Source organism: Piliocolobus tephrosceles, chromosome 10, assembly GCF_002776525.5.
Source record: "Piliocolobus tephrosceles isolate RC106 chromosome 10, ASM277652v3, whole genome shotgun sequence".
NCBI lineage: Eukaryota > Metazoa > Chordata > Mammalia > Primates > Cercopithecidae > Piliocolobus > Piliocolobus tephrosceles.
The window spans coordinates 129,096,506-129,157,551 of record NC_045443.1 but is presented as its reverse complement, the minus strand read 5'-3'; the positions used below and the strand labels follow the sequence as shown (position 1 = coordinate 129,157,551).

At 49.1% G+C, this 61,046-nt stretch overlaps 1 long non-coding RNA gene across 1 annotated transcript; it reads left to right on the top strand.

The window, feature by feature from the left end:
* Window positions 1–23,573: 23,573 nt before the first annotated feature.
* On the top strand, window positions 23,574–48,871 carry LOC113225329. The gene is made up of 4 exons (XR_003309993.1): window positions 23,574–23,627; window positions 46,213–46,327; window positions 48,017–48,065; window positions 48,685–48,871. It is a non-coding gene; the product is annotated as an uncharacterized LOC113225329 (long non-coding RNA).
* The last annotated feature ends 12,175 nt before the right edge of the window (window positions 48,872–61,046 follow it).

Here is a 61,046-nt window from a genome sequence, read left to right as displayed (position 1 = left end):
AGGCACAGTGCAGAGAGAGACAGACACAGTACAGAGACAGGCACAGTACGGAGACAGGCACAGTGCGGAGACAGGCACAGTACGGAGACAGGCACAGTGCGGAGACAGATAGAGTACAGAGACAGACACCGTACAGAGAGAGACAGACATAGTACAGAGACAGGCACAGTGCAGGGACAGGCACAGTACAGACAGATACAGTACAGAGACAGCCCACGCACACCGCCCAGTTTCCCCTCAGATAATATTTTGCAAAAGTGCAGTGCCATTAAAGCTGCTGACAGCATTCAGTGTTTGTGTGTGTGTGTGTGAGGTGTTTTTGTTTTTTTTTTTTTTTTTTTTTTTTTTTTGGGACAGTTGTCTAAGAGGGCAGTTGCTGGACCATATGATTGTCTTATGTTTAGTTTTATAAGAAACTGGCAGCCTGTTTTCCGGGGTGGCTACAGCATTTCAGCCTCCCATCAACAGTGTGCGTGGTCTAGCTCCTCCGTATTCTCACCAGCGTTTGGGATTGTTTCTGTTTGTTATTTTAGCCTTTCTGATTGGTGCAGGGTCGTGCCTCACGGTGGTTTTAATGTGCATGTTCCCGATGGCTGGTGAGGCTGGATACCTTTCTGTGGGCTTCTTTGACATCTGCTTGTCGTCTTTGGTGAGACGTCTGCTCGTGTCTGTTTTCTCTTTGGATTGTTTGTACTTTTAACAACTGAGATTTGAGAGGTTGCAGCGTATATTCTGGATGCCAGTCCTTTGTTACATATGTGGTTTGTAAAACTGCTATTCCAGTCTGTGCCTTATCTTTTCCTCTTCTCCATGTGGGTGTTTGCAGAGCAAACGTTTTTCATTTTGATGAAGTCCCTCAGTCACTTCTCACTAGCCTGTGATTTTAGCTCTAGAATTTCCCTGGAATCCACCCTCTTTCCACATCTCCGCAGATGCAGCTTCCAGGGCACCGCTCACGTGCTGCTCCATCTCCTCCATTCCCTCTGGTGGTGCTGGTGGAACTCTCAAGAAACTCTCCAGAGACTACCTCCTCACCAGCCCAGCCCTCCCATGCTGGCTCCTCACCTTCCGTGCTGTCCCCATGGGGGTGAGGTCGCCTACGGATCTGGAAAGAGACATGGACGTTTGCTGTTGGTGGGCTGTAGAATGTGGGGGCTATCGGATTTGGTGCCTCATTTGGAATTTTCAGTGTATTATCCTCAGAGTTTTATTTTGAGGGATGGCAGAACAGTGCCGGGTCACTTCAGAAGAACTTGTTCTCCCCTTGCTTCTGAGTGATGTACTTACGTATTAGACAAGAATAATTCTATTATTGTTTTCTTTTTTTTTTAAACAGTAGTGGCAGGCACAGTAGTGCATTTAGGGTTACAAGTGATTGCTTGTTGGACTTCTCTTCTGGCCTCTTTACTCAATTCTCACCCTCCAGGAGCAGGGACCTTCATTAGAGAAGTAGTGAGACTTTTTCAGTTTGAAAAATTTAGGTCAGTGCCAGACCCATCAGCATCCTTTGTTTGAAGGCAACAGAGACAGGCTCAGCTGATTGGAGTCAGTTATTGGAAGCTCATGGAACTGAAGAAAAAAAGCATGGAAAGTCAAATAACATGGAGTCTTAGAGTTTCAACGGAAGGAGGGCCAGGGACAAAGCAGGTGATCTCAGATGCCCGTGGACCCAGAAGCCAGGCTCAGAGGACGAGAGGCTTTTTCTTTTCTTTTCTAAAAACCATGGAAGCGTGTCTTTGTCCCTGTCTTCATCAAAGCAGAAGAATTCACGCATCAGCGCCACACAGGCACCCAGGCCCACAGCGGCCTCAGAAGTGCGTGCAGACAGAAAGGGAGACCACGCAGCGCACGCCGGCGGCCACGGCTGGAGAGAGAGGCCAGAGGAGCCAAAGTTGTGTCTGTCTTCATTTTCTTCACTTCAGACCATCTGACTGAGCGCAGATCAGCGAGCCCAGGCTCTCAAACCCAAACCCACTTGCATCTGCCTGAGAGGAGCGGAGCACATTTACGCCTCAGCACCGGACTGCTGGGCTGTGCTTCCCTTCGCTGTCTTTGTACAACACACGAGGCTGAGTCCGTGAACAGACCCGGACTTGCTCTGCAGAGTTGAAGCAAGCGTTGTGCTTGACCTTGTGCCCTCACGGGGGAGACCATCCGCTAAAGCGCGCGTCCGATAGCTCTTGATTCGTTTCTGATCTACGATCATCTTGTCCTCCAGTTTTCCAGGAGGCCATTAGTGTCAAGAAGGAAACATTCCCTGTGGCAGGAAGAGGGTGTGTCCTGGTGGGCAGGTTAGAGTCGCAGGCCGCTGGGTTTTCTGCCAGGCAGGCTCCCTGAGGCCCAGAGGCAGAAGTGCTGCTGCCTGGACCGGCTAGTGCAGATGAGTGATGAGTCCGCTTACTGTTAACAAGGGCTCTTTGGCCTATGAAGACATTTAATAACTATTTTCAATGATTCAGAGAAACAATATTCAGTTCTCTTTGGGAAGACGCTTGCAGGAGAGGGGCGGGAATGTGGAGCGGGGTGGTGGCCCCTGCAGCCCACAGCACCCTGATCCCGTGACAGCAGGGCCGAGAGCTGCTGGTGACTGCGCCTGCACCTTGTGCCTTGTGGCATCGCCTCATTCCGTCCACTCAGAATCTCGCATCCACCCCCTTCCTCTTCGTCAGAACTGTCATGGCAGGTGCTTTCTAGCAGATGTGCTTTTCTAGTCCTAATCAAACAAAAATGCAGGAGTCTTAGTTATTCTTGAAAAATCAACGGATTTGTCAACACCGGGCTTGCATTTGCGCGGTAAGAGCAGGCTGCAGCTGAGGGGACACTGTCCTGGCCCTGCAGGCTTCTGGGGTGCCCTCGTTGCTGAAGTCCGAATCCTCATCCTTGACAGCAGTTGCCCCTCCCTTTCCAGTGCATTCCGCCACCCCCCGCCGCCGGCAACTGCTGCAGACGTGTAAGAAAGCATTCCCCAGTCTCCCACCTTCCAGCGACTGTCCTCTTCTTTCCTTGCACAGCTGACCTGTCGGAGGTCGTCTCTGTTTCTGTTTTCTCATCTTCTCCTCACTGTCAACTGCTCTATCCTAGAGCTTCCTAATCCTCAGCCCCACCAGCCCTCAGCCCACTGTGCGCCCCCTCCCACGCCCTCAGCCCACTGTGCAGCCCCTCCCACGCCCGCCGCCCACACTTTCTTCTTGCTCATCCGCCAGTGACGTGCTCGTCTCCAGGGCCTCCTCCGGCGTGTGCCACGGCCTCTCACAGCGTCAGACGCTAGTGGTGACCCCTCCTCTTTCGGCACCCTCTTCTCTTGGTTTCGGTGTCTGCCCACTCCCTGGCTGTTTTCTATGTCTCAGGCTCTTCTGTCTCGGTTTTCTTTCCAGATGACATCTCCTCTGCCTGGGTGTTGGGTGCTCCCAAAGGCTCGTCCTGGGCCACCTTCTCGTGTCACCATATTTATTTTCCTAACTTATCTCACCCATTCCCTGGGCTTTCAGTGCTGTCTATATGCTGGCGAACCCCAGATGATATCTCTAGAATATTCCCCTCTAATTTAGCTCCAGACTCTGAATCCAGTGGCTACTCGAAGCCTCCGTGGATGGTTCACGGGCAGTGCAAATTCAGCAAGGCCAGGAGTAAACAGCGGGTCTCCATCCAGACCTTCCCGTGTCCTCCCTAAGGAGGGGCCCACAGTCCCCCGACTTGCGTGGATCCAGAGGCTCCGTCCTTCAGGCCCCTTTCCTTTACTGCCTTCAAGGTCCGTGCCTCACCAGCCTGGTCACATTACCTCCAGCATGTTCCTGGACCCCACCTGCTCCCCGTCGTCAGTCCCCAGCCTCCTGAACACAGGCACTCTCAATCAGCTGGCGGAGTTTCTTGTTTTAAGACACTGGAAGGTGGATTCACTGCAGACGCCGCTGACAGTGACTGTCCACTGAGAGCAGTTGTACGAGATCAGTGTCATTCACAAGAGAAGCAAGGAGAAGCTCACAGCTTTCTAGACGCTGGACCGCTTAGTTACAAGCGTACGGACATTTTGTAGAAGAGTAATTATATGTAGATATGGTTTTTATCCTCACAGTTATTTTTGTAAAATTATGAAATGCAGGGTTATTGCTGAGAGATTCATGCATGCTACAGCCACTGCGAATTATGTCTTGTCACTAAGAAGGTCCCCCACCTCCTTATTTTTTCTTATTAGTAAAAACATGTTTGTGATTTAAATCCATGTCATTTGACGTGGTGCAGCATGAGCCAGGCCCTTTCTGGCCCCTTGAGGTTGGCTCCTGGAGAGGTACGGGGCAGCACGGCTCGCCCCTGTAGCCTCACACAGGGCACTGCGTCTTGCTCACTGAGTTGGGTCTTACTGCACTGCACTGGGTGTTGCTGTCCCGGGTCGCACTCACTGCGGTGGGTCTCACTCATTAACGGCAGCAGGTCTGTACTCACTGGACTGGGTCTTACTCACCGCACCGGGTCTCTCTCATTGCAGTGGGTCTTGGTGCAGAGCCCAGGAGCCCCTCTAAAGGGACACGGCACTGTTCTGCCATCCCTCAAAGTAAAACTATGAGGATAATAAACTGAAAGTTACAAACAAGGCACCAAATTCGATAGTGCCCACATTCTACAGCCCACCAACAGCAAATGTCCATGTCTCTTTCCAGATCCGTAGGAGACCTCACTGCCGTGGGGATGGCGCAGAAGGTGAGGAGCCAGCATGGGAGGGCTGGGCTGGTGAGGAGTTGACAGTGAGGAGGAGGTGAGAAAACTGTGCATTGTTTTGGGGTTTGACCCCTTTTTTTTTTTTTTTTTTTCTTTTTTGAGATGGAGTCTCGCTCTGTCGCGCAGGCTGGAGTGCAGTGGCCGGATCTCAGCTCACTGTAAGCTCCGACTCCCGGGTTTACGTCATTCTCCTGCCTCAGCCTCCCGAGTAGCTGGGACCACAGGCGCCCACCACCTCACCCGGCTAGTTTTTTTTTTTTTTAGTAGAGACGGGGTTTCACCAGGTTAGCCAGGATGGTCTTGATCTCCTGACCTCGTGATCCGCCCGTCTCGGCCTCCCAAAGTGCTGGGATTACAGGCTTGAGCCACCGCGCCCGGCCCGACCCCTTTCCTCTGTGCATTTTGCTCCAACTGTTGAGACATGAGGACTGTCATGAGGCCTCTGTGGAGGGGTTCAAATGAAGCAGCAGCATGGAAGCCCTGGACTTCCCCGTCCACTTAGACCAGCGTCTTCACAGCAACAGGGGGCCTGTGTGCGCTGAGCCCAGGGCAGGTGGCAGGTGACAGGTGGCAGGGGGAAGCTGCGTGTTAGGATCCTCTTTGCCTCCCAACCTTGGGTCTTTTATAACCCACACTTTTTATTGCTGGGGTTTACTCTATTCCCCTGCATCTCAGAGCTGGCATTCCTGCCCTGCCATCTCTCTGACCGTTCGTTTATCCCCTGGTATCTATGGGCACTGAGCCTCTCTGCTTGGATCATGTCTGTGAACACCACGGTCAGTGTGCCCCACTTGCGTAGGCTGAAACCCTCTGGGTGTTGGGGTCAGTGTGGACAATGCCTGCTCCAGGTTGGGGACAGCATGGGAAGTGTGAGTGCGGGGTTCTGCCCAGAGCCGAGAGCCTGGAGAAGTGGGACTCGAGTCTGGTCACTTGGGGCTGCTGCTGCCCCAGGTGTGACCCAGGGAGGTGCTTCTCTGCCCCTAGGTCTGTCCTGTCCCTCTGAAAAGTGGGGTGCCCCGCTTGTCCTAAGTGTTCACATCACCCGTTGGCTGCCGATGCTCTGAGTTTGTGCAGGAACCACTATCTGTTCTTGCTGGACAGTGCTCCCCACGCCTGTGGCCTTTGGTAACCCACTACATGACCAAAGTCCCCAACTCTAAATAGGAACAGCCTGGGTGTGCTCAGGTCCCTCAGGTCCGTGCCCCAGCAGGGCCAGGCTGCGCTGGGCCTTCCGAACAGTGCCCGGATCCACCCACTCCCCCTTGTTTGCTGTCAACTCCAGACACTGTAGACTTTGTTTTTTTCTTACATTATTCAATTTGGAATATAATTTGGGCATTTATGTTTAAACAGACCACTTCCATTGAAAATCATCATGTAAACAAGTCAGGCAGTGTTGGTAACAGCTGTGGGTTTTGGATTTCCTGGAGTTCTCTTAATATTTTTCAGCTAATAGGTGACTGTTTGGAGGAGGAATAGACATTTTCTTTTTGGGGACAATGGATTGAGGCTTGGATTTACAAGAACTCAAACTTGTTTTAAGACAGGATCCTTCTAAGCTCTTATATTCATCTCACTTTTCGGATGAAACGGTTTATGTTGCGATCTCCTCCTCCTGGTGCTTCAGAAATCACGTCTTTCATAACCCTGTAGAGTGAGCTCTGATCTGAAAACTTCCAGGTCCTGGGCCCTGCACAGGACCCTCCTTTGTCAGACCGGGAAAGACAAATGACCCGGAGAGAAGGGGCTCACAGGAGCAGAGCTGAGCGGGGGTTGCTGGTGCATCACACATTGGAAAAAGCTCTGGCCGGGAACACTGGGCCCTGTGAGCTGCCCCCAGACGGGCTTACTTTCCGCCTCTGACAGCACCAGCCTCCTTTGCGGCTGCTTGTTCAAGATCCAGATGGGCTCCGATGTCTGAGTGGGGGAGCAGGGCTGCAGCGGCAGGGAGGTGCTCTGAGACCCCCTGCACCGTCCCGCCCTCTTCAGGGCCCTGTCCTGAGGCTGGTGTGGGTGGGGACCTGCCGGCTTCCTGCCGTTTCACCCTGACCTTGTGGCCACATTGCCGTTGCTTCTGGTGTCTTCTCATCTGTTCCTGAACTTGGTCCCCAAAGTGAGCTCTTCTTCTGTAACTGGCACAGCTTCCAACTGGGGCAAGAGCTCTGTTCTCCCTGAGGGCTCTCGCTTCACCTTCACGGAGGAGTTAAATGCAGCTTCCAGGGCTCTCCTGGAGGTCGGCAACCAGGCGCCTGCCTCTGCCCGGGCTGGCACGGGCTTCTCTTCCTTGCGATCCTGGTGAGGGTGTTGGCGTCCAGTCCGTTTCCTCCCTGCTTTCTCCTCTTTCTGTGTGCATCAGTCAGGACAGTATTGACGGCAAGTGACAGCAAATCTGACCCAAGCTTCATGATACACAAAGGCGATTCACAGGTTCTCTAACCCAGCAGGCATGGGTTGGTCAGGGCTGACATGGCACGTCTGGAAGCCCCCTCTCGGCTCGGATCCACTGCACTGCGCCCACTGTCAGAACAAGGTGGCCCCCGCGGCCTCCGGCCACCCTTTCCTTGTCCCGAGCAGGAGGTACAAGATCCTGTCATGCTTCCTCAGCCTGAGCCTCACTGCATCTCACCTACCCTGACGATGCCACTGCCCGACCATCACAGGGGCTGGAGGGGAGCGGCTCAACTGGCTCCGACCCGGTGATGGGGAATCTGCTCAGTGGGGAGCTGGGGGGAGTGGGAGGGGAATCTCCGGGTGCAGAGATGCTGAGCAGCCAGACAGCGGCCGTCTACCATGCAGCCCCCTTCCCTGCTTTATGGGCGTGACTGATGAGATGCTGTGGCCTCCTGAGCTCTTTCAGGGCGGGGCCTCTGGGAGGGAGCAGCGAGAATCCTAACAGATGCCTCGTACCAACGACCTTCCCCAGCACACATTTACATCTGGCCACATTTCCTTCAGATACAATTTTAACAGCGTTCTTGAGGTATGGTTGATAGACACAAACCTGCCTGTTTTTAACGTCTGCAGTTTGATGTGTTTAGACACTTGCGTACCCTGATGAAGCCGTCAGCAGCGACAGCGTGACAGTGTCAGAGGCGTGTTCTGAGAAGATGCATTGTTCAGGTAGAGTTGAAGCCTTCTCTGCTTCTGCTTCAGTTTTTTCAACCAGATGTAACTCCTACCTTGAATTTGCTGTCTGTCTTTCCTTTGCAAATTCTTATACTTCTGCTGTACATGAGTGTGTCTGTAAACCATGCAGAGAATTGCTTTTTTGGCTTTAACTCTCAATAACAACAGCTAAAATGAATAAAGTACAGCTTCATACACTCACATGGGTAAGTCTCAAAAGCAAATTTCCCTCAAAGGGAAATTTAATTATATGTGTTTTAATTTATATTTAATTAAATTAAATTAAATATATGTATTTAATTATATGTGTTTTCTACATTAATTTAGTAGTTTTCTTCCTGGTAGGTATTTGGCTAGTTTCAAATACTTCATTTTTATTTTTGCTACTATAAACAAAGCTGCCGTAATCCCGCCGGTGTGTCTCAGTGTACACATGCGAGTTTCCAGGGTGCCCGCCTGGGCACGTGGCCGGAGACAGGACCACGCATCAGGATGGCTGGTGTCTGCCGTGTCGCTCTCCAGAGTGGCCACACCCACACCAGCAGCGCGAGGGGCAGGGTCCCTCTGCACCACAGCACCGCATCAGATTTTAAATGTCGGTGTGACATAGTGTCCTGTGAAGGTTTACGTAGCATTTTCACGGCTGTAGGTGGCATTGAGGGTCTTCTGTGTTCTCAGCTCGCCCTAGGCTGGTGGTGCTCCTGTAGCCCTTGGGGGCCAACTCCCGAAGCTGCCCACAGGTCTCATGATCCTCGGGGGCCGACTCCCTAAAGGAGCCCACAGCCTGTCTGGACCAGAGTCCTGGCCAGGAGGCCTCCCTCTGCCTCTCCATTCCGGGTCCTGGAGACGTTTGTCTGATCTTGGGGCCCACAGGGTCTTATGGTTTGGGGGTTACATTTAAAACATCCCCCTTACAGAGAAAGGGGAAATGGAGGGGAAGGTGTTTGTGTGTTCAGTGAGTGTAAGAAAAGCATCTTCCTGAGATCAGGGCCTGGGGAGTTTGGGCTCAACTATTCCATCTATGAACTCACATGGAACCTGGAAGGGGCAGTCTGGAACAAAGGAAGCCAGGGATGGGACATGCTGACTGTCACCTCCCCAGGCAGCTCTGGCTGTGAGTGGGCAGCTCCTAGAATCCTGCTCCCCACCCCGGCTGGAACTGACTCTCTTCCATGGGGCATGAGCTCTGGGAAGTGTGAGAATCCCACAGGTGTATCTTACCTGGACAGCCCTAGAGCCAGGCAGGGATGTGGATCAGCATTTCACAGCAGCTGAAACCTGTCAGCCTTCTGATAGGAGAGGAAACATTGCAGAAGGAAGACTACGATGCACCCTGGGAGCTGCTGGTGTTGCCCCCACGGGAGCTGTGCCTGTAGTTCAGAGTATGATTACCTGCTAATCCTCCCTCCAAGGAGATGTATTAGGGAGGCCTGTGGTGGACTTTGTGTTATTAAAACAATATTTTTCCCATTTGAAGGCCATTTGAGAGAAAGACAGAAGAAGATTGGGAGAAAGAAAAAGAGAGAGAGGCTGATTCGTAATTTACCTGTATTGATCATAAAGTTCTTTAGTCATAGGTTAGAGCCTATAAAGCAGTTTAATAAACTAGAAGGAAGATTTTTTTTCTGGCTGTAGAAAGCTGCGTCTCCTGAGAAGTGGCCTTGGGAATGAGTACCGATTAGGAAGGTCGGTGCCAGGGCCACTGCCTGTCCCTTCACTGCTGTAAGAACGTCCTCATCGAGGCTGGTGCCCAGAGCCAGCCCCCAGGAGTCCTGGTGCGGGGAGGAGTCCACGTAGGAAGGCCGGGAGGGTCTTTCTGAAGCCGCCTCACTCAGCTCCTTTCTTCTCACATGGAGTGTGAATAGCATGAGAGTGTAGTCTGCAGAAGGCTCTGGAGGAATTCAGACCAAATGATTATTATTTTTTATTTATTTACTTTTTGAGACAGAGTCTCTCTTTGTCACCAGGCTGGAGTGCAGTGGCGCAATCTCGGCTCACTACATCCTCTGCCTCTCCGGTTCCAACGATTCTCCTGCCTTAGCCTCCCGAGTAGCTGGGACTACAGGCACCCACTACCACGCCTAGCTAATTTTTGTATTTTTAGTAGAGATGGGGTTTCACCATGTTGGCCAGGCTGGTCTCGATCTCCTGACCTCGTGATCCACCCACCTCGGCCTCCCAAAGTGCTGGGATTACAGGCGTGAGCCACCATACCCAGCCTAAATGATTTGTAACCCACCTGTTCTAGGGGCAAGAGGCCCTGGGAGAGAAGAGTTTAGAGAATGCCTGAGGGTGGCAGCCAGTGAGGCTTCTGAATGGGTGGAGGTGAGACTCTGACCCAGGGCCGGGGGGCCCCGTCTGACACTGGCTGGAGCGACTGCCTTCTGGGCTCCCACCTAGGTTGCGCCTGGGATACTTGTTTCCTAATAAAATCAAAGCGTGCGCCTCAGGAAGCAAGTGGGGCACGGATGCAGCTGTGACTTCAGGAGGAGAGGGGCCCAGCCAGACTGTCCTGGGTGGGGAACTGGTCACAACTCAACCCTATGTGGGCTCCTGTGCGTGGACAGTCTCTGCATGGTGAGGGTGGGGATGCCAGGGAAGGAGAATAACACTGATGGAAGCTGGATTACCCGTGCTGTCCGACCGAGGTGTGGGATGAAATAAGGAGAGATGATCCTTTGGTAACAAGGTGTGAGTAACCTGAGTTGTGGGGCTCACTGTAGAGCTGGCCGTGCTCGATCCAGGACAGCCGGAGTCTGCAGACCTGCGCCGCATCTGTTTCTCAACCACTAACCTGTGTGAAGACTTCTTTCTGAGGCTTGTAGACGGCTTCTTTCTGAGGCTTGTAGACGTGGATGGGATGCATCTGAGCAGTCTAGCGGATTGAGGAATACTTTTGGATCACAGAGATCTTGGAAGGCGACTGACCTCCAAGATGGACAGGGTGGAGGGGAGGGCTCAGGTGGCCACTAAATCCAGATGGACACGGTGCCAAGATTGAATATTAGAACAAGAGTGCATCCGTCTCTCCCACGTGCTTCACCAGCTCCGAGCTCAGACCCCCACCCCTGCCTGGAGAACAGCAGATGTCTCCTTTTTGGCCCCTCTTCCATCTTACCTACCCTCAGGAGGTAGACACACCAAGGAAGGGGAAGGCAGGCTAGCCTCTGGAATCCTTACACCTGTCTGCCATGGGCACCTCCTTGGCAGAAGGGATATGAACCATGCCCCCCGCACAGCCGAGCGCAGTGTGCTCACCAGTGAGGTTGACCCTGGACTTGCTACTTGTCAATCAGAGCTCATGGGGTCAGCGGTTCCCACAAGCACTAGGGCAGAAATGCTGGAGTTTCGTTCTCATTCCATGGCCAACCTCATCACTCTGGCAAGGATCTTGGGGTTCCTCCCATCTAGGTCTGCTCCCCTCTTCCTGCTAATTGCTTTTATGAAGAGCCGCTGCTGCTTCCTTTGGTGGACAACTTTGGGATGTGGGATATAAAATCACTAACGATCTTGCTGCCTGCTCATGCCCTGGATGCTCAGGGCCCATCTCAACCATTCTTCTGCTTGACCCTTGGGCCGAGCGCATGGGATGTGTCTTCTGGGCTCTTGGAGACCCAGTCCATCCACCCATGTTACCCGGATAGAGTGGACGGAGTCCTGAAGTCCCCTCCTCCTAGAGTGCCTTTTATGGAACATTTCCATCCTGTAACGGAACATTTGCTGTCGGGACCTGGACACCCCCATGAGACTCAGCCTCATGACAGAGCTCAGAGCTGTCCGTGTCGTGATGTTCTTCCTTCAGCCCCCGCTATTGCAGGCCTCAGACCAAATCCTGCAGGTGAGTGGTGTAATTATAAAGAGGTTCGAAACGTCCGGACCCATGGTCAGGAGCCCCAGCCTCTCAGTGCGGCACCCACAGCCCCGAAAATCCCCTGGAGCTGCCTCCTCCAGTGACCTGGGGTGGGATTATGTCCTGAGGAGGGGGAGGAGGGCCCATGCCACATCCAGCCTGGCCTCTTGAGAACTTTAGACACGGGTCCTCTTGGAATCAATAGCAATCTGTTACCTGCTGCCCCTTCACTTACTTACTTGGTGGTCAGCTCTATGTGCACAAACAGAATCCAGCTCAAGAGAATCAAGTCCCAGTATAATGGCAGAGGTGGGGCACAGCCAGCTGCATTTCCTGCAGTGGCAATACTGAACCTGGGTGGAAGGAATACTGAACCTGGGTGGGAGGAATACTGAACCTGGCTTGGAGGAGGAAGGGACACAGCCTTGGGCAGGCAAGGGCAGGAAGTTGAGTTAATAAGCTGAGGTGGCATCATCCACTTCACAGTCAGATGAGACGATTTTATTTTAACACAACCCTACAAAGTGGGTCCTGTTGTTTCCACACCAGCAAATCAAGTTCAGAGACGTTGAGCTTCCGTCCAAGGTCACAGAGCTAATGCATTGCTGAGCTGGAACCTGCTTCCTAGGTCTGTCTGACCTGTCATTTTCATAATTCCACAGGGGCTGCTTTCCTATGAGAAGAATATCTCTAGGAGGGTGGATGTTTGTCTCTTGTTTCCGGTGCATCACCAGGGTTTGGAATGCTGCTGGGACATAGCAGTGACTCAGTAACTGAAGAATGGACAGATGGATGGATGGGTCGGTGGATGGGTGAGTGGGTGGGTGTATGGATGGATGGATGGGTAGATGGATGGATGGGTAGATGGATGGATGAATGGATGGTTGGATGGGTGGATGCATGAATGGGTGGGTGCATGGGTGAATGGATGGGTAGATGGATGGGTAGATTAATGGGTAGATGGTGGATGAATGGATGGATGAATTAATAGATTAATGGAGGATGGATAGGTGGATGGATAAATGTATGAATGGATAGATGGATGTTTGGATGAGTGGGTGGGTGATGGATGGGTGGATGGATGAATGGATGAATGGATGGGTGGGTGGATGGATGGACAGATGGATAGATGGGTGGGTGGATGTGTGAATGGATGAATAAATGGATGGGTGGGTGGGTGAGTGGGTGGATGGATGGATGGATGGACAGGTGGATGAATGAGTGGGTGGATGGACAAACAGGTAGATAGGTGATGGATGGATGACCGGTAGATGGAGAAATGGATAGAGGGTAGTTATTGAGCTCGTACATGGGCCTTCAGTTCAATTTTTTTTTTCTGCTGATTGTGGTTTCTGAGTTGGACTTCCTGAACCTTTGCCAGTTCTGAGTCTTTTCCAGTTCTTTACATATATGTATCTGTTTGTGCACATCTAAAATGGGTGAAGATTCAGATGTCTCCAGGGGCCAGGGAGGAAACATAAATTAGGGGAAAGAGAGACAGGTGAGCACAATAGGGAGGGTGGCAAGGGCATGTGCATGACCTGCTAAAGACGTTGAATCCCAAATTAAAATAACAATAAAATAAAAAATAAACTGAATATCCCTTGACTACATGGAGTGCTCAGTGTACCCCCGTTAGGCTGCCAGTGTCTTTTATTTGCAAACTGTACTCTTGTTAGAGATGGTTTCCTGGGGACTCAGTTGGACCCTGGTTACAGGCATCAAATGCTACCTGTGCCTTGAGTGCATCTGCGGCCACACCTGGTGCGTAGACTGCCTGGTGATGACGTCATCTGTGGATGCAGGAAAAGGAAGCATGGCTTTCTGTCTGAGAACGGAGGAGACTTGCTGCCCGGCCCATGGCGCGTCAGTCGTGTAATGGACCTCACACTTAAAAATCCATCTTCTGGCCGGGCGCAGTGGCTCAAGCCTGTAATCCCAGCACTTTGGGAGGCCGAGACGGGCGGATCACGAGGTCAGGAGATCGAGACCATCCTGGCTAACACGGTGAAACCCCGTCTCTACTAAAAAATACAAAAAAACTAGCCGGGCGAGGTGGCGTTGTAGTCCCAGCTACTCAGGAGGCTGAGGCAGGAGAATGGCGTGAACCTGGGAGGTGGAGCTTGCAGTGAGCTGAGATCCGGCCACTGCACTCCAGCCTGGGCCACAGAGAGACACCGCACCTCAAAAAAAAAAAAAAAAAAAAAAAAAAAAAAAAATCCATCTTCTAATGGGGAGAGACAGTCAAAACACGAGGACCCTGTAGTTTTCTGTAGAAAAGAAATTGGTGTTGCTTGAATGAATGAAGCAAATCCTAATGTTTCTTGCATTTGTCTTTTGCATTAGAAACAAAAGGAGAGAGGGTTTTCTCGGAGAACCAGTTAGTCCTCGAGTGTTCAGCTGGCCCTTGTAAGCACAGTGGCCTGAGCTTTCCTCCGCCTCATCTCCAGCTGGTGTGCCGGTGGGCAGGCCTGCTGGGCAGGACAGAAGGTCTAGATTGGAAGTCATCTCTGTTCCCGCAGCCTTGTCCACCCCTTTCTCCACTCTCAGAAGTCCTTTCTCGACAGATTTTCCTCGGGTTCTGGAGTACTAGATGCTGTCCTGCGATCTGCTTTATGGTTAGACAGTGGTGTCGAGGTTTTGATTTTTTTCTCTACCAGGTGGGTGGCTCAGTAGAGGTGAGAGAAAACAGCATGACAGCATGGCTTGGGACGTGATTGATCAGAGAGAAAGCATACCTGTTGGTGTTGCTTGTGCCTGGTTTGATTTCTGAACCAGAGTGAACCTTGTCTGAAAAACAGTCATGGAGAAGGCTCAGGTCCTGCAGTAACAGACTTTTCATTTGTCATCCACAGTTGACAGGCAGCTGTCATGAGGGCCACAGGGGCAGCTTTGGGACGGGGCTGTTCAGATGTGCTCCATGTGGACTCTTGGCTCTGTGTGCCGCAGCCGCTGACTGAGGCTGGCGTGCAGTGCCAGAGCCCAGCTCCCTCTGGAGCCAGAGGTGGAGTCACTCCTGTCCTGTGGGAGGAGGTGTCAGAGACAGGCCCTTGCCTGTCACTGTGTTTCTTGATGCGGATCTGTCCTGGGTTGGGAAGCTTCCCTTGTACAGATACAGGCTCTGGGTCCTTTTTGAGACCAGGCTGGAGTCTGTGATGGGAGCGAGGGGGTCAGGGTGCGGGAAGGAGGCCAGCTGTGTTTAAAGGTGTGATTCCTCAGCCGTTAGTATGTGTGAGAGACTGAGTGTGTGTTTGTTTTTATCAGTAAATAAGGGAGAAGTTTGTCTCTCATGTTTCCAAATATGGCTGTAAGTGGATGTCCCCACAGACCCTCAGTTCCTGCCCCAGGTGGTTTGATAACACAGGTGGAAACCTTCCCTTGTTGGGACACTCACACATCTCACCTGGGAAGCTCCAGGGACAACCAGTAAGTAGGTCACAAAAACATGGTAAAATAAACAGCAGAATGACAATGGTACACTAAACAAACAAACAAAAAACCATTGAATACAAAAGAAGGCAGTAATGGAGAAAGAGGAACAAAAAAGATAATTGCTTCTAAATAAAATGTTTAAGAAAGAAGAGAAGACAGACACAAAGGGTGAATAAAACATATACCATGGTGTCCATTTGTGTAAGAAAGTAGTGTATTTTTCAATAAGCATTTATTGACCATCTACATTTTGTTTATTCTTTATCCACAAATCTTCCTCAATAGTGATTGAAGGTCTGCTATCCACCAGACACCCTCCTGGGGGTGGGGCTACAGGTCCCATTTCTGTGGGAGCCCTCGGAGAGCCCACGGGGAGGGCAGGGGGCATGCGTGTAACAAACCACCGTCCCACGTCCCACCCGCGGCACCATGGCTCCTTCAGTTGGGAGTCCTTTGATGCTGCTAGGATAGGCACCGATGAGGCTGCCCTTCAGGATCCCCTCTCCCCGTGCAAAGAGCAGCGACTCGGGATCACATCCAGGAGCTTGGTCCTTTAATTAGAGAACCAGGAACAGCAGTCAGCTGGGGGCCAGGCCAGCGTGCACAGAAAACAGCCAGCAGGGATGCCTGGTGCCCAGTCTCCCCACCTGCCTCGCAGAGGCTCACGGACCTTCCTGGCTGTCATGACCTTCGTGTCCCTGGCTGCCCCTTTGCTGTTCCCAAGGTTCTTCCCCTCTGAGCCCGTTACGGCTGACTAGTAAGCTCATTCTCCCAGGCTGTTTGTATCCTGTCTAAAGATCAGTAACTCCATTCGCCAACTCTCCCATGTGACAAAGCTCTTCAGACAGTAGCCAGGGCTTGGCCACCTCGGTACACCCAGTGCAGAGCTTCTGCACCTCTGGCCACATGAGGATGACACACAGGGGAGCCCATTACAGCACCAGGACGCGGCGCTGCTTTCAGTCTCCCACGGAGGTGGAGCCCTGGCGCTGGGGCCGAGTGGGGCTGAGTGACCGCACACCGCAGCCTGCTCTGTTCTGGAAAACCGTGTTGCTGGGTTTGATGATGCTTGTGTCTTATGGGTGAGACTTGAACGGTCAACTCTGGGCATTTGGGTTTTTTTCTCTGCCTCTGGCCCAACATTAGACAGACCAGAATCTCAGATATTCTACTAGGAATGACAGAATGTTCATCTTACCCACCGGACAGGGGGCGGGGAGGGAAGGCTTGCAGTAGGATGGGCTTGGCCACTCTCAGTATTGATGTTGTGCCTTTTCCAGTGTGAAGAAGGACCATGTGGCTGAGGCTGTTGGGTAAATATTTAGGCCAAGATTTGTTATCTGATTGCTATTGACAGACATTTCTGTAGCACACGTGTCTCTGGAGGCTGCCTCTTGTTGACATTGCTTAGAGAAAGGCAGCCTAATACCTTTACTCCTTAAACCCTCCGGCTGGAAGCCGCAGGGGAGTGTGCTTCTGTTTACGTGCAGAGACGTTCTCGCATTAGCAATGGTTCTTTCCCATCTTATTAATTTCTTTGTGTATCTTGTAAATGTAAATTGAGTAGAGGTCCGTTTTGGCTGAATAAAGAAAATAAACACTGATAGATTGGGTCCTATGGACTTAGCGCTTTGGCTAATTTAATGACAAAAAGAACAAAGGGGAAAAAAGCCCTCTAACTCTATGCGCTGGATGAAATTTCAGCTAGCAATGGCCCGGGAGCCAAACTGAAAAGCTCTAACACTTTCGTAGGTGTTTTCAGATATTGATTTTGTTGCCTGACTTCAGCCCTGAGATTAGGAGAGATTGCTCTTCCGATGAAAACGTATTCATTCTGGGCACAGCAGCTGTATGGATTTTCTGTTCTGCCTCTTTCTTTACCCCTGAAAAATGCCATTAGATGGAATTTGGATGCTCTGGGGCCATGGCCTTCCATGTTCTGGGAGGCACATGGATTCCTGTGGATCGTCCCCCCCACCCCGAGGCTCCTGAAGCCGACAGAGCCGGGGACCCAGCAGGCCCATCCTCCATCTCTGACGTCACAGGCATCTGAGGGCAGGGCCATGCACTACAAGTCCATGATGTACCAGGCCGGGGGACCCAGCGGCCATTCTGGGAAAATTCCATCCCCAGGGCATGAAGAGACAGATAAAGATCAGGTGTAACTCACCTGTGCTGAGTGACATGGTGGGTCAGGGTGGGGCTCTGGAACCAGGAGGTCTTGACCTGAGCCCTGAATTGGCCCCTTCCCAGCTCCGTCACTTGCCGTGAGTCCTCTAACCACCATGTGGCTTCGTGGCTTCATTTGTAAAGTGGGGCAAGAGTGTGCGCAGCTGGCAAGGGCTGAGCAATTGAATGACTTCACTCACGTAAAACAGCAGGACCAGGCGCAGGGCAGGTGCCTGGAAAAGGTTAACTGTTGCCATCATTAGGAACCATCAAGGGACTCACACACATGGTCTCAGTGGAGGCTTCTAGCAGCCTATGAGGGGGTGCTAGAGATGTCAGCAACAGAGGCTGACTCTGGTTCTCCTGAACGGAAAGGTAGTTTATTGGAAGGATAAGGGGAGTACAATGTATCAAAGTGAAGGCATGAAAATTAGACAAAGAAAGACAATATGAAGAATTACATTATATATTGGTGTGATATATTATGTGTGAATTGAGACTTATTTTAAGATAATTGAATATTCACACGCAGTTGTCAGAAATAATACAGCGAGATCCCCAATACGCTTCCCCATTTCCTCCAAGGGTAACATCATATATGACTGCAGTACATCACAGCCAGGAAGTTTACTCTGATGGAGTCCACCACCTTCTTCAGATTTCTGGCTTTATATGCACTCATTTCTGTGCATTTTAATCACGTGTAAATCCTGTGACCACCAGAATCACAATCCAGAAGTTGTATCACAAGGATTCCTCCTGTGTTTTCTTCTAACGCTTTTATAGTTTTAGCTGTTACATTTAGGTCTAATGAATTTTGAGTTATATTGTTATGTATAATGGGAGGTAGGTGTCCAAATTCGTTTTTCTGCATGTAGATGTCTAGTTGTTTCAATATGACTTTTTGAAGAGACAATTCTTTCTCCATTTAATTGTATTGGCACTCTTGTTGAAAACCAACTGACCATAGATACTAGGGTTTATTTTTGGTCTCTCAGCTCTAGTCTACAGATCTATATGTCTGTCCTTATGGCAATACCACATGGTTTTATTACTGCAACTGTGTAGTTAGTTTCCACATAGGGAAGTGTGAGTCTTCCACCTTTGTTCATGCTTACCAAGATTTTTTGGCTGGGCGTGGTGGCTCACGCCTGTAATCCCAGCACTTTGGGATCCCGAGGTGGGTGGATCGCCTGAGGTCAGGAGTTTGAGACCAGCCTGGCCAACATGTGAAACCCTATCTCTACTAAAAATACAAAAATTAGGTATGGTGGTGGGTGCCTGTAATCCCAGCTACATGGGAGGCTGAGGCAGGATAATTGCTTGAACCCGGGAGGTGGAGGTTGCAGTGAGGCGAGATTGCACCACTGCACTCCAGCTTGGGCAACAGAGAGAGAGACACAGAGAGAGAGACTCTGTCAAAAAAACCAAACCAAACCATAACAAAAAAACAAAAATAAAAAATCCAAAAAACAAACAACAACAACAAAAAAGATATTTTGAAAGGAGAGTCTTCTGTCTTTTCCTTTCCTCATTTTTTTTGTGTAGCCAGTCTAGACAAAAAATATTCCTCCATTTTGCTCTTCCTTTCTTTTATTCTTTCTGGTTCACTTTCTTTGTTTCTGTGGATTATATCACCATTTGCTGTTGTTTCCTTAATCCTGTTCTACTTTGTTCTCATCTGCCTCTTTGTGATGATATTACATTTAAATATGTTATAGGCCCCAAAATACAATTGCCTACAACTTTATGCAATTGCTTATTAAGTGAGTTAATAGAAGAAAGGTGGTAGCAATGTATTACCTTAGTTTTTGTTTATTTCTCCTTTGTTTTTTAAAGATAGTTTTGCTGGATGTACAATTCTTGGTTGACTGCTTTGACTTCCAGCATTAGAGGATATTTTCCCACTGCCTTTGGGCTCTGTGGTGTCAGGCGAGAAATTGCCTGGTAGTCTTTTTGAGGATTCATTTTACATGATCAGTCACTACCTTGATGCTTTAAAGATTCCTTCTTTGCCTTTTGACAACTTGACTATGGTATATGCAGGCACAGATACTTTAGTTTATTCTAGTCAGAGTTTATTGAACTTTGTAGATGTGCAGTTTAATGTTTTTCATCAAATTTGGGGTTTTTAGCCATTATTTCTTCCAACATTCTTTTGCTCCTGTCTCTCCTTTCTGGCAGAGGCTGCCATTTTGTGCATTTGATGTGCTTGATGGTGTCCCACAAGTTTCTGAGGCCATGCTCATCTGTATTCATTCTTCTTCTTTTTTCTGATTCTCAAACTCCATAATCTCAATGGATCCATCCTCAAGTCTACAGAATTTTTCTTCTGCCAGTTCAAGTTTGCCATGGAGCCCCTCTAGTGAATTTTTATTCCAGTACTTTTTAACTCCACAATTTCTACTTTGATCTGAAAAAAGTAATTTATGTTTGTGGATATATTTAGGGAGACATTGCGCTCATACTTTTATTAATTCTGTAGACGTGGTTTCTTTTAGTTTTTGGAACATATTTGTAACAGCTGACTTAAAATTGTCTAGAAACTTCACCTGAGCTTCCATAGGACAATTTCTGTTGACTGTTTTGTGTGTGTTTGTGTGTGTGTTTGCATGCATGTGTGTGTACATGCCATATTTCCTTTGCATGTCTCATTTTTCTTCAAAATTGGACATTTAAAATTATATAAATTACAAGGCTGGGCATGGTGGCTCACGCCTGTAGTCCTAGCACTTTGGGAGGCTGAGGTGGGCAGATTACTTGAGGTCAGGAGTTCAAGAGCAGCCTGGCCAACATGGTGAAACCCTGTCTCTATTACAAATACAAAAATTAGCTGGGCATGGTGGTGCATGCCTGTAATTGCAGCTACTGAGGAGGCTGAGGCAGGAGAATCGCTTGAACCTGGGAGGCGGAGGTTGCAGTGAGCCAAGATCGTGACACTGCACTCCAGCCTGGTGACAGAGTGAGAGAGACTTTGTTTCAAAAAATAAATTATATATGTAATTAATACAGTCTTTTTCTGGACATCATTTCCCACCCCACCAGTGTTTGTTTCTTGAGCTGCTTATTGCTGTCATTGTTTTCTTGCTTTAGACTTCCCTGGACTAATTCTGTACAGTCTGCTTTCTTTTTTTGTGTGAAGACACGGAAATGTACGTGGTTAGCTTAGTGTCTTTTTTTTTTTGCGCGCGAAGACACAGAAATGTACCTGGTTAGCTTAGTGTCTTTTTTGTGTGAAGACACAGAAATGTACCTGGTTAGCTTAGTGTCTTTTTTGTGTGAAGACACAGAAATGTACCTGGTTAGCTTAGTGGTCAGATAATGACTGAACAGAGATTTCCTCAAATTCCTTGAAATGAGGATTTTCTCAGACTTTGCTGAGGGCTGTGTGGGTGTGTGTTGGGGAATGCCTTCACCATCCTGGCAGATGGCTTACAGCTCTGCCTTAGCTGGTGCCCACGCTGGCAGGGAGCTTCCCAGTCAGCCCAGGTGAGCAGGGGCCCTCTTAGTTCTCTCCCAGCAGACACACAGCCCTGCATGTGCACCTGGCCTTCTAAGTTCTCAGGAATATATCAGAGCTTTTCAGAGCTTTATAAGAACATGTCATTCCACAGTACTTCCTTTTAATTTTTTTGGGGCCAGCCTCTTCTCAGCTTCAACTTGTATCGCTGCTTCAGGCAAGTATGGTAATAAACAACCCCCACTGATTTTTTAGGACAAATATCCTAGGATAGGTAGGGCTGGTGCCCAGAACAAGCTCTGATGAGGTCAAGTAGCGAGGAGAAAACAGTTCTTCAGTGAGAGCGCAGCTCTTCGGGGAGCTGTCAGGGTGGTCAGATGACAGCGATTCGCTGGAAATGGGCCTTGTGGAGAGTTCCAGTCCTCTGTGTTCCTCCAGGGGCTGCCAGCCTGCTGGTTTTTTACAGCCACTCCTTGTTTTTTAGGACTACTCTGGGGCTGAGAGAAGAGGACTGAAATTGGGCAGATTAAAATGCCACCCAATTTGCTTTTCTTACCAAGATTCAGCCATTGTTATTATTTTGAGAAACGCATTCACCCTATTGCCCAGGCTGGAATGTCATAGCACAATCACAGCTCACTGCAGCCTCAACCTCCTGGGCTCAAGCAATCCTCCTACTTCAGCCTCCCAAGTAGGTGGGACCACAGGTGTGTGCCACTATGCCTGGCTAATTAAAAAGATGTATTTATTTATTTTGGTAGAGATGGGGTCTTGCTATGTTGCTCAGGCTGGCCTAGAACTCCTGTACTCAAGTGATCCTCTCCCCTTGGCCTCCCAAAGTTCTGGGATTACAGGCATGAGCCACCAGGCTCGGCCATTATTATTATTTTGAATACATGCTCTTCAGATTATTGCAAGCCTTTAGCTAGTTTTCGGAGCTCTGAAACAGTCCTTTTGACATATATTCCAGTATTCTGATTGCTTTTATGGAGGGAGAGAACTTCGGAAGCCTTTACTCTGCTATACCAGAAGTGCTTCTAGTATCACATTTTGTACTCAGCATTGTGCCCTGCAAAGGCAATAATGTGAAAATATTTTAAGTGGGTTGACAGTTGCCAAATACTTTCTAAACTGTTATTGTGAATTTTTACCATACATATTAATGCATGAAGGTTGCCTTTGCAGTTTAATTGCTGGAATTGTTATGCAGGGCAATCATGGACCTCCTGCTGTATACAGATTTGCAGACAATTCAGAGTGTCACTCATCCACGACGATCCGATGTGGAGGTTTCTATTCCCACAGAGATGAAGCCACAAGCAAAGGCCTGTTCGTGTGCAGGTCTGTTCTGAGCATGAACATCCTGTCCCAGAGACAAAATGTGCCCTCTGGAAAGAGCCTCCCTGGGCACCCCCTGCGTCCTTGGAGCCCTTTTGGGCCACGTCTCTGCTTAGCGTTGGGGGACCTGTCACACCCGAGTGGGGTGACCATGGGCCTGTAGGAGGCGAGACTCCAGCATTCTAGGGGGTGACCGCAAAACCAGGCCCTCAGCAGAGACCGCCTCCTTCCAGAGCCTTCTGTGGCTGGGCAGGGGTCTCCAGGCAGCTCCGCAGCCCCCGCGAATACCCCCTGGTGCTGAGTCTGCTTATACAAACAGAGACGAAGGGCAGCGACGCCGTTTTTCTTTTCTGAAATGGGAGGGTCGTGTGTCCGCAGCTCAGGAGGAAGAGGGGCGCAGGCTTTGCCGGTGGGTAGGAGTTTGGTTTGGACTCGGAGGCTGGGAGCCCCGGGGGCTTCTGCAGGGAGAGGCGGTCTGAGCCACGCTTTAGAAGTTGACCTGCTGCTTAGTGGGGACTCTGTGCAGGGGACAGGGGTGGAGGCTGCTGCATTATCCAGGTGAGAGGAGAGCCAGGTGCGCAGTGAGCTGAGGTGGGAGGAAAGCTGGTTACCAGGGAAACGAGGGCGCGTCCATCATGCAAGGCTCCACCCACAGCACTATCCTGGGCAGAACCTTCCTGGCCCCACCCACAGCCTTAGCTGATTGGAGTGTGGAGCACATGTGACCACAGGCAGTATTGTTATAGGTCGGCTGGCCTTTTGTGACTTGCCCGTATGGCCATGGAGCCTTTGCAGGGGACGTCCTGGAGAATCAAGGGTGAGTCCGCCATCCAGGATGGTGGAGAAAAGTCCTGGGGTTATGGGCCTGAGAAGGGGCTGTGGGTCTCACCATCAGGGGCAGGGCCATGTAAGAGGGTGTGGAGCCACTCGAGAGGAGTGGGGCCATGTGAGTGGGGCGGGGCCATGTAAATGAGGAGCCATGTGACAGGTGGGGTCCTGTAAGTGGGGTGGGGTCATGTGAGTGGGGAGGGGCCATTGAGTGGGGCGGGGTCCATGCGGATACAGGCCCAGTGTTGTAGATCTTGTGAGTTGTACGTGAAATTTCTTAACATTTACCGCGCCACACAGGCAAACAACACATCTGGGGCCTCCAGTTCACACCCCGCCTGACGGCCCATCACCGTGTGTGTGGTTAGGGCTCCCCACCACCGGGCATCCTCCTGTGCCTGGACTCGCTCCCCCAGCTCCCCCCTCCTGCTGCTTCAAAGCAGCATCCACCCGAGCTGTGCCTCCCCTGCTAGTGCTGCCCCCATCAGAGACGGCCTTTCTGCTCCCCTGTCCCCAGAGGCCCAGGAGATTGTAAGATGCTGACTGGGGGTGCTGTGGTGGGGGCCCCAGCCTGCTTCATCTCTGTCCCACGAAGCCTGGGGAACACAGAGCTGAGCCCTGCAGTGCCTGGCACATGCTCCATGATGTCCACAGACGTCCCACCCCGCTGTGACCTTTAGGAAGGCATCCATCTGGCCATTTGCAAAGTGGGTAAGTGACCCTGGGGCTTTGTTGGGATTGCCCTGATTAACTCAGTGGGCTACAGATCTGTTTTTATTTACTTATTTGTAAACTTGGAAGATTTGGGAGCAAATTCTTTTTGAACTAGCCATCCAACTTTGGAGAAACAATTTATGGATGAAAAGCACAGGTGGGTTTTGGTAAAAGCAAAGTAGCATGCTGAGTTGTCTTTTTAAAGGCATTTTAATAACAGAGAAACTGAAAGGGATGTTACAGTAAAAGCATGCACCTATTGTTCGTAATTTCAAACTATTAATATTTATGTTCACATTAAAAATTGCACAAGTAAGACATTGTAGAGGATGCCAGAAACCCTGTGGCCTCTCTGCTCCAAGAGGCAGTGACCGTGGTGAGTGCTGTGTGACTTTCTTGTCCATTTATGTACATTTCAAATTCATGCACAACCTTGGGCATGTTGGGGTCTTTATGAATCTTTCGTGTAAGCCCTGCAGCTTGTTTTTCCCTGACACGAGGTCGTCTGGATGCAGCCAGGTGCATCAGGTGTCCCGATCAAACCCCTCCTGGCGCACATGCTGGTGTCTCCACCTGTCCTGTCTCCAGCTGCGCTCAGGAATCACGCTGTGCCCCTCCTCCTGCACATGTGGGATCTTTTCTCTGTGTAGACACAGATTGCTGGATCTCGAGGTTGGAGTGTTGTCATGGTCACTCACCGGCCTGGTGTCCAGGGTAGACTTATCTGTGCAGGAGCCGAGGAGCCACCTGCTAGTTTCCTCTGGCTCCCTTGAGGGGTTCTCACCCCCATGCTGAGATGAGGCCACCCAGGGCTCTGTTCCCCTGACTGATTAGGGCATTGTGACCTGCGCGGCTCCCTGTCGGAAAATGTGACCTTCCTGCTGTTAATTTCCAGTTGCCCTCTGCATGAGCAGAAGGAGCCCACAGTGCCCCTACCCCCTGACTCCTGTGTTTGCCTCGTTCATTGCACGTTAATCTCTGACCTTACTGTCAAGCAGGGCAGGGCACGATGCACCCACCAGATGGGCAATGTAATGTGGCTGCCATCCCTAGCTTTGCCGATTCCTCAGAAGGTTCTGGAAAATCAAACCAGATGGGGTCAGAGACGACCCATCTTATGTCCTTTGATGGAACTATTCATGGGGCTTGATTCTCTCAACCCCAGGGCTCTAAGGTCCCTGCTTTGCCCCTGCCCACCTGGGGAAAGGCCGTGGTTAACTGTGAAACTGCCCTGTAGCTGCTGGCACTGACTCGAGCTCAGGAGGTCCAGCAGCATCTCCTAGATTGTCACTGCCTGCTCTGCTCTGTGGGCGGGTCAGCCGTGGTAAAGCACAGCGGGTGGAGGGCCAGGCGTCCTGGGGCAGGTTCCTGTTGGGCCCGCTCGCAGCCTGCCTAGTGCCGTTGAGACTGCTGTGCAGGACTCACCAGGCTACAGGAAGGAGCCTTGGATGCTCCTGCTTGTGGGAGATCCAGGTCTTCAAGGTCCTCTTGACCGTACACGATGCCCACCTCATGGGCTCACTTCAGGACCCAAGCTGAGATGGTTTGACAAAAGCCAGGAGAGAGAACCACAGACTGTGACTGTTCTCCTGAGGGGCCAGGGGCCCAGTGTCCTCAAAGTCCTCCCACATCCTCAGGGATGCTGGCGGGCTCCCCTGTGACTGCCCTCTCCCCTCTCCTGGGGAGTTCATGAACCTGGAAGGGGACACTTCTGTCTCCCTGTCCTGGCCACATAGTGCCCACCTTTCCCGTGACAGCCACGGTGCCGGTGGAGAGGGAAGTCCAGCCCTGAGGAAATCTGAACTCACTGCCAAGGCCCGAGCCAGCATTCCACACAGGCAGCTCCACCCGGCCTCGGCCCCTCTGCTTTGTCTCTGAGCCTGAGAGCACGCAGAGCCCCTCCCGGGGAGCTGCCACAGGTATCCGGCAACAGCCGTCCCACTCTTGATGGGGGCCAGGACGATGCCGCAGCCCCCCTGGGTCAGGCTGAGGCCCTGCCTCCTGCATGCGCTGCGTCCCAGGGAGGATGCCAGGGTCTGCAGGGGAAAATGAGCTCCCACTAAAAGGGGAGGTGCAGGCTGCGGAGTCTAGGCCTCCCCCTACCCCAACCTCAGACAGCCGTAGATTGTCCTTCCCGCAGAGGAAGTGCAGTTCCTGTAACCCCAGGAGTGAGTCACAGTTGGCTGAGAAAAAACCCTCCAAGCTATCCAGTCCTTGAGTGCAGCCCTGCTGGCTCCAGAACGGCTGCCTTGGCTGGCCTCACTCGGCTCCTGCAAGAGTTGGCTGGGCCCCCTCTCTGCCTGGCACGCTCATCATCTGCCCACGCCTTGGTAAGCGAGGGCTGAGCTGCCATCTGCAGGTGGGAGGCCTGAGGCTGAAGACACAGGTGGTGCTGCCCACACAGCAGCGGCATCCGAATCACCTGCAGGGCTTCTGCGCCACGATCAGTAGCTCCCAAACTGCCCTGACCACCCCGGGGCCTTTTCCAGTTACTGACATCAGCTTCCCACACAGACATGGGCTACAACTGGTATCAGATGGGGCCTGCGCCGCGGGGATTTAAAACTCTTCCCGGGCGAGTCTAACCTGCGGCAGGGTTGGGAACCGCTGACCCAGCAGTGTGAGGCAGCAGGTTCCCAGGTGACGCTGACGCTGCTGGTTGATGCCACACTCTGAGAACCGCTGCACCGGAGCTCTGGCCAAGGCTGAGTTTTGGTGCAGGATGTGGGCATTGTTGTAGACCTGAGGATCAGCAGGTCTGGGTTTTTTGCTGTAGGAACAGCTGCTAAAAATAAGCGAGAATACTACATGTTGACCGAGCATTGGCCTGCGTCTGACCAGGCTTCAGGAGTGGGTGCTCTGGGGACCTTGCCTGGGGAGCTCTGGGCTCCTGGAGCCCGGGGTCAGAGGTCTAGAGGTCTGAACTTGAGAGACCAACCCTGTGCTTTAGAGCCAACAGCCACTATAGTGGGTGGAGCTGGTGGGGGGTGTCAGCCTCCAGCCTGAGGCCACTGCTGTCTTGTCCCTTCTGTGGCTTCTGTCACCACCTAGTGACTTCATCTCAGTTCAGCCCGCTGAGTTGGCCTCCCTTTGAAATAGTACAAAGCAGAACAGTTATTCATTAATGCTGTAGATTCATTCACTTAAGAGAGACTCACGGAATGTCCACCCTGTGCTGGGCACTGTGTTTGATGGGCAGGGAGTGTGGGCTGGGTACAGCTGTCCCTGCTATCTGGGACACCCTGGAGGGTGGTGACAGTCCTACAGCTGAGGACAGGGACCGCAGTGGTCACAGCCCTGGCTATGGCCTGTTCCGGCCTGTATGGACACAGGGCACTCCTGACCATCAGGGCCGTGGCCACCCTGGTCTCACCTCCCTGACGGGCCCTGGGCCCCGGTGCTGCCACTGCCCCTCCCCCTCCCCAGATGTAGCAAGAGAAGCCTTCAGGATGATACAGATGCACATCTGGGAGGGAGAAAAACATGAACGTCCAAGTGAGATGTTTTCATGGAGGCCTCTTGGAGATTTCCTGGAAGACTCCATGTTGCTGACAGAAGAGGTAGGTGGGAAGAACTTCTGTAAACAGGAAGCGAAAAAGAGCAAAACCGACCACTGAAATGCCAACGTCAAACGGAGGAGGGGCAGCCCCAAGCTGACAGACCCTTCCTGACTGCAGAGAGGGTCTGGTCCTGAGGGGAGGGGAGAGGAGGACAGGGAAGGCGGGCGGAACATGGGAACGTGGCTGTGCAGAACCTTCTGCGTGGCCCTGCCTCCCTTCTGCCTTCCCCCTGGACCCGAGGTGAGGGTTTGGAGGGGGCTACAAGTACAGTCAGAGGCTGAGTCTCCCCACAGCCAGGCCTCCGGTCCTCCCCAGGTTCAGCTGCAGGTGGACAGAGCAGAATTTTAGCCTCATTTGTCACCAGATCTCCCTCCCAGCCCAGGCCGTGTTTGGGCTTAGGAAATTCTAGAAAACCTGAGGAGTTGGTAAAGCAGGTTCCTGCTCTGTTCAATTCAGGATCCTCAGCAAGGCTCACCAGGCTGGGTTCTGCTGGAGAATGGCTCTGTCGTTTCTGGGAGATTCACTTAACTCTCTGCTTCACACACTTGTACCTCAAAGCCCTTTGCTTGGACAGGGTCAGGCTGGGCACCTCCTGCCAGCCAGAGGGCACTGGTGCAGTCTTATCTGTGGAACCAATTGTCAGAGGTGTTTGAACCAGAGTGACTCCATCTTGCGCAGGGGCTGGGTGAAATAAGGCTGGGTCCTGCTGGGCTGCATCCCCAGGAGGTTAGGCATTCTGAGTCACATATGGGATAGAAGGTCAGGCACAAGTTACAGGTCACAAAGACCTTGCTAATAAAACAGGTTGCAGTAAAGAAGCCGGTCAAAACCTGCCAAATCCAAGATGGCGACCAAAGTGACCTCTGGTCGTCCTCACTGCTTGTTATACACTAATTATAATGCATTTGCTATTAAAAGACACTCCCACCAGCACCCTGACAGTTTGCAAATGCCATGGCAACATCAGGAGGTTACCCTATATCGTCTGAAAAGGCAGAGGAACCTTCCAGGAATTGCCCACCCCTTTCCAAGAAAGCTCATGAGTAATTCACCCCTTGTTTAGCATATAATCAAGAAATAACCCTTAAAATAGTCAACCAGCAGCCCTCAGCGCTACTCTGCCTGTGGAGTAGCCATTCTTTCTATTCCTTTACTTTCTTCATAAACTTGCTTTCACTTTATGGGTTTACCTCGAATCCTTTCTTGCAAGAGTTCCAGAACCTCTCTTGGGGTCTGGATTGGGACCCCTTTCTGGTAACACAATGGGTGACATGTGGTTGTTCCTCTTGGCTTCTCACAAAGTGTGGTTGGAGTTTTGGGATTCCAGTTCTACACCTTGACCATGTAATCTTTTTCTTGAAGAATGGCTCCATAGAGGAATATTCTGTCTGCCCCAGACTCACTCTGATTGCACTGAGGCAGCGAGTCCCCTGGGGGGATAAGAACTAAATCGCTTTGCAAAAATTGTATCAGTGAGAAAATTGTGGCAGTGCAGGGGATCTGATCTAGTCAACCCCCCTCTTGCCTTTAGCCTTCAATTATTCCCACGCTTAAGCCACGCGAATTTTGGCAAACATTTAGTTTATAGTTTAAGTGATAATAAGCCTTTCCCCCAAACTCAACTGCCTTTGTCAAGTTTGTGAGAGACCACCTGGCTGGGAGGATAGAGCAGGCTGAATTGTTCTAAGGTGTAGACATAAACCATTGCCAGCCATTATTCCAGAGGTCACAAGACATGGAACTCCCCAATTACACCTGCAGGTAACATTACTATTGTAGAATGTAAGATTGGCCTTTTCAGATACCTTCCAGGTTTTTTGCATACCCGATGACTGATGGCTGCGTCTGATCCTGCCAGCTGCTCCTGTGGCCCCACCTGGAAGCGACTCAGTCAGCAGGATGATCATTTCCCATGCTCCTGTGATTGCACCCCTAGCCAATAGGCAGCAAGCACACGTTGCCCCAAAGCCACGCCCACCCCTTCCCCCAAACTAGAAGAACCCACTGGGTGGTTCCAAGAAGTTCTTCTCATGGGGACTGAGCCCTCTGGCTCGGCCGAGTCACACTGTGACCCACGGGCTACATCTAATCCACGGGTCTTCATTATTCGGCCTACCCATTTTTTATTCATTGCTAACATTAACATTTGAGAGATTTCACTGCAAAGCTAGATTTATAGGTTTATTTGAATACCGGGGCAGTAAGCCGCCCCGGGCCACATCAAGATGATGGGCTGGAGCTGAGGGGCAGTGCCGCACTCTGGAGAGGACACGTGCCCTCTGACTTACTGCAGTCTCTACCACTCCCTGTGGTCACTTTGTTCTGTCTGGTAACATCACCCTTTTTTCTCTGTCCAACTCGCAAGATTCATTATGTGTAATCACCTTGACCCTGTAAGCATGTGTTTTGTCTCATGAGGTAGTCTGTTCTACCCCAGTGTCAGAGGCGTTCGAACCAGAGCGACTCTATCTTGAGTGAGGGCTGGAAAATGAGGCTGGGACTTACTGGGATGCGTTTCCAGAAAGTTAGGCATTCCTGGCTTCTAGATATTTACAGTTAAGGGAACAAATTAATGTTTACTAAACAGACCCAGACTTGGGAGTGTGCAGATATTCTGAAATCTGGAGAACAAAGGCATTCCTAATTTTGTTTTGAAGATACTGATATCGATCCTTGCAAAATGTAGTAATTAAGAAAATCAATCCTTTATCACAGACCCTTGTAGCAGAGCCCATCTCCCCGTATATACAAGCACTGTACCTAGGGTGGTCGCCTGCCTTCTCTTATTTTTGGGAATGCCCTACTCTGTCTACGGAGTAGCTGTACTTTCACTACTTTACTTTCTTAATAAACTTGCTTTTGCTTTGCACTGCAGACTCACCCTAAATTCTTTCTTGTGTGAGATCCAAGAACCCTCTCTTGGGGTCTGGATTGGGACCCCTTTCCTGTAACACCGGCAGTTGAAATTTTAGCAGTTGATTGACGTTAGCCACATAAGTGGTTATTGATGCTGTCCACATAAACAGCCTTGTTCTATTTGCATGGGAATTACACACTGAAGAGAAGTGTTTCTAACCCTGCGGATGCTTTTGAGTCAAGCAAGATCTTTACCATTAGGCCATTACAACCCCTATATCCCCCGCTATAAGAGATGAGATTTAAAATTAGTTGGTACAAGTTGAGCCGAAGATTACATTTGTTATCTGACATTTGTTAGATCTGACATTTGTTAAGGAAAAAATGTTGATATTAAAAACAGATGTGGGCCAGGCACAGTGGCTCAGGCCTGTAATCCCAGCACTTTGGGAGGCCAAGGCAGGTGGATCATTTGAGGTCAGGAGTTCAACCTAGCCTTCCCAATATGGCGAAAGCTCGTTTCTAATAAACACAAAAACTGAGTGTGGTGGCATGCACCTGTAATCCCAGCTACTTGGGAGGCCGAGGCAGGAGAATCACTTGAACCTGGGAGGTGGAGGCTGAAGTAAGCAGAGATCATGCCACCACACTCCAGCCTGGGTGACAGAGCAAGACTGTCCCCCCACCCCCGCCAAAAAAAAAACCCACAAAAAACAAAAAATCCATGAATTCAGCAAGGTTGCAGGATACAAGATTAGTATACAAAATCAATTGTCTTTCTATACACTTGCAATATGAAATAAAAAATAAGTTTAAGAAAATAATTTCATTTACAATAGCATCAAAAAGAATAAAATACTTAGACATAAATTTAACAACAAACAAGTATAAAATATATAATTTGAAGACTACAGAATGTTGTTTAGAAAAACTTAAGAACTAGATAAGTGAAAAAGCATCTCATGTTATTGAATCAGATCTGCACATTCTGCACAATCCCTGTCATTATCCCAGCTGACTTCTCTGTAGAAACTGACAAGCTGATTCCAAAATTCATTCAGGATTGCAAGGGATGCCGGTTAATAATTATCTTGAAAAGGGAGAATGAAGTAGAACAGCCCACAGCTTCGCTTTCAAAATTTACTGTAAAGCAGTGGTAATCAAGACATCAAGATGAATGGAATAAAATTGAGACTCCAGAAATAAAATCATGTATCTGGGGCCAATTGATTTCCCATAACGATGTCAAGACCACTCAATGGGGTAAGAATTGTTCTTTCAACATATGGTGCTGGGACCACTGGATTTCCACATGCCACGGAATGTGGCTGGACTCTACCACCCACCATACCCAAAAGTTAACTCAAAGTGGATCAAAGACCTACCTGTCACAGCTAAAACTATAAAACCTATTAGAGGAAAATACTACTGACCTTGGATTTGGCCAAAAATTCTTAGATAAGGATTAAAGCCATGAGCAACAACAAAAATCAGCAACAAAAGAAAAAAATAGACAAATTGGATTTCGTCAAAATGAAAAACCTTCGTGCGTCAAAGAATACCAGCAAGAAAGTGGAGGGCCAGGCGTGGTGGCTCACGCCTGTAATCACAGCACTTCGGGAGGCCAAGGCAGGAGGATCGCTTGAGGCCAGGAGTTCAAGCCCAGCCTGGACAACATGGCGAGACCCTGTCTGTATATTTAGAAAAAAAAATTATATATATATGTGTGTGTGTATATATGTGTATATATAGTGTGTATATATACGTGTGTATATATGTGTGTGTGTGTATATATTTGCAAATCCTGCCATAGAACTCTTTTGACTCAATAAGTCAAATAATCCAGTTACAAAATGGGCAAAGGATATGCATAGTCATTTCTCCAAGGAAAATATATACAGTGACACATTAAATACACAATAAGCACATGAAGAAAAATTGGCACCGTTAGTCTTCAGGGAAATGCAAATCAAAACCACAGTAACATGCCACTTTACACACACTAAAATGCCTATGATAAAAAGTCAGATAATAATGTTTCCGAGGATGTGGAGAAATCCGAATCCTCATCACCACTGGTGGGAGTGGAAGACGGTGCAGCCACGTTGGAGAACAGTTTGGCAGTTCCTCAAACGGTTAAACATAGAGTCACCACACCACACAGCAACTCCACTCCTAGTTACATACCCAAGAAGAAGCAAAACATAATGTGCACAGAAAAACCTGGACACCAACCTTCAGGGCAGCTTTATTCATAACAGTCAAAATCTGGGAACAACCCACACCTCCATCAAATAACAAATGGTTTAACAAAATGTAGCACAGGAGCCCCTCCTTATTTGAGGTTTTGCTGTCTGAGGTTTTGGTTACTCATGGTCAATCACAGTCCAAAAATATTAAATAGAAAATTTCAGAAATAAACAAGTCATCACACCATTATGAGTAGCGTGACCAGCTCTCACCATGCCACCAGGATGAGAATCACCCCTCTGCCCAGTGTACCCATGCTGTATGCTCCGTCTGCCCACTGGCCATTTAGTAGCTGCCTTGGTCATCAGATTTACTGTCTTGGCGTCACTGGACTGTGTCTTCAGTGCTTGTGTTTAAGGAAACCTGATTTTATTTAATGAACAGCCAGAAGCGCAAGGCTAGTGGTGTTGGCAATTTGCACATGTCCAAGAAAGCCATAAAGTGCTTCCTTTAAGTAAAAAGGTGAAAGTTCTGTACTTAATGAGGAAAGAAAAACAATCACATAATGAGGTTGCCAGGATCTACAGTAAGAATGAATCTTCTTCCCGTGACATTGTGAACAGTACATTGTTATAATTGTCCTATTAGTGGTTATTGTTGTTAATCTCTTACCTCATCTAATTTATAAATTTAACCTTATCATAGCTATGTATGTATAGGAAAAAAGCAGTGTATATAAGGTTCAGTACTATCCATGATTTCAGGCATCCACTGGGGGGTCTTGGAACTTATCCCCTGCAGATAAAGGGGGAAGATTGTATATGCATACAATGAAATATTATCCGGCCATAAAAAAAGGACATGGTGGCTCATGCCTGTGATCTCAACACTTCGGGAGACTGGGGCAGGAGGATTGCTTGAGGCCAGGATTTTGAGACCAGCCTGGGCAACACAGCAAGACTCCATCTCTAAAAAAAATAATAATAATAAAAATTAGCCAGGCATGGTGGTGTGTGTCTGTAGTCCCAGCTACTCAGGAGGCTGAGGTGGGAGGATCACTTGAGTCCAGGAGGTTGAGGCTGCAGTGAGCTGTGATTACTACTGCACTCCAGCCTGGGTGACACAGTGAGACCCTGTCTCTATTAATAAAAAAAGGTAATGAAATACTGGGGGCCAAACACTTGTGAGCAGAGATCCCTGGAATTATTGACCTCCATGCTCCTCAGTTTGGGGTCCCTCTGCTCTGGCATCACATTCCAGGGGGTGAGTGGCCAGCCTGAGTCACACATCCACCACTTGGCTGCAGGCAGGGGTTGCCATGATGGACAGTTCCTGGGTGTGTCCAGGAGAGGAAGGTCACTTCTCCCAAAGCAAAATCAGGAGGAGTGGACGGGAGAGAGCAAAAGGAGCGGAGGGCCAGGGCCGGAGCCCCTTACAGAACTTCCAGAGAGGCCGACTGCTGGCTGATTCAGTCTTTGCCCTGCAAGAGACAAAAGAGTGAGACGCCAGCTGGGATCCCTTCCAGAAAGGGGCTCAGGAGTTCATTCCAAAGACAAATAAATGAAGGGCGACTTCTCAGGCTGTGCGCTCGCCCTCATGGCCTTGTGAATGGGATTATATGTGAGAATCCCAGTGTGTTGGCTGAACTCCAGGGCATCTGGGGGCACAGTTAGCAGAGGAGGGCCAGCCTCCCTCACAGGGCACCCCCCTCGGACTCATGGGAGCATCTGAGAAGTTCCTGGATGCGCCGTGGAATGGACAGGGCGTGCACCGGCCTCATGTTCTCCTCTGGGCACTTCTCAGGCTCCGGTGTGACACCTCCCATGAGGATTCCTGACAGTGCAGATTTTGATTCAGGAGCTCTGAGTGGAGCTCAGAGTGCTATACTTCTATCAGTCATCCCAGTGATGCTGATGCTGCCTGTCCAAGCCCACAATGGGGAGCGAGGTCCTACTGTGTGCTGGCAGCAGGAGGGGAGGCAGGTCTGTAGCATATCTGGGTGTCCATAACCCCAGCCGGTGGCCCCAGAGGACTGGGAGAGCATCTTTTCTCCAGAACCCTGTGTCTACATCCCAGGGAAGGGCTCTGATGGGTCCTGTTCTTCCAGAACCCTGTGCCTAAATCCCAGGCGAGGACTCTGATTGGTCCTGTTCTTCCAGAGCCCTGTGTCTACATCCCAGGGAAGGGCTCTCGTTGGTCCTGTTCTTCCAGACCTCTGTGTCTAAATCCCAGGGAAAGGCTCTGATTGGTCCCATTCTCCCAGATTTCTGTGTCTAAATCCCAGGGAAGGGCTCTCATTGGTCCTGTTCTCCCAGACTTCTGTGTCTAAATCCTGGGGAAGGCTCTGGTGCTGTTTGAGTGGTGTGCCTTAGGGTAAACCTCTGTGGCAAAAGAGAAAGGATGATAGTGATGGTTGGTTCTCACCAGAGCCTCTGGGGTGAGGAGAGCCTGCTTCCCAAAGGAAAGGGTCAGCTTGTCCTAAAAGATACAGGGTGCTAGGCCAACAGATGAGCTGTGCATATTTGATACCTGCTTTTAAGGAGCAAACAAAACACACTTTAGTGACCCCAGAGAATATTTCAAGAAACTGAGGCCAATAAACCTCAGGGATATTGTGGGTTTAGTTCCAGACCACTACAGTAAAGCGAATACTGCAATAAAGCAAGTCACATGAATATTTCGTTTTCTCAGTGCATATGAAAATTACATTTACAAGATACTGTAGACTATTAAGTGTGCAGTAGCATTATGTCTTAAAAAATGCACATACCTTAATTAAAAATACTTTATTCCTAGAAAATGCTAAGGTTCATCTGAACCTTCTATGAGTCCTAATCTTTTTGCTGGTGGAGGGTCTTGCCTCAGTGTGAATGTCTGCTGACTGATCAGAGAGCTGATTGCTCAGGGTTAGGCTGGCTGTGGCAATGTCTTAAAATAAGACAACAATGAAATTTTCCACATTGCTTGACTCTTCCTTTCAAGAAAGATTTTTCTGTAGCAAGTGATGCTGTTTGATAGCATTTTATCCACAGTAGAACTTCTTGCAAAATTAGGGTCAATCCACTCAAACCGTGCCACTGCCTAACAACTGAGTCTATGAAATATTCTAAATCCTTTATTGTCATTTTAACAATGCTCACAGCATCTTCACCAGGAGTAGATTTCATCTCGAGAGACCAGTTTCTTTGCTCATTCATAAGAAGCAACTCCTGATCTGTTCATGTTTTCTCATGAGACTGCAGTGATTCAGTCCCATTTTCAGGCCCACTTCTAGTTCTAGTTTTCTTGCTATTTCAGCTACATCTGCGGTGACTTTCTCCACTAAAGTCTTGAGTCCCTCAAAGTCATCCACGAGGGCTGGAATCAACTTTTTCCAAACTCCTGTTAATGATGTTGTTTTGACCTCCTCCCATGAATGGTGACTGTTCTTAATGGCACGTGGGGTGGTGAATCCTCTCCAGAGGTTTTCAATGTACTTTGTCCAGGTTCTTCAGAGGAATCACTATTGATGTCTATGGCAGCTATAGTCTTACAAAATGTATTTCCTTTTTTTTGTTTTTGTTTTTGAGATAGGGTCTCATTCTGTTGCCAGGGTGGGAGTGCAGTGGTGTGTAATCATGGTTCACTGCAGCCTCGACCTCCTAGGCTCAAACCACCTCAGGTGAGAGGCTGCTCTCACCTCAGCCTCCCAAGTAGCTGGGACCACAAGAACGTGCCTGTGAATAGCGAGACCTGGTGTCTTTCTCATGCCTGGCTAATTTTTAATTTTTTTTATAGAGATGGGGGTCTTCCTGTGTTGCCCAGGCTGGTGTATTTCTTAAATAAGACTTGAAAGTAAAAAAATTACTCCTTGATTCATGGGCTGCAAAACGGATGTTGTGTTTACAGGCATAAATCTTCTTGTATGTCTCCATCAGAGCTCTTGGGAGGACAAGGTGCATTGTCAATGAGCAGTAGTATTTTGAAAAAAATCTTTTCTTCTGAGCAGTAGATCTCAACAGTGGGCTTAAAATATTGAATAAACCATGCTGTAAACAGGTGTGCTGTCATCCAGGCTTTGTTGTTCCATTTACAGAGCACAGGAAGAGTAGACTTAGCATAATTCTTCAGGGCCCTGGGATTTGGGGAATGGTAAATGGCCATTGGCTTCAACTTAAAGTCACCAGCTGGGTTAGCCCCTAACGAACTGAGTCAGCCTGTCCTTTGATGCTTTGAAGCCAGGCATCGACTTCTGTTCCCCAGCTGTGAAAGTCCTAGATGGCATTTTCTTCTAATGCCTGTTAGAAGACTGTTTTGTCTACACTGAAAATCTGTTGTTTAGTGCCACCACCATCAATGGCCTTAACTAGATCTTCTGGATAACTTACTGCAGCTTCTCTATCAGCACTCATTGCTTCATCTTGCACTTTTATCTTATGAAGATGGTGTCTTTCCTTAAAACCTCATAAACCAACCTCTGTTAGTTTCCAGCTTTTCTTCTGCAGCGCCGTCACCTCTCTCAACCTTCACAGAATTGAAGAGAGTTAGGGCCTTGCTCTGAATTGGGCTTTGGCTTAAAGGAATGCTGTGGCTGGTTTGATCTTCTATTCAGACCACTAAACCCTTCTCCATATCAGCAAAAAGAAAAGCCTTTTTGCTTTCTTATTCATGTTTTACTGGAGAAGCACTTTTAATTTCCTTCAAGAACTTTTCCTTTGCATTCACAGCTTGGCTAGCTGTTCGGTGTGAGAGGCCTGGCTTTTGGCCTATCTCGACTATCCACATGCCTTCCTCCCTCAGCTTAATCATATCTAGTTTTTGATTTAAGGTGAGAGATGTGCGACCGTTCCTTTCACTTGAATACTTAGAGGCCGTTGTAGGGTTATTAATTGGCCTAATTTCAATACGTTGTGTCACAGGGAATAGCAAGGTCTGAGGAGAGGGAGAGGGATGGGAGAATTGTGTCACAGATTGAAGTCTCTGCCATGCCCAGTCTGTTCTCATCAGCTGTCTGAAGTTGCTTCCCTGCACCATGTGCTCAGAGGGTTGGGGAAGAGAGAGTGAGCAAGGAAGGAGCTTCCTTACAGATCTGTGGGCTGGAATTTGCTTACATCATTTTGTTGTTGCTTCCTTAGCCCAAACCCAGCACTGGACCAAACCTAGCTGCAAGGAATGCTGGGAAATGTAGTCTCTCCAAAGAATGCTGGGACCAGGACCGATTCCTGGTCAGGGGTTGCAAACCCACCTGCCCTCTGAGACCAGACAGGGAACACAGAGCTGTGAAGTGGCTGGGTACAGGAGGGGGCACAGGGGGAGTGAGGGCAATGCTTGACCTACCTGAAAGCATGGACATAAGAAAGGATTGAGGCACTACTGCGTGCAGGCAAAGCTGTTTGAGAGCTGGACCTAGTCCCCAGCGGGCTGCTGACCAGGCCTGCTTCTGTCAGTGATGCTCCAGTTTCCAAACCCCACAGCTTAAATACCCGTGCATAAAGGAGACATTTCGTGAACTGTGGTACTCACGAAGGTGATGGGGACAGCAGTCTCTTAGGGCGTTGGTTAAATCCAGGTGATCGTTTTCTTGGTGGAAAGCCCCGTAAAGGGGGTCCCTCTAAACAAGGCCTGGGAAAGCAGTGGTTCTTCTAGGAAAGGGTCCCACCTCATGGGCTTCCTCCCATTCCCCTGCCCTCTAGTACCCTGGCACCTCCTTGGCCAGGCCCATTGATCACAGTTATTGGGGCTGACTGGAGCACAGCCCTGGGCAGCTTAGGTGCATGGAAAATGGGGTGGGGCTATGTGGCTATTGAGCTCTGGAGGGGCGTGGGTGGTGCATGGCTCGAGCTAGAGCTTCCTGGGGCAAGGAGTTTAATGCAGTGAGGCTGAAGGGCTTCAGTTTGTGTTAGAATTCCCAGAAAAAAACGCTGTGGGGGTGCAGAGGGATCGGGCCTGATGTTCCTTTCTCCATGACCAGCTCTGCATGGGGCCTTCTGTGTAGCATCCTCTGGCCCCCCTTTGAGATATAGAGCACACATGCACACAGAGATGCACACACGTGCACACATGCACACACAGATGCATACATACTGATACACAGATACACATGCACACACAGATGCACACAGCTGCGCACACATACGCACACGTGCACACACAGGTGCATACATACACACAGATACACACACATGCACACAGGTGCACACACATGCACACACAAGTGTGCACACGCACACAGATACAGATGCACGCATATATGCACATACATCAAACAATTCACAAGCAGCAGTGAATTCAGCTGATTGAGCTGGGAGCCTCCATGGAGCTCACCTCATCCTGGTCTCTGTGGTCAGGCGCACCGGTTTCTTGTAGCTTGTCAGACAGAATCACAAGGCAGTGACCTGTCATCCCAGTCCAGCCTGGACCTGCTGAATTTGGCCTGTTTAGGAAGAACCTGGACCAGATGTCAACACTTACCGTGTGATTTCTCCAGCTGAGCAGTAAGGCTCAGCACCCTGGGCTCTATTCCTTCTTGACAGCCCTTGGCTAGGTCTGAGGACTTCATGTCACCAAAGCAGCCCTGGTAGGAGACTGAGCTTGTGGTCCCCAACACAAGCTCCCTACAAATGGATCGCTGGCTGGTTCTGTGAGTCCTGCAACCTCCATCTATCTCTCTGTCAGCTTTCTCTTAATTAATTTCATCAGGAGCCCAGGAACTGCATCTTTCACTCCAACTGGGTTGGAACTGGCTGTGAGCCAAAGTCAGGTAGTCTGCAGGCAGCTGGGCTCCCTCAACCTTCAGTTTTTAATTAAAGAGTTGGAGGTTCACCCAGAGTACGACGAAGCCTCACTGCAGGGAGGGCCCCTGGAAGAGAGTGGCTTCTCCCCATAGATTTCACCCTGGCCTTAATCCAGCCTTCAAGCAATCTGAAGTTGGTGGGAGTGGTGCCAAATGGTCACCTTCCCCTGATTTTCTGTCAGATGTGAGGCCCTCTCAAGAATGTGCAGTGAGCAGGGGTGAATGACAAATACCCTCCTTCCTCCAGAAGCCCACAAGGAAGCCAGGAGTGGAGTTAAGGATAAGCATATGAGAATTTAAATACCAGTACAGCAGACATGCGTCCCAGATCACAGAACACGGACATGGAAGAAAGGGATTTGTTTTTCTTTTTGTGATGCTGGATGATTTCTTTTAGGAGCTCATGTTTAATTGGAAGGTGGAATTAATCACAGTCAATTTGGATTCCACCTTCAACTGAGGCCACATCTTAGTTCCAGGAGGCTTCATTGCACAGTGCCAATGAATGGGAGAGGCATCAGTCAGAACAGTCTGTGTGGTGCTGCAGTGACACAGCCCCCAGCCACTCACTGGCTTAAAACCTTTTCTCCCCTTGCGCACACTTCATGTCTTTCATGTGGATTCAGGAGTGATATAGTTTGGCTGTGTCCCCACCCAAATCTCATCTTGAATTGCAGCTCCCATAATTCCCACGTGCTGTGGGAGGGACCCAGTGGGAGATCACTGAATCGCGGGGGCAGTTTCCCCCAGATTGTTCTTGTGGCAGTGAACGAGTCTCACGAACTCTGATGGTTTTATAAGGGGAAACCCCTTTCACTGGGTTCTCATTCTCTCTTGTCTGCCGCCATGTAAGACGTGCCTTTCACCTTCTGCCATGATTGTGAGGCCTCCCCAGCCATCTGGTGCTGTGAGTTCATTAAACCTCTTTTTCTTCAGAAATTGCCCAGTCTCAGGTATATCTTTATCAACAGTGTGAAAATGGACTAATACAAGGAGCGTCCACTCATTATATGAAAAACCTAGTGAAGAAAGCACAGGCTGATCCCTCTGAAAAGTTTCTATGTTTAATGGAGGGAGGAAGCTTAAACTCCAAGAAGCATATTTTCAGTAAAATGGGACCAGGATCCCCAAATTTTATACCCAATCTTGTTAGGCATCTCACAGTTCAGACACTGGTAGTAGAGAAAAGTGGGTGTGGATTTGAGTTGGGTAACATCAGAAAATGTTATGATGTGAAATAGCGTCATACATCAAACGTCTTAGTTTACATATACCTGGCCACCCATCCATCCTCATGAGGAAGGCACTCATTGTTTTTCCACAGTGAGACCATGGATGCCCAGAGAGGTTCGGCCATGTTCTGAGACTGCACAGCTGGCCTGGGTGGCCCCAGGAATAGAACTGGGTGTCATCTGGCCCCAAAGCCCAGGCTCTTCCCACTTGCTGTCTTCTCCATCCTGCTACCCCTCCCCTCATCCTCTTACCTGGGAACTTTTTCATCTTAAAAACCCCCACACACTCACTCACCCAGACTTTGTGGCTCCTGTAGCTTTCTTCAGAGAAAGCAGACAGTGGGGCCCACCTTGTTCTTAGGCAGACCCTCTGGTCCCCGCCCATGGCCCAGTGTCACTGGACACAGGGGGAGATGCAGGGAAAGAAATGTCAGAGGAACTTCTGGTGTTACCTTTGGGATCTGATGGAATATGGCAGCTATGAATGCAGAAAAGCCTCCGAGTCTTCATCACTTGCCTAGTGATGGGCATTTGGACAGTTCTGCTATTTTGCTGCTACCATCAAGGCCACAGAGAATACTTTTATGCCTGAGTTATTGTGCACATGTGGAAGCCTCTCTGGTGAAAAATGTCCTAGCAGAGCACCTAGTCCTTAGTGAGTTCTTGATAAATATGGACAAATTTATCTAAATCCATCTGTGATTAGCAGGTTCACACAGGTAGTTACTTATTTTAGATGTATCTATTGGATTCTCTTCATTCTTATCTGTCATCCTCCTCAGCCACATCATCACCATCACCGTCATCATCACTACCACCAACATCACCACTATCATCATCACCATTATCATCATTAGATCATCACCATCATCATCACCACCACCATCATCACCATTATCACCACCACCATCATTATCACCATCATCACCACCACCATCACCATCATCACCATCACCACCTTCACCATCATCACCATCATCATTATCACCATCGTCACCACCACTATCATTACCATTATCACCACCATCATCATTATCACCATTGTCACCACCACTATCATCATCCTTACTATCATGATAATCATCACTGACATCACCACCACCATCAGCATCATCACCTTTATCATCACCAGCATCACCACCATCATCATTATCACCATTGTCACCACCACCATCATCATTACCATCATCACCATCACTACCATCATCACCACCATCACCATCATCATCACCACCACCACCACCACCACCATCATCATCATCATCACCATTGTCACCACCACCATCATCATTGCCATCATCACCATCACTACCATCATCACCACCACCATCACCATCATCATCACCACCACCACCACCATCACCATCATCACCACCATCATCATTATCACCATTGTCACCACCACTATCATTACCATCAATCACCACCACTATCATCATCCTCACTATCATGATAATCACCACCAACATCATCACCATCATCACCAGCATCATCCTTATTACCATCATCACCACCATACTCATCATCCTATTATGATCATCACCAACATCACCACTACTACCATCACCATCATCACCATCACCCTCATCATCATCATTACCATCACCACCATCATTATTATAACTATTATCATTATCACTATCATATTCACAATGAACATCTATTGGACACTTTAATTTAGAGGATGCTAAGTTAAGAACTTTGCATGCATCATCTTATTTAATCTTTCCAATAATCACTTGTTGAATGAATCAATTCATCAAACCACCAGACATCAATAGGGACCTTAAGAGTTATTTATCTTAGGCTGGGCGTGGTGGCTCACGCCTTCAATCCCAGCACTTTGGGAGGCCGAGGCAGGCGGATCACGAGGTCAGGAGATCGAGACCATTCTGGCTAACATGGTGAAACCCCATCTCTACTAAAAATAGAAAAAATTAGCCAGGCATGGTGGTGGGCACCTGTAGTCCCAGCTACTCGGGAGGCTGAGGCAGGAGAATTATATGAAGCCGGGAGGCGGAGCTTGCAGTGAGCCGAGATCACGCCACTGCACTCCAGCCTGGGCGACAGAGCAAGACTCTGTCTCAAAAAAAAAAAAAAAAAAAGTTATTTATCTTAAATACTGTATCTGTGATAAAACTTTTCCTCCTCCTCCATCATCCTCCCACTAGCATTCATTGAGTTCATATTGTGAACCAAGAGTGATAGGTAACTTATTTCATTTTCTCAATAATGATTTGCAGTAAGGACTGTTGTCATTCCATTTTATAAATGAGGCAGCTAAATCTCAGAGAGGTAAACTCACTCATCCCAACATCACCCAGCTATGGAGTGGTAGAGCCTGGATTTGAACCAGGGAGTCTTGCCTCACAGTCTGGGATCAAATAGGATCATGTCACTGCCTCCCGAACACACAGGCCACTAACATTCTGGCCTGGCCATTCATCCTTACAAAGATTATCTTTCAGTGTGTCTGCAGACCCCGAATTAGGAAGATAGTGGGGAAAATTCATGGTCATGAAATCCTGGTATGAAAGAATGTTCTTTTCCATCTTTAATCTCTGTGGCTAGAGCTTGGGAAATGTGTATGGGCTGCACACATTTTCCGATCTGGCACTAAGTTGGCTGATTACGCAGACAACTCAGGTTTTAGCTCCAGACATTTTAGCATCTTGCCGGGAATCTCTGCATTTCATTTTCCTCTTTATTACAATTCCATATTTTAAATCAAGGTAGGACTTTAGAGGGCCTAAAATTTTCCTTGCTACACAGGATGGATGGTGTTTTAGACAGAGAGAACAGAATAAATTCCTGGAAAAGATGGAGACAAAAAAATAAGCCACATGTGAGCAGCTCAGGGTGGTCTCTCTGATCATTCTCATGTTCACAGTGGTGAGACCTGCAGCTGTAGTCTGCGAGCACGTGGTCCTGTTCCACGCCTGTCTTCTATGCCCTGATGGTCTGGAGGTCCCATACTCAGTCTCCAGGGAGGGTCAAGCTTAGAGACTCTGCAGGACTTGAACCCATTAGAGCCCCTCGTTAAGTGGAGGCTTAATGTCTGTACTCGTCAAGAACGGGTGCTGGCTGACTCCCACGGTCTGCTTTGCTCCGCAGAGGGAGACCTCTGTGCTCTCAGGGGTTATCTGCAGTATTTCCAGAGCCTGTCACTGGTGCCAGGCTGCATGTGTGAAATCCTGGAGTGTGTTCACAATGGACTTCAGGGGCCGGGTTATCCAAGAACAGGGCCTCAGGGACATCAGCGTCCTCCTGATGAGGCAAACTTGCAGGCTCAGCTCTTTGCACCTGCCCAGGTACCTGCTCTGCACCTGAAACCAGTTTCCTCACACTGCGCCATGGCTGCAGCCGTAGGTCCACTCCAGACCCTGTGCTGGGACTCCTGAGCCTTCCACTGGCCATCAAGTTGGAGAAGTTATTTATCAAGTTATTTACTAATGATTTCCTGAGATGGGGTGACACCAGTTCATTGAACTGACAGGCACTCATTAATCATGCTGCTGTTAAAACAATAAAATTGAAAATGGTTTCATGTCAAGCAGTTAGAAACGTTGCCACATTTTTGAAAAACAGGACGGCAATCATAAAACACTTGTACCCTGGAAGGCAATAAGCAAGATGACATTTTATTGTGTTATGCTGCTGGTATTTGGGTACCATTTCCCTTCTGTTCCCTAGACTTTCTGTAATGTAGTTGTTCCATTCAACAATTAAAGCAAGCACATTTTTCAGGCCAAGAAAGCTCCAGGAAGCTTCTTTTCCAGGTAATTAAATCTGATACTCAAGAGGTCACCTGAAGCTGACTCTGCCACCAGAAGCCCCTGGAGAACTCCAGCTTTGAGGCCTCCAGGTCCTGGAGCCAGGAGCAACCTTCCTGTCTCCTCACTTTCCTCCTGCCACCTGGAAGGGCCAGGCTGAGGCTTCTGCCAGGGTGAGTGCCCTTGGGTTGGTAGGACCCTTGGTCAGGGGTGGCAACCAGAGCTGCACAGCCTGGCCATGCTCAGTTGGTTTCTTCGGCTCCCCTCTTTATTCCAGGAATCCAAGATGTGCAATTTCCTCATTGGGAGCTGCTTTTCTGGAGCATCCTCCTGGGGGAGAGGCTCTGTGGTTAGAGAAAGGAGCTGGTCCTTTGCCATCTCTCCACCTCACTCCTGGCCTTCCTTGACGGGAGGAGCAGAGAGCAGAGGCTCAGGGTGGCAGCACCACACACAGACCCTGTGGACAATGCCCCACTTCCAAAGCAACCAGGAGTGTGTTTTCAGATTTAGAATCAGATTCATGAGGGGTCGGCCTCAAAGTTCATAATGGTGTGGGGAAGCGGGCAGGGCTGTGTTTCCGTGTGTGTGCCAGATCAAGCTCCCCCAGCACCTGTGGTGGGAAACGCCACCTTCCTACGCCCTTGAGAGTCATGAGACACATCAGCCCATAAACAAGCTACACGGTGTTCTCTGGCGGAGAAAGTGGCCCCCTGTGGTTAGGCCCAGTCCATAAACACCTCCAAGCTACACGGTGTTCTCTGGAAGAGAAAGTGGCCCCTGTGGTTAGGCCAGAGTTCCCAGAGCTGTTTTTAAATGTGGAGCCTTTTCTTGGGGGTTATCCAGATCAAGTTTGGAAAACTTTATTCTTAATACTAGAGCTTTCTTCCAACTCTCAATCCTCAAACAGACTCTTACATGGCGTTGCAAAGTATCAGGCAGATTTATTTGGTTTTAATTCAATCTGAAGTGGCAGAAACAAAACACAAAGCAGCTTTTGCAAAAACTATAATTTACTGGCTCATATAACAAAAATATCCAAAGAGATGGCCTCAGGGATGGCTAGATCTAGGGGCTCAAGTGACAGTATTAAGATGTTGTCTTGTTCCATCTCACAGATCTGATTTCTCATTTGTGCCTTGGCTGTCCCCAGTGATACCAAGATAGCTGCCTGGATCTGAGTCTCACTAATACAGCTGTCCCTCAGTATCCTCAGGCAATTGGTTCCAGGAGCCCCCAAGGATGCCAGAATCCATGGATGTTCAAGTCCCTTATATAAATGGCATAGTATCAGCATAGAATGCACACACATCCTCCTGGCATAGGATCTGCATAGAATACACACACATCCTCCTGTATACTTTAAATCATCTCCAGATTATGTATAGTACCTAATACAATGTAAATGCTACATCAATAGTTATTACACTGTAGTTTAAAAATTTGTGATTTTTATTGTTGTATTATTATTATTTTTTTTGAAAATTTTCTGCCTGTGGTTGGTTGAATCCACAGATGCAGACTCTTGCAGACACAGAAGGCCAACTGTATTTGCATCTTCCTAGAAAGCCCAGAATTCTTCTTTTTTGACAGTTTCAATGAAATTCAGGACAGAGTCTCACTGGTCCACCCACGCCTACATGTCTGTCCCTGAGTCTATCTCTGGTAAGGACTTTGATGATGCAGTTAGTCAGGTGTGAGTCACATGACCATCTTAGATCCAGGAAAATGATCAGCCCTGCTAAACACATAGAATGATGAGATGGGTGGCTCACCAAGGAAAATGAGGCTCAGTTGTAGGAGAAGGGGGACTGCATGCGGTTCCAGCCACACCAACAGACGCTCGTTTTTCAAGTTCCAGATAATCTTGTCTTCTCCAACCTCCTCCTCATGTCTTTAGACCAGCTGGTCTCCCTCCTCCATCACTGCAGGGCCACACCTGGCCCAGGTTGTTCATTGTCATGCACATTATCCCTTGTGTTGTGTGGGGCTGTGTCTTTCTTATCTATCTGATTAGATTCTAAGCTCTTTGGAGAGCCATATCTTATTTCACATTTGCTCTGTGCACATAGTGTATTAGCTCTTAGTGTCTATATCTATCAAGTGTTAAGTTCATTCTCAACACAGAATGAGAAAAAAGGAGAATGATTGAAAGGCAACTTGAAACAAACCAACATAATTTTCTGTTCTGTTTTTTTACAGATTCTCATCTTTCAGTCTGTATCATTTCAATGTCATCTGCTACAGAGAGGCAATTAGATAAGGAAACAGGAGTTTTCTGAGCACCCCCACCCCCTGATGGCCGTGACTTCCACGGGTAAGGTCACATCAGGGTCTGAATGTTCATGACCTTGGTCCAGTGCATTGTTCCCGTGTGAGAGTGGGGGTGGCGCATAAGGCTGGTTTTTCCCGGGCCCTGGACAATAAGGACTAGAAGGATTGAGAAACAACTCCAGCTCTGCTCTTCCCAGAAACAGATGTGGTCACACATGGAGCCCAATATCATGACCTTGTAGCCCTTTTTTGGGCAGTCAGCACAGTGCCTAGTACAAAAAAGCTGCCCAGTAAATCACAGTCGTGTGACTATATGAATGCACAGATGATATGGTCTCTTGTGCACCAGGCAGGTGGTTACTGTTACTTGGTTAGGAGGGGAGGGAATCTATGGGGTCTGGGGTCTGTAGTTGGTTAGAAGGGAAGGGAATCTATGGGGTCTGGGGTCTGTGTCTTAATTTAATTTAATGTAACTTAATTTAGGAGAGCTAAGTAATTAAACATGAGGCCAAAGTACATAAGAAAGCGGCAGCCCTTTTATTGCAAATATGCACACACTCTCGGGCAAAGTTCTCCCATCCTCAGGTGTGGGGGGCCAGGGAAGTCGCGCCGCCGCTCTTGGGTGATGTTCCCCAGCCCCCGAATGCGGGGGCGGAAGAAGTCACGCCGGCTCCTGCCTGCAGCTGACTTTTATGCATTGATACTGGAAGGGGGAGGGCAGTAGGCATGATAAGGGCGTGATAGGGGCATCTCCATAGGCGTGGCCGGGTAAGTTTTGATCCCTTCGGATTGACATCACCTGGCGCATGCTCGGTTGATCTGCATCTTCTCGGGGGTGGGCTGCATTTTCCCGCGCGGGTAAGTTGGTGATGAAGAACCCGGAAACAACAGGTACTGCTCCATCTTGTTCACCTTCCTCCATCTTGTCCCTTCTCCTCACCCAAATAGTCTGTACTTGGTTAGAAGGGAAGGGAATCTATGGGTCTGCGGTCTGTGCTGCCATTTTGAAACTGCAGCTGATAGGGCCATAGTTGAATCAGGAAGGGAATGAGAAGGTGGGGGTAAGGCCTGGTCAGGTGTTCAAGCTCTTAAAAGATTACTTCCCTTCCTTTTTGGAAAATTAAAAGAAGCTTTAGCTCAAATGTCTTTAGGAAGCTGCTGCTGGTTTCAGCCAAGCTGAGGAACCATTGAGTGGAAACGTGAAAGGACTCATTGAGAGTGCTTGAGACGAGAAAGGAAGTTGGGCATTTTCACAGCTTCAGGATGAGACAAGGTTTCAGCTGAATAATGAAACCGGCAGAAATCTAGTCTTTTCTGCATTGGTGCAGGTTGCCTGAAGGTGAAGCATTTACAGAAGGCAGCGTCTGAGTGCGCACTGAAACAAGCGAGGTTACGCAGACCACTGTTCTGTCCTGTTCTTTTCATTCTGGATGCTGTTAGAAGTTGAGGGACTAATTATGAGAAGAATGTTCTCCTCAAACACAGCTCGACAGCATTTGTTCCCTTTTATCCCATCTGGAGCGTGGGGATGCTGGGCTCACCCACAGTCCTGAGTCCCAGGGTCTGACTCTAATATAAGCCTTTCCCCACACTCAGCATGAAAGCCAGGCAGCACCAGCCGGGTTCAGGAAGCTCACTGGGTTTCTGAACAGGATAGAGTATCTATCAGAAGCCCCTCGTTGACTTAAAATTCTGCATGAAATGCTGGAAAGCACAATCTCTCTCATTGCAGAAGCATCCCATTCTCCAGAGAGCCTGGTTTGAATCGCACGTTTGCAGAGGTACCGTTCAGACTTGCGGTGCATTTTCCTTTTCAACGGTGCATCCTCAGATGAGAGGTTTCTTCTCTCCTGCTCTGGGTGTCTTAACAGGTGCTGTTATCTGTTTGGAGGCACTTAGTGACTCCTGGTCTGGGAGGTGTCATGGGAGGAATGCGGGCAGAGAGGCAGCCGTGCCCATGAGTACTCCTGGCAGCCACTTGAGCTTTCTGGGCCTCAGCTTCCTCATCTCCAGGATGGAGTGGTCACAGCACCCACTTTGGGGGCAGCAGGGGATGAGGTGAGATGATGCAGCACCTGGGGTTGAAGAGACATGGACAGGCCCGCTGCTCAGTGAGCGGTCACTGGGGGAATAAACTAAGGCAGCCCCGTGGAGACACCACCTCGTGTGCTAGTGAGGACTGCGCCACACACCTGTCCAGAGCCCAGGCACCCGGAAGCTATTCCCAGATCCAGGGAGATGAGATGTCCTTAGGGAACCCCAGGCTCTTGGCAGTTCTGATGCTCTGGAAATGAAATTGTAAGGAGCTGGCGTTCTTGCCTGAGTTCCGGGAGTCACATCCCATCAACTCTTGCTAGTTAATTTCACTTCAAACTAAATCTGCCATCCATCCTCCCCCAGTTCCGGAAACCTCTTTCAGAGTATCTGAGAAGCTCCCCTCACTGGAGCCACAAAATCCCATCTCCACATGCAGTTTTGTCCCGGCGTGTTTGATGGGGCTGAATCACTGGCCACGGCCTCGCAGGAAGCCCTCCTGGAGTGGAGACAGTTGTTAAAGGGCCTGAATAAATCTGTCCTTGGACAACTATTAGATTATTTCTGGCGGACGGTAGTTACATCCGGAGAATTTGAAGTGGTGACGGTTATGTGTTTGCATACAAATCTATGATAAGGCAACTCTGGACCAATTCTGCCACATATACATGGACATTCATTAGGAGGCAAACACAGAATGGCCCATATCAAACTCTTCTGTAAGCCCAGGAAGATCCTGATCTCCTTCTTTAAACCTGGCCCAGTGTCACCCTGCTGGAAGGGTTTACTAGAGGAAGGAAAAGGGAAGTCCTGGGGCAGGGTCTTCCCTTCTTAGGCAGCACCATGCTCAGCCATCCTCTGATCCACAGGCTGAACAGGGCCATGTGGGGACCGTGGGCACAGGGCAGCAGGCCTGTTGTTTCCTCTACCTATACATTCAGGGTTGGGGGCATATCCCAAAATATATTAGAAAGTCCCCTCATCGCTAACAGAAATGCTTTTCTAAGACCTGTAATGGTTTGTAATAAGTTAGCAACTTCACCCATAGATACCCACTTCTAATATTCATTACACAAATAACAGCACATCTGGTGTTGATCACACTTAGCATTGGTAATGGCTGCTCTATAAACTCACCAACCCAGGGTGCGAACTCCTGGGGGCAACAGACTCACCCAGGACAGAGGAGAAACAACCCTCCTCTGCAGTCCTTCTTTGTGTCTGGGGGAGGCAGACGGCAGCTCACAGGTAGAAGATGGAGGGAGGACGTCTGAGTGTGGTCGGGTGTGAGGGAGACAAGTCAGATGGGCTGGGGCTAAATGTGGGTTTGGCCTCTGAGATTCCAGTCATGAACTGCCTCTTATTCTAGGTGGGGGATTTCGGAAAACCTGAGTCCAGAAGGTTCAATAAACACACATCCAGAGCCAGCGAAACCTGCTCTACCCGTGAATTTTAACTTCAGAGAATGGTAACTTGAGATTTAAGGAGAGTTCTTCATAGGATGGAAAGACTGGGAGCAATATCACCCCCGCCTCCCTAAGGAAAGACAGGTGTTTCCAAGGAAAGGCAGGATGTGAGCATGTACTTTCTGGGGGGTCTGGGGGTGCCAGATGCCCTAAAAGCCAGTGAGGAGAATTCTTCTCAAATGCTGCTCGGATCACTGAGAGCCTGGATGAGGATGCAGAACCCCAGGGGTCAGAGACACAAAGGGGTCACATGCTAGTGGGCTGTCTTCCCTGGACCCTTACCTGGTACTCCCAAGAGAGATGGAGGCAGGATGTGAGTGTGGGAGAGCCCCTTGGTGTGTATTTTAATAAACTCAGTTTATTGATGTATTGTGGTGAGGGAGAACACATACCTTGGGGAAGTGTGGACTTCTCAGGAAGAGAGCATCAAAAGGACTTAGTGTAGGACTTGGACCTGTGTTAAGTGACTTGCGAAGCGGAGTTTCTCTGAATTAGATGCTGTGAGGAAGTGGGGGATATTTCTGTGATTAAGCATTGCTATGGTTTGAATGTTTGCCCCCGTCAAAACTCACGTGAGAGCATTGGGAAGTGGGACTGTTAAGAGGTGTTCAGCTCATGAATGGATTCATGCTGTTATGGTGGTTTACCTCCTCTCTGTCTCTCTGCCATGTTATGATACAGCAAGAAAGTCCTCACCAGATGCCAGCACCTTGATATTGGACTTCCTAGACTCTAGAACTGTGAGCCAATATGCTTCTGTTTATTATAATTTCCTCGTTTGTGGTATTCCTTTTTTGTTGTTGTTGTTGAGACGGAGTCTCACTCTGTCACTCAGGCTGGAGTGCAGTGGCATCTCAGCTCACTGCAACCTCCACCTCCTGGGTTCAAGCTATTCTCCCACCTTAGCCTCCCTAGTAGCTGGGATTACAGGCACCCATCATTATGCTTGGCTTTTTTTTTTTTTTTTTAAGTAGAGACAGGGTTTTGCCATGTTGGCCAGGCTGGTCTTGAACTCCTGACCTCAAGTGATCTGCCCGCCTCATCCTCCCAAAGTGCTGAGATTACAGGTGCGAGCCACTGTAGGTCCCAATCTGTGGTATTCTGTTATAGCAGCAGAAAATGGATGAAGACAGGCATCTTAACAATTCTTAGACAGAAGCTAAGAAGAGCAGAGCGAGGCTGCGGCTATGCTTGGTGTTGAGGCTGCAGTCTCTCACACTGGCCAAGATAGAGGGAATGTTGATTGTTTTGTGGTTTGGAACATGCTCGTGTTTTGTCTGTAATCTGATATGATCACAGTTGTTCTTGTTTTTGTCTTGCTTCATCATGTCACAGATGGCTCTGTGTGATTCAGGTGTTTTGTAAAGTGTGGGTTCACCAGGAGAACAGCTTCGCCTGACTGTGAGCACCAGGACGGCTCCCATCTGATGACATAACGACTTGGACAGATTGCAAGAGAATAGTGCAAAAGGCTGGTCTCAGAATGCTCCAGGCTGAATGCTTCCATTTGTGTAATATTCTTCAAATGACACAGTTACAGAGAGGAAGCTTTTAAAGAACAGCAGATCAGCTTCAACTCCCATAAGTAAAACTGACTTAAGTTTCGAGAAGGTGGGGAATCAGGGGCGGCTGGCTCCAGGCTCAGTGGAGGTAGCAGGTATTTCTGCTCAGCCTCGGCTGATCTTCTGCATTGGCTTGGTCTTGTGACCCCATACCCCCACTTTCTGGCACCTCCTGTCCTGGCTCTGACCCGCTGCCCAGCCCCTATCTGGGCCCTGATCCATCCCAGGTCTCTCCCAGCATGGCACCTGAGGGCGACTGGTACCCACTTGCAGCTCTAAGGGTCCTGGATAGAGACGGTCCTGGATAGAGCCACTCTCTGGGGGAGCCACAAACAAGGACAGCTTCCTCCACTAGAGGAGTTTCTGATTAGCTGGACGTGGTCATGACCCAAATGGGTGGAGTGCGCACATCCAGGGCAAGGCGCACACCTGCTCTGAGGGGAGATCTGCCTGCAGTGACTGTTTCCCAGCACTCCCTGTGCAAGTCCCAGCCTGGTTCTGATTGGCCACAGTGGGTCACATGTTTGTCCCAGAACCAATCGCTGGGAATAGGATGGCATCACTTGATTGGTCAGACCTGCATCACATGACCCCCTTATGAGGTCAGCACCCAACCACAGAAAAGTGGGGAGTGGTGGCTGTGCAGAGAAGAGGTGCCTGCAGCAGGGCCTGCGGTGTCCCCTCTGTGGTTCCACATCTGTGCCTCTGAGGACCTTGGACTCCCAGAGCGAGGCTGCAGGGTGCGGAGAATGCCTGACAGGCTCCCTTGCCCTGCCTGTGGCCTGTGGAGGACCCCCCAGGGACAGTGAGGAGGGCGCCTTGCCAGTCCTGACGTCCTCCTTATTGTGGGTCTAGTGTTCCTGACCCCATTTCTTTTCTGATTTTCAAATTAAAGTTAATGTTTTTTCTTTCAACTCCCACCCAAACCAAAATATTTTATTTTTAATTGACAAATAATAATAGTATATACATACGGGCTGACAGATACATGAAAAATGCTGATCATCCCGGCCCCTCCAGTCAGGGCAGAGCTGAGGTTAGCCTGGGGCCGTGTCAGAGCGAAGGGCGTCTCTGGGCTGTGCCTGAAACCAAAGCCTCCCACAGCAACCCTGCATCAGGGCCAGAGTGGCTGTCCCGGGAGCTAGACACTGGTCCACAGTAACAGTCGCCTTCGATGTGGCCCTGCCAGTGGGGAACTGATCACCAGCACAAAGTCGTGGGCCATAGGGCGGGACCCCAGCCTGTGTTTGTGGCCTAGACTGAGGCACAGCACAGTTGGGATTTCGGGAGGTCTCGCCGTTTGACCTGCTGCTTTTGAAGAGTGATGCTTTCAGGAGGGGATGAGGTCATGGGGATTTGCCCTCTGAATGGGATCTGTGGCCTTAGAAAAGGGGCCTGATTTGGTTTGGATCCGTGTCCCCTCCCAAATCTCACGTCGAATTATTAATCCCCCCGTGTTGGAGGGGGCCTGGTGGGAGGTGATTGGATCGTGGCGTGGATTGTTCATGAGTGGTTTAGCACCGGCCCTTTGCTGCTGCTGTCGTGACAGAGTTCTCATGAGATCTGGTTGTTTAAAAATGTGTGGCACCTCCCATCCCTCGGTGTTCCATTCGTGTGATATGCCGGCTTCCCCTTCGCCTTCCGCCACGATTGTGAGTTTCCTGAGGCCTCCCCAGAAGCCAAGCAGAAGCCACTATGCTTCCGAGCCAATTAAACCTCTTTTCTTTATAAATTACCCAATCTCAGGTATTTCCTTACAGCAGCGTGAGAACGGCCTAACACAAGACCTACTGAAGCTGCCTGTCCCTTCTCCCTGTGAGGACGCAGTGAGAGGGTGCGCCCGAGAGCCCTCACCAGATATGGAGTCCTTTGGCCCCTTGACCTTGGCCTTCCCAGCCTCCAGCACTGTGAGCAACACGTCTCTGTTGTTTCCAATGACTCAGTCTGAGGTTGTTTCCAATGACTCAGTCTAAGGGATTTCGTTATGGCAGCCCAAATGGACTGAGACGCCTCCTCCACGTGTGTATTTCATAAATGTTATAAAACCAGCCCTGCCTCTCCTACCTCCCCTGCTCCTTTCCCAGCTCTAACAGGAAAGCTCGTCTGCCGCTGCTCCCAGCTGGTGGCGCTGACTGAGGCCATGGGCCCTGGTGGTTGATGAGGTGCGAAGCAGGGGCAGGTGCTTAGAGACTGGGTTTACTCCCTCCTCCCTGAAGTTCTCCTCAGACACACGAGGGGCCACGTCTGGCTCATTGGCATCTTCTGGGCTGAGGAGTTAGCAGGGGGACAGAGGATGAGAGGCCATCATTGCTGCTGTTTGGGATGTGGGCAGGTTGGGGTGGTGCCAGCTGTGTGCACATGACCCACACCATCCTGGCCACATCGACTGGGCTCCCTTCCACGCCCTGTCTCCTGCTGGGAGCCCTGTCTTCTGAGGGTCCACAGGCAGCAGTGGGCTGTGTGGGAGGGGACCCTGAACAGCACTGAGGTCACCAGCTGGGCGGGGTCCTAGCTGCAGCCATCTCTCAGCCCAGGTTCCCTCTTATACGTCAGTCAGGGCCTGGCCACACCCTTAGGGGCTGAGCCACTCTCTGGGGGAGCCACAAACAAGGACAGCTTCCTCCGCCAGAGGAGTTTCTGATTAGCTGGACGTGGTCATGACCCAAATGGGTGGAGTGCGCACGTCCAGGGCAAGGCGCACACCTGCTCTGAGGCGAGACCTGCCTGCGAGGCAGTGACCGTTGCAAAGGGAAAGGATTGTGGAATTTGAGCTTCCATCAGCGGCGTCTATGAAGAGCTCTGAGCAAGGCTGATCTTTCTTTTTAAAATTTTTAAAGTATTATTTTTTAGATTATTTAAAAATAATTATCTAAAAAATTATTTTTTAGAGTCAGGGTCTTGCTCTGTCACTCAGGCTGGAGTGCAGTGGTGCCATCACAGCTCACTGCAGCTTTGCCTTCCTGGGCTTACGTGGTCCTCCCACCTCAGCCTCCCAAGTAGCTGGGACCACAGGCGCGTGCCACCCCACCTGGCTAAGTTTTGTATTTTTTATAGACAGAGTCCTGCCATGTTGCCCAGGCTGGTCTGGAACTCCAGGCCTCAAACTATCCTCCTGCTTCACCGTCTTAAAGTTCTGGGATTACAGGTGTGAGTGGTTTTTCTTTCAGTGAATCGCTGTCAGCTGCGGGTAGGAGCTGCCTTTGGGGCTGTGCGGTTGAGCTCCTCTGGTTCAAGGGCCGCAGCACCTCCCCGGGGCTGTGTGAGGATCACCTGCCATCACTTTACCAACCCAGCCCTTTAAAGAGTGTCAGAGGCTTCCGTGAGAGGTCCTCGCGCTTCCTGGAGGTCTGGGAGGACCATTCATCTCGTCAACCAAAATGCAGGAACGAAGTGTCTTCAGAACACACTCCAGGCCCCTCGGTCATCAAACTCCTGGCTGAAGCATGGCCAGGTGGGAGGGGGTTTAAGGGATGTTCGGTGACAGGGTGGGAAGCGGAAGTTGGATTCAAGTCTGCTGTTCCTTGTTCTCCCTTTCTCCCTGCTGACTTAAACCTTCTAGAACCACAGGGCCTGGGCAGAACAGGCCCCTGTCTCAGACGTTGTCCTGGTCATCTGGCTTTTACTTGTGACCGTGGTCAGTGACAGCTGGGGTTCCGAGGTGGCTCTGCCTGGCTCCTTCACCACCCACACGGCGTGGGGCCCGGCGCCAAGAACCCAGCACCCCTGTGTCTCCCAGCCTTTCCAGAGCCCCTGTTGTCATTCCTGTGGAGACATTACTTCCAGGGTAATGGGGGCTCTCACCCCCAGAGCCCCCTGGTCACACTGTGTTAATATCCATCAACCCTGGGACAACAGTTGTGGGGCTCGTGTGCAGCGGGCGTCACCAGGGAGATTTAAAATTGGAAGGCAGGCTGGGCGTGGTGGCTCATGCCTGTAATCCCAGCACTTTGGGAGGTTGAGGCAGGTGGATTGTTTGAACTTGGGAGTTTGAGATCAGCCTAGCAACTTTTAAGAATCAGGTTTCAGGTCAAAACCTGGATTTCTGGCTTTGCTTGAACATTGAGAAACCTGACAGCGCCGAGCCTGCAAGGAGCGGAATGAACCTTCCAAGACAGGTTATTCCTCCTTAAAGATGAAGAGTGTGTTTCACTCAGCCCTATTGTTGGGGAGTTTTAATTACTAGCCTTTCTTGGGTTTGTGTGTCTGAGGCACCACAAGTGGCCCCGGAATGTTCTGTGCAGTGACAACCATTTGCTGGGGAAGGCCAGCAAAGCCAGAAAATCTAAGGGTGTCATCCCACAGCCAGAGTCCAGCTGGGACAGATCAATCCCACCCCATGCTCTAGCGGGAGGAATCACACCCTTGTTTATTTACCAAAAAAAAAAAAACAAAAACAAAAACAAAAAAATCAATTCTATAGTAAGCCATTCAGAGAAGAAAATGTATTAACTGTCCAAACCCAGACTCTACCTGTGGGCACATCAGATGTGGTTTGCTTTGTTGAGGATGGCAGGTTACCACTGAAAAGTGGACTGTGTGCTCTCTTGAAGGTCTACCTGAGAAGATGAAGTGATTCTGAAGTTCTGCTTCAGGAGAATAAATGACTGCCACATCTTCCTTCGAGGTACAGTGAAGCTGAGAAGGTAGTTAAGTTTGCAGCCTTGGTGAATAATGGTACAGTTTCTTCTTTTTAGTCTGTGCCTGTGATGGTCTAAAAGTCCAGTACTGCTTTAAACGCAACTCACATATTTTCATGTTTTAATTTATATATTCACTTATTATGTATATTTATGTGCTTAATTTTTTTGAGACTTCCTCTTTGATTCTCGATTATTTAGACATGTGTTGTTCAATTTCCAAATATTTGGGGATTTTCCAGATGTCTTGCTGTTACTGATTTCCACTTGAATTCCATTATGCCTCAAGAACACACTTTCACGAGTTACATGTTTTCATTGGATGGCCTGACTTCGCGAGTGCCTCTGTGCACTGGAGAACAATGCTCATTCTGCAATTACCGACTGCAGTGTCCTGCAATATCTGTGAAGTCAAGGTGGTTGGTTGATAATGCTGCTCAGGTCATCAATAGCCTTACTGATTTTCTGCCTACTTGTTTGATCAATTTCCGAGAGTGCAGAATAGAGGAGTCCTCCTCTAATTGTGAATTTGTCCATTTTCCCTTTCAGTCCTGTCAGTTTTTACCTCATGTAATTTGAAGTTCTGTTGTTAGGCAGTGGATATTTAGGATCGTCCTGTCTTCCTGGCACGTGTACCTGTTTGTCAGTGTAGAATCTCCTTGTTCCGAAGTCCACTTAGCCTGAAATCAGTGTTTCACTCCAGCTTTCTTTCAGGTGGTGTTAGTATAGTATTCCTTCTCCTTGGTTTACTCCTGGCAGATGTATGTTTTCATGTTTAAAATGGGTTTCTTGTAAACAGTCTGTATTTGATGCCAGTCTTGTAAACAGCCTGTATTTGATGCCAGTCTGTCTATTTCTGTCCAGTCTGGCATTCTCTGCATGTTAACTGGTGGCTTTGACCACCCACATTTAAAAGGATTATTGATGGAACGAGAGTAGTAACTGCCATCTTGTCAGTTGTCTCGTATTTTTCCATTTGTTCTGTTTTTTCCCTTTCTTTCTGCCTTGCCTGAGTTTAATGGTACATTTGTTACTATTCCATTTCATGGCCCCCTGTCCCATGATCACGTGATTTGCTTGACCTTCTCAATCACTTGGACAACTCACCCCTCTTACCCTGCCCCCTTGTCTTGTATGCGATAAACATCAGCACGCCTAGTCATTCGGGGCCACGACCGGTCTCCGCGTCTTGGTGGTTGTGGTCCCCCGGGCCCAGCTGTTTTCTCTTTATCTCTTTGTCTTGTGTCTTTATTTCTTACAATCTCACATCTCCACACATGGGGAGAACAGCCGCAAAGTCCCATAGGGCTGGACCCTACATATGCCTTGAGGTAGTTTTATTTGGGTCAAATCTGTTTGGTGTTCTTTGATCTTCCTGAATATGGATATGTATTAGTCCATTCTCACGCTACTGTAAAGAATTGCATGACACTGGGTAATTTATTTAATTGACTCACAGTTCCACCTGGCTGGGGAGGGCTCAGGAATCTTACAATTATGGTGGAAGGCAGAAGGGAACTTGGGCATCTTCTTCACGAGGCAGCCCGAGGGAGAACAAACATGGCAGAAACTACCACACACTTATAAAACCATCAGATCTCATGAGAACCCCCTCGCTATAATGAGAACAGCATGGGGGAAGCTGTCCCCTTGGTTCAATGACCTGTACTTCCTCTCTTCACTGACACATGGGATTGCAGGGATTATAATTCAAGATAAGATTTGGGTGGGTACGCAAAGCCTAGCCATATCAGGATATTTATGTCTTTCTCAAGTTTTGAAAAGCTTTTTGTAGTATTTCTTTGAATCTTTCCACTCCTTGCTTTTGCTCAACTTCCTCTTGAACACCAATAATTCTTAGATTTGAGCCAGGTGTGGTTGCTCAAATCTGTAATTCTGGTACTTTGGGAGGCTGAGGTGGGAGTGAGAGGATCACTTGAACCCAGGAGTTCGGGATCAGCCTGGGCAACATAATGTGACCTGGTCTCTACAAAAATCTAAATAAATTAGCTGGGCATGGTGGTTGCATGCCTGTGGTTCCAGCTATTCAGCATGCTGAGGTGGGAGGATCCTTTCAGCCTGGGTGGTCAAGGCTGCAGTAAGCTGTGATTGCACTACTGCACTCCAGCCCGAGCAATGAAGGCGAGACCTAAAACAAAAAAAAAAAAAAAAAAAAAAAAATTCTTAGATTTGATCTTTTGAGATAATTTTCTGTATCTTGTAGGCGATCTTCATTTCTTTTCATCCTTTTTTTCTCCTCTATAATTTCAAATAGCCTGTCTTCAAGCTCACTGATTATTTTCTCTGCTTGACTCATTCTGCTGGTGAGAGCCTCTAATACATTTTTCAGTTCAGTAAATGTATTTCTCACTTTTAAGATTTCTGTTTGATTTTTAAAATTATTTCAATGTTTTAGTTCAATTTCTCTGACAGATGTCATAAGTGTTATGTTGGAGGTCACTGAGTTTCCTTAAGACTGTAATTTTTCATTCTTGGTAAGAGAGCTCATATCACTGTCTCATATGGAGCCAGTCACTGGTTTCTTGCTTTGTCCATTTGGGGAGAGCATGGTTCCCTGTTTGCTGTTGTTTCTTGTGAATGTATATTTATGTCTTTGCATTGAAGATTATTTATTCCAGTGTTCTCTATCTGGCTTGGCTTGTGCTTTTATTGGGTATGTTTGCAATTTACCTGTTGAATTTCTTATTTTTTTTTTTCCTGCTAGGTTGCTGCCCCTTTTTAGTAGTACATGATCCCGTAACCTCAGGTTTGCCTTGGCTCAGCAAACTATCGGAGTGCTCCCTGTCTGAATGGGGAAGGTCCCAAAAGGGATATCTCAGTAGTGTGGGAAGGCTGGCTCGGGGTCGTGCCCAGGGGTCCTGTGGAACATACCTCCTACGGCATTGTGCTGCTGAACAGTCACTCTGGCTTGGTGTCTCCTTTGATGAGTTACAGAGCAGAGTTTTCGGGGCTGGGATGGTAGTCCCACCTCCACGCTTCGTCTCTGGCTGTCCTCAGGAATATTTCTCCCTTCAGGCACTCTCTCAATGCTTCCATGGACTGAGACAGAGACAAGTTTCCTGCCAGGGACTCTAAGATGGGGGGAAGGTAATTGCCCACCTCAGGTTCACTTTTTCCAGTGCAGAAACTGAGACGGGAAATTTTTCATGTGCTTAGTGCTGGGTCATGGAAGGCAGCGGCATCATGGATATGAAAATTTGATTCTCTTACCATCTTCTCAGAGTTTTGTCACTTCTCTGTGGCCCTGGGAAGTGGCCCATCCTCACATTTGAGTTCTAGGATATTGCTGGGGATCATCTTGGCTCTGTATGTTTATTTTTAGTTTTCTGTGGCAGTGGGTGGGGTTGGGGGATAGTGAAGCCAGCTTGCTTCTATGTCACCATTTTTTAAAAAAAATTGAGACAGAGTCTCACTCTGTCACCCAGCCTGGAGTGCAGTGGCATGATCTCACTGCAGCCTCCACCTCCTGGGTTCAAGCAGTTCTCCTGCTTCAGCCTCCCAAGTAGCTGGGATTACAGGTATGAGCCGTTGGACTGGCTCTATGTCACCATTTTGGGACCAGAAGTCTGTCCCCAGCTCTTGTCTCCAGGAAAGTCTCTCACTCTCTTTTCTAAACCCTGGCACCCTTGAGACCACTACTTTCACTGTCTCCAGAGAGACACACCTGTGTGTCCACCCTGCACCTGTGTGCCACCTGTCTCTAACCTGCTGCTCCCTCCCTCTCTGCCGTCAATGCCCACCTGCTCCTCAGGTCCAGTTCAGACCTTGTTTGTACAAGGTCACTCGGAACTCCTGAGGCACTCAGTGTCAGCTAATGTAGGTAATGGGTGGCAGGTGTGCAGAACACCTTAGGCAGGCACTGAGCTAAGCCTTTGATCTACTGTCGTCTCAGTTAATCCTCTCAATACTCTGTGAGATAGGACGTGTGTGTGTGTGGTCCTGCCTCCAAAGAGTCGTTCACCAACCTAGCAAATATTTATGGAAGACTCACTGGGGATTTGTTAAAGTCACTGCTTTATTTGAGCTTTCATTCTAGTCAGGGATGATACACAGATGATGCCCATCATAAATAAGTATTGAAACTGTTAGAAGTCCGAACGTGCCTTGGATGAATACAGCCATGGCACTGTTCACGGGTTGATGAGGCTGTCAGGGCTGAGGAAGTTCCATTTAAATTATCTGGTCAGGCAAGGCCTTGCTGAGGTGATATCTGAGCAAACATAAAGGCACACATTAGCCCCAGGGACAGCTAGGGCGTGGATCTTGGGCAGATGCAGGTTGTAGGGAGAGGGGGCAGTCAGGGGCCCAGTTGCTGGGTGTGCAGAGTGAGGGCAGAGGAGCAGGAAGTGAGGCCAGAGGCAGCATAGCCCTGGGATGCCTCACCTTGCTGTGAATGCTACAACCAGGTCCTCTGAGAACAATCCCAACACAGGAGTGTCTTAACATCTCAGTTCCCAGAGCACTTTTCATTTCATTTCATTCACTCAGGTATCCGTTAACACCCTTCTTCGTAGGTGCTGTGTTAGGGTTCTCTAGAGGGACGGAATCAATGGAACACACACACACACACACACACACATATATATATAATATTATATATATATATATATAAAGGGGAGCTTATTAAATATTAACTCACACGATCACAAGGTCCCACAATAGGCCATCTGCAGGCTGAGGAACAAGGAGAACCAGTCTGAGTTCTCAAACTGAAGAACTTGGAGTCCAATGTTTGAGGGCAGAGAGCATCCAGCGCGGGAGAAAGGTGTAGGCTGGTGTCTCTTTTCACATTTTTCTGCCTGCTTGTATTCAAGTCAAGCTGGCAGCTGATGAGATGGTGCCCACCCAGATTGAGGGTGGGTCTGCCTTTCTCGGTTCACTGACTCAAATGTGAATCTCCTTTGGCGACACCCTCACAGACACACCCAGGATCAATACTTTGTATCTTTCAATCTGATCAGGTTGATACTAAGTAACCTTCACACATGCATTCATCATGTGCACAGCTGGTTAGGATCTGAGGGTACAGACCAGGCTCCTGT